This window comes from Ahaetulla prasina, chromosome 2, assembly GCF_028640845.1.
Source record: "Ahaetulla prasina isolate Xishuangbanna chromosome 2, ASM2864084v1, whole genome shotgun sequence".
NCBI classification, from domain to species: Eukaryota; Metazoa; Chordata; class Lepidosauria; order Squamata; family Colubridae; genus Ahaetulla; species Ahaetulla prasina.
Window position 1 is genome coordinate 288,918,879 of NC_080540.1, and position 63,695 is coordinate 288,982,573.

General features: G+C 43.8%; 2 protein-coding genes across 4 annotated transcripts in view; both read right to left on the bottom strand.

Moving 5' to 3' along the window:
• Nucleotides 1-3,828: 3,828 nt before the first annotated feature.
• On the bottom strand, nucleotides 3,829-43,864 carry SMAD4 (SMAD family member 4). 2 transcript variants are annotated; one of them, XM_058170925.1, is made up of 12 exons: nucleotides 43,540-43,864; nucleotides 30,292-30,611; nucleotides 29,899-30,073; nucleotides 27,596-27,625; nucleotides 25,739-25,954; nucleotides 23,775-23,894; nucleotides 23,543-23,656; nucleotides 21,306-21,356; nucleotides 20,884-21,067; nucleotides 9,021-9,189; nucleotides 6,875-7,013; nucleotides 3,829-5,074 (listed from the first exon to the last, which is right to left on the bottom strand). In XM_058170925.1, exons 2-12 carry the CDS (start codon nucleotides 30,538-30,540, stop codon nucleotides 4,863-4,865), a joined length of 1,659 nt encoding a protein of 552 aa, XP_058026908.1. In that variant the 5' UTR covers nucleotides 30,541-30,611; nucleotides 43,540-43,864; the 3' UTR covers nucleotides 3,829-4,862. The 2 variants fall into 2 exon arrangements, with proteins under 2 accessions (XP_058026908.1, XP_058026909.1); XM_058170926.1 differs by lacking the exon at nucleotides 23,775-23,894.
• An 8,862-nt stretch (nucleotides 43,865-52,726) lies between these two features.
• The window catches only part of ELAC1 (elaC ribonuclease Z 1), an 11,955-nt gene continuing 986 nt past the window's right edge, over nucleotides 52,727-63,695 (bottom strand). Inside the window, exons 2-4 of one of the 2 annotated variants that reach the window (XM_058170928.1) lie at nucleotides 62,205-62,384; nucleotides 60,459-60,926; nucleotides 52,727-54,964 (exon numbers count right to left, since the gene is read on the bottom strand). In XM_058170928.1, coding sequence (XP_058026911.1) covers nucleotides 54,495-54,964; nucleotides 60,459-60,926; nucleotides 62,205-62,361 — 1,095 coding nt within the window. In that variant the 5' untranslated portion in view covers nucleotides 62,362-62,384 and the 3' untranslated portion in view covers nucleotides 52,727-54,494. Of the gene's footprint in view, nucleotides 54,965-60,458; nucleotides 60,927-62,204; nucleotides 62,650-63,695 lie in introns of those variants that run through there. The other variant, XM_058170927.1, reaches the window with a different exon arrangement.

A 63,695-nucleotide genomic window follows, 5' to 3' on the forward strand; every position in this document is an offset into this window, starting at 1 on the left:
ATTTTCATTTCGTCCCTCCTTTTTTGCATCCTTTTTTAAAATTGTTCTACTCCACCATTTCTTTGATATTAGTATAACTCTTGTCCTGTAGCTAGTTGGCCCTGGCAAGTTGGCTGTGGTGAATTGGCTGTGGTGAGATGGCCGCAGAGAATTGTCACAGACCCCACTTCAAGAGTCTGGACAGAGACCTCAAAAGAATCCTAACCCTATATAGCACTGATGCGGCAATGCCATGGAAGCCGAAAGCAATATAAGGAAGCTGAATCCTTTATATTTGGTATATATTTAAGCACGCAAGCCCCACCCTCCAAATCGGGAGTAGCATGAAATGGTCCCATCCAAAGAACCCTTGATGGATTATCCCGATTGCATAAATACCATCTTTGGGCTGCCAGTAAGCCAGCATGTAAAAACTCAAGCAAAAAAACAGTAAGTTCAACTTGCAATGTTAAAATTTGAAATGGCTATGCTTTTAACTTCTGGTTATATCTAGAAATTACTTTTAATATATAATTTTAAAAAAAACAACGGTTCAACTTGGTGACTGTGGCAGGTTAGTGTCAGCCTACGGCTGAGAAGCAATAATCTGGATGGACAAATGCCCAAGTTCACAGTTCATTAATGTTCTCGGACCGGTCAAATGGATTATTGTCGAATTAAAGCAGAGAATGAATCAGGCATATTTTATGAGATGTTTTCTCCCAAAGATAGAACAGTGAGGACATCTAGTGGCTGCGGCTCTAAAGTTGCCAGGGTTTTCAAAGGCTAGTGAGATTTCAAACTTTATTTTTTAGTTTAATTTTATTTCACTGGGCTTACAGGCTGCTCCAATCACAAGCAAATATCCCAACATCCATAAATTAGATTCCAAATAATACAAAAAGAAACAAAGCAATATTTTCCAACCTACGTATAGAAGGATGAGCCATTCTCTGTATCAAGAATCCAAAAAACCCCCAAACCCTTCAACTACTAGAAGGGACAAAATCATAGCATTCTTATCCTCGTGACCCAATGAAATAACTATCTCTTGTTGGACTTCTTAAAAACTAGGGGGGGAGGGTCCCTGATCTGAAAAGACTCATTTCGCTGGCTCCTGAGGCACTCCCAGATATCCAATGAGGGGACTTGAGGAACAGAACTGATTTTGCTCTAGGAGAACAGAAGGGTACAGACTGGGTACCCTATTCAGAAACACTAAAATTTTGGCTCCTTGTGCACAAAAAAGCTACAAGGATGCAGTGCATTTGTCAAGCTATTATTTTAAAGCAAAGTTTTTTCTTCAAAACAGCCACCATCCCAAGAACACCCACCCCCCCTCCCATAGAGAGAAAGGTCCTCAATAAGATTCTCAAGATGCCTTGACCAAGTGCAATATGTCTTGATCACGTTATGCAAGATAGGCCAAAAATCAGGTCTTACGTCATTTCCTTAATTTATAACATAAGAATGGGTAACCGTTTGAACTTTACCTGTTTTCGGGACCTTCAAAGCAAGGCAATGATGCAAAAAAAGATGGAGCTAGTTTCTTCTGCATCTTCTCTGGACTCTACCACAATATTCATCTGCATTACATTACAAAATGGGAGATTTTGCAATTGTCTAATTTTCAGCAATACAGATAGTCCTCGACTTATGACCCTAATGGAGCCTGCTGTAAGTCAATGAGGCTTATGGATCACCCATTTGACTGAGCTAATTTTACAACCTTTTTTGCGGTGGTCATTCTTGATTGATAAAGCCACCGCTTTGGGCTGTTAAAAGAAACCAATGGTTTGCTATGGGCCACTTTTGCTGAAAAGGAGAAGCAAATGGCAGGTTTTGGGGGAAACCGTCATAAAATGTAGCATGTGACTGCAGGACACTGTGAACTCTGTAAATGTGGGCTGGCTGCTAAGTGTCTGACATGCAGTCATGTGTCTATGGGGGAGAGCAGCCATTGGAATTGGGTCGTAAGTATCTCGAGGAGATCTGACACAACTTCAACCAATCGCTAACTGACTCATCATAACTCAAGGACTACCTGTAGTTGTCAAAGGAGCTTCCAAAACACGGGAGACTCAGCTGCAGGTATTCTACTCTTTTTGTAGAGGATACACGAGGAGTATTCAGCCTTGGCAACTTTTAGACATGGCTGGGTGGTGAATTCTGGGAGTTGAAGTCCATAGATCTTAAAGATGCCAACTTGGGACACCCCCTGGCATACACTATTTTCCAAAGCAATTAATTCTGTGTCCTTCTAAGCAGGGATTCTTGAATAAAAGAATAAATTGTTTAAAATATAGATGCTCAAAATTACAAACTAAAAACAGACCCCTGGAATGCTAAATAACTGAAAACACTACTAGCAAGAAATAATTTAGTATCAACATGTGTATTTAAATACCCTCTGTCCATACGGCCAAGTTTTGCAATGGGGGAGGAAGAAAAGGCTATTCACCCCTTGCAACCTCTGTAACCTCTGATGCTGACACTCCCGTTCCACCCTCAGGAAAACCACAGCTAATACCAAGTAGGGCTTGGAACTATTATGTCAGTACTGGAAAGTCTGTAGTGTAGATCAAATGCCATGCCCAACGGGCTGATTCATATCTAGTGTCAATTCTGAAGGTTTATTTGGGATTGTCTAATCATTTTGCACACTCTCCTTGAATAAAGCACTGATATGTTAAGACAAAGGCTTCCATTAGCAAAGTCACACTTCATGCTACGTGTAGTGGGGGCTGGGGACTACACCACGTTAGAAATTACCAGTGCGGGGGGAGGGGGGTATATGCTGCATTAATTAATTTGCATTATGGCTGCCACCTAATTAAACAAACCTTTTATTGATTAATTGTATGAGTTTTAATTGACTGTTCAATCACAACTGCATACATTTGCATATGAATGACCGTTCTGAAGAAAACTACTCTTTGGTTCTTGAATAACGAATGTCTTTTATGCCACAGCTGGGGCTCTCTCAATATGGAAACTGTCAAAATTCCCTCCCCTCCCCTTTTTTTTTTACATGAAAAAGAATTGGCTCTGCTATGGTCCCTTACCTGATTAAATGTTGCAATTTACAACAAGGTTCCAAATTGTTCAAGTTTCTCAAAAAGGTAAAGCAAGACAGAGTCAGGTGAATGAAGGAGAGCCACAGAGCAGGAACGAGCGTTCAAGATCAATAATCAGGTAAGGCAGGAGATTATCTTTCAGATCACGTCTAACATCCCCCACCTTTACACCTGTTGGCTGTGATGCTGGAAAAAAGCCTTCACAGCCACTGCATGGTGTTCTTCTCTTGCACCTCTGAAAGTCCTTGATTTACGACCAAATTGGGATCAGAATAATCAAGGCGATGAGAAAGTCACACCCAATTTTACAAACTTTTTGCCACAGTTATTAAAACAAATGACTGCGGTCAATATGTGAATCGTGTGGGCGTGAAGTGAATCTTGCTTCCCTGCTGGCTTTGTCAGAAGCTGACCGAGAAGGCCTCAAATGTCAATCACATGACTCCCGGACACCGCAACTGTCATAAATACAAACCGGTGGCCAAGTGCCCAAATTAGGGATGCTGCAAAATCTGAGGGCTAATTGTACGTCATTTTTTCCCACTGCTGTTGTTAACTTCAAATGGTTGCTAAACGAATAGTTGTATGTCGAGGACTACTTAGAAAAGATAATATGGCAGAAATGTGCAACATCCATAAATCCCACATCTAAAAATAGATACTGCAAGAAAAACTCACTATGGCTGGTTTCAATTCCCGAAGGCAAACCGATTCAGAGCTCCAGATTCAAAAGGCAGCATACAGCTGAAGTACATCACTTTTTATCAGTGCAGAGAGTTTTCTAATAGTTTTATTAACTAGAGAAGCATAATGCATCTGTCATACAGCCGTTACATTTGCAACTTCTACTTGAAATTCTCTATACAAAGTCAATGCAAATAGATAAGATCGTTGATGAGATAAACAGCTTAAAATAACCGAGAAGTATAAAAACAAGTTTGCCAGCTTGCCCTGAGTAGAAATTTTGAAAAATATAAAATCTGGATTTTTTTTCAGCGGTACAACCATAAACATGATTTAAGAAGTCTGAGATGGCACGCCAAGTTCAGTCAGCAGATTCACGCTATCCCAATTAATTGCTCAAGTGTAGTTAAGAAGTTCCGTGCTGGTAAAAGTTAAAATCAGTTGGGAATGTAGAATAATGCAGACGTTTCGCTACTGAATTTAGCAGACAAATTTTATTGGTTTGTTTCACGTTGCCTTTAAAATGGATACCAGCTCTGAAGCCCATCCCAGCTTTAGTGCATTTTTAAAATAATAGGCATACATAAAAATTTTACATAAAAAACTCCTGATGAGACATGCCCCAGTGCCCAGTTAGAGCAGAGCATCTGAATCCTCCCTTTAGAATAATCAACATGATTTTGCTCATTTGGGCTGGACTCATGCAAGGACAAGTTGGGTGACTGCATAAGTGAGGGGGGGCCCCCACCTCCAGGCTCCCTGAAATGCATAGGATCGTTCAGTGTGAGCTCCCCGTTTAATTCTGAGAAGAAGCTCACACGAATCAATGAGATGTCCAAGAAACAGACGCAGCAGTGATCCCACCCGATCACCATCTAAAAAATTTTCTGGCTGGTGACAGCTTTCCACAAGTAGCCCACCAAAGGTCTGAAGGTGTGAACTATCTGGAGTTACAAGTTCAGCTTCTTTCTGCTGAGAGCAAGGTGGCAAAGACATTTTCTCTTTAAAACCTGGTTAAGAGATTAAGCAGAATGGAAGTAAAATATATCTTCCCCGTAATAAACAAAATGGTATTTTACAATCCACCCTCCTCGCTCCGTCGTGGCTCACAGCTGCGCTGTCTCAGTCTAAGGGCTGGGGATCTGCAATCGGCATGGTGTGGAGAACTTCGTCGAGCAGCTGGAGGGCGCGATGTAGATGAATTTCGATCCAGCATGGAGTCTCTTTGATGCTCTGGCGCGGGTAGTCAGGCCCCCATCCTTTCACGAAGCTCATCCTGAGGATGCACAAGCGCCGAAGGTCGTCCACACCGATTCCAGCAGCTGCCGACAAACCTAAGGCAGGGACAAGGATGTTAAAGATTCCCCTCAGCAACATCTTTCATCAAAGCCACGTGCTGGCATCAGCCCAGTTTGAGAAGACGGCCGTTCTCCCCTCCATCAACTTTTGGTTTGTTCAGACTCGTCACTTTGAAACAGAAAGAAAATGGAGCCGATTGGAGTTTGGCAGCTAATAAATTCAAATGAAGAAACGGATGAAGAAACAAAACCTTGACATTTTCAAGTATTTTGTTGAAAAATTGTGTGTGCACGCACACGTGCATGTGTACGCGATATATATATCCCAGCATTAGAAAGAGAAAGAAAAGAAAGTCCATTGGAGTTGGGCAGGCAATACATGTAGATAAATAAAAAGTTAAAGCTGTCAATCATCTTGTGAGGAAAAAAAAAAGTGAGCTACATATCCCAGTTAAAGATGCCGCCTCTCTTAAATAAAGCTCAATTCCTTGTGATTATGATAATATCTCTCTAGTTTCTTTTAAAACTTTATGGAATTGGATTGTCACTTTTTCCAAAATGTAACTCAATTTTTTAGTCTAATTAATTAACCTCTGTTTCACTGAGCCTATAATTCAGGAAGCATTTAAATCAGGGGTCTCCAACCTTGGCCACTTTAAGACTTGTGGACTTCAACTCCCAGAATTCCCCAGCCAGCAAAGCTGGCTGGGGAATCTGGGAGTTGAAGTCCACAAGTCTTAAAGTGGCCAAGGTTGGAGGCCCCTGATTTAAAGAATAATTCATAGCACAGCTGCATTTCAGAAGTCAAGATTCTTCAAACAAGGAAGTCTCTCATGACGCCCCTTGCACTCTCCATTTGTACAGGTTATTCTTTTAATAATAATAAAAAAAAGTTCTGACTAAAAATTTCATCAGGACAGAAAAAGTTACTGCTTTGTTTCAGCTGTAACCTCTGATTTCTGCTTCAAAAAACTGAATCATTTCTTAAGAGTTGCAACACCCACTTGGTGCCGGGGTGGGGAGGGGAGGGGAAGAATCTGCAAATGCTTTCACAAAGCCAGAAATTCCACCGACTTCTCCTGGGCATGTGCTGCTGGACAGAGACAAGGGCTCACCAGGGAAAAAGAGGGAAACAATTCCTCTCAAAAAAGCACCATTAGGGCTGATTAAATATTAGCATGGGGTCTGACTTGACAAAAGAAGTTTATGATCGGAGGTCTGAGGCTGCTTTGCAAATCATGGTTTGACTAATCGTAATTATAACTGAGTGAAGTTATACAATAGTCCTATAGTTACGACTGTAATGGAGCTTGCCCATTACAACTGTTAAGTTGTGACGGTTGTAAAGCTGTGTCGGTCATGCGACTGAGCCAATTTTGCAACCATTTTTGTTATGGTTAAATAAACCACTTTCATAAAAAAATGGTTATGTGACCACAGGATGCTGCAAATAGCCACAAATGTGGTGCAGCTTGTGCAGTCTTGGGACCGTGCACAAGTGGGAGCACAACTGTTAGAACTCTGGGTTGTAAGTAGCCCCCCAAGTAGATCCATCGGAACTCCAAAGAGTCACTAAGTCAAGAATTATCTGTACCTAGTTTATCACACCTGAGGATGTGTGTTGAGCAGACAGAGAAAAAAACACAGATAAGCAGGTTTAAATCCTAACTTACACATATACTTGGAAACTAAAATGTGGCTTGGATTCTAAACTACCAGAAATGCATGATTCTTGACTTTGGGAATGCATGATGCACTTCTCTGAATTTTCTTTTTTCCACTGAAAGCATTTGAAAATATACTGGAGGGATGAAAGATTTCACCGATTTCACTTACTGATCGCTGGAGCAATTCCTCCGACAGATCCTGGCCCAGGGATGTTCCCTGCCACGGCAGCAGCTTGAGCAGCAGCTGCGGCTTGCGCTGTGGCAGCCTGCTGTTGCATTTGGCGGTGACACTGGCGTAAGTCGAATACCTTAAAAAGAAGCAGCATTATTGTACGGCAGAAGCTATCTCGAAAATGAAAAGCCCAACCGAACTAGTGGGGAAAACAGCCCCACTACCTAAAGCAGGGGTCTCCAACCTTGGCAACTTTAAGCCTGGTGGACTTCAACTCCCAGAATTCCCCAGCCAGCAAAACTGGCAGGGGAATTCTGAGAGTTGAAGTCCACCAGGCTTAAAGTTGCCAAGGTTGGAGACCCCTGACCTAAAGTGTTTATCATGGGGCAACCACAGAACCCAGTGCATAGGCCGGGGATCTCAGAGCTTAAATTAAAAAAATACTGATAAGTATCTTTTGCTTTCGTGCTTTCTAGTCCCCTTTAAGATTGAGGTGTCTTTGGCTGCATGAATTCTGGGTACTCTGAGAAGGAACACAATGATTAAGAATCAAGCGGGAGCCATTCCAAAGCCAACAGGGTGGGGGTATCTGCTTTGAGTGGCGACTATTTCTATGCTTCTGCTACCTGTCAAGCCAAGAGTGACTTGGAGCCTCTGGGTGTGAACAGCTATGAATATGTCCACCTGTTTATGCTGCTAAGAATGAGGTGCAAACCTGAGTCAATTGGCCAAGGGCAAATGGAAGTAGAGGTAGTCCTCGGCTTACGAGCAAAATTGAGCCCAAAATTTCTGTTGCTAAGTGAAACATTTGTTAAGTGAATTTTGACCCATTTTACGACCTTTCTTGCCACAGTTGTTAAGTGAATCACTGCAGTTGTTAAGCTATTGACACGGTTGTTAAGTGAATCTGGCTTCCTCATTGACTTTGCTTGTCAGAAGGTCGCCAAAGGGACACTGCAACAGTCATAAATTGATTCAGTTGCCAAGCATCCAAATTTTGATCATGTGACCAATGGTTGTAAGTGTGAAAAATGGTCATAAATCCCTTTTTCTCAGTGCCATTGTAACTTTGAATGGTCACTAAATGAACTGTTGAACGTCGAGGATTATCTGTATGAATCTTAAGTTAGAGCAAACATGCACAGGATTGTGATCTATGTAAAACAACAACAACCATGAGGACCACTAGCTATAGATGACTTCCCTCTCCTTGGCTATTTTAGTTGAAGAATAACTGCATGGTTTTAAGGTCACCTTCCATTCTCTGCATCCACTCTTCTACCCCACTTGCAAGCTGCAATCTTTGGCACCTGAAGAATCCAACTTTTTGTGATTTTGAAGATATTTAACTTAACCCCTTCTATCAGAAAACATCCAAGATCTTCTTGATTTATCCAAATTGTAAAAGTAAAGCCCTTTACAGTATTGCACAATCCATTTTCTATTGTTTGTGCTGAGCACAAAGTACCTACGCTTCTGGCTTCAAAACAGTCGCAAAGACATACTGACAGCTTAGGAACCAAATTATATGAAAACGTTCCTGAGAAAACGGTAATGGAAGACTCTTTCTCAATAGAAGCAGGATGTGACAACTGCTTTCTGTTCTTAACCCCACAATGTCTGAGGAGTATTTTCTAGGCTGCAGAACAGGAGGCCCTCACAGAGAAAGTAGACTGTCTTCTACAGACTATTGTTCTTAGCATTTATCCGCAATGCATTTTCCCCCCCAATCTTTGGAGTGGTAAAATGATAATGATTCCAGATTAAATGCAATAGAATTGCACTTATGCTTAATAACGCACATTTCTCAGAATTATTCTGTGTTATATACACAATGTTTAAAGTCAATCTCCACACTGGGTGATATGTACTTTTAGCAAAAAAATTATTTTGTAGATCTTATGGTCCTTCTACATAAACAATTTAGCTTCCCCCAAATAAGACCTGTGCAACATTGCATATACACAACATGGGATCACATGCTACACACCTGTAACTTTTAACAGATTAAAAAAGCAACATGGAAGAGAACAGAAGTTTGTGGAGAAGAGGTTAGGGACTGGCACTGCCAATCCAGAACCAGACAAGTAAAATTATTTCTGTTATTATAAATTTAAAATGCAGGATTAATTTGTTAACAAACCTTAATATAGGCACTAGGATAAATTTTGTGAACCGCATCGCCTGGGGCCCGTCCTGCTTCTCGGTCTAAGTAGTAACTCTGAACGAACACCGCATGATCGCTGAGGCATCGAACCCAGACATCACCTTCCCCTTTACACTCCAATTGTACACCTTTACCTATGTGCAACCTGGTAGGAGAAAAAAAAATGACATGAAGAGGCCAAATTCAATAAAACGGGGAAAACTGAACCATTGACAAATCAGCTTTATTTGGTTTCAACAACGGTCGCTCTTAAGCAAATTCTCTGAAGACTGAGACTTAAGAAGCAAAGTCTGCCTTTACCCTAAATGCAGCAAGATGGCATAGATTTATCTAGCAATACTCCATTGGAATCAAGGCTTGGATGTATAAAATGATTTCAAAATCTGTGTGCCTGTTATAGCTATCTCTTGCTTGAGAATTTTCACAGTTGCAGTCCAATGCAATGAAACTCGATTTCATTGAGGGCTGCATCAGGGTTGTGTTTGACTCCTCGGGGGAATGGCCAACTTATCATGTAGGAGGCGCCAATGGCGGGCCAAGTGCTCTGCCAGTGAAAACGGGCTCCTGAGCACCGTTTTCGGCTGCGACAACATCCTGAAACTCTCTGCCAGCGAAAACGGAGCTTGGGTGGGCTATAAGCAGCCCTCCCAAGCTCCGTTTTCACTGGCAGAGGCACCGTGGGCCAGTCCTTTGCTGTTTCCAAGGCAGCCCCGCAGGCTAGATCTAAGCACCCTGCAGGCAGGATTCAGCCCATGGTCCTGGAGTTCGACACCTCTGGTCCAATGGATCTGCCACAAGTCAGTTTGGTGTAACCATTAGAAAAACAAACATAAACAAAAAACAAAAAACCCCAGTATATTTGCACTTCCAAGGAGTTGGGACCTAAGGCCCTGTTGGAAAGGCAGCTCATAGCTATAATATTCTAACCAAGGAGTAAGCAAATACTCAAGCGACCTTGAACAGCCTCAGCTCTCAAGTGATTTGTTAAAAGCACCCAGGCTGAAGATAAGAGTGAGGCCACTTTAGCAGCTAGAGAAGTGGTGAAAGTGTGTTTTGAGTCTTTTTTTTTTTTTTAAGGAATGACTTTTAAGACTGAGTGAACGCAAAACACATTCAACTACATGAAGTACCACCTCTTTCATGTTATGGATTTTAGGACTGAACTTTGGGCAGAGCAGTAGCAATTTTATCATCAAAGACTCTATCTGCCTATTACTCCATCTTTTACCATCTTTAAGCCAGCCACCATCTGAAGAGTTATCGGATGATGGGTATCCATTTGAACTTAGTATAACATTCTGCCACTCCAGACATTATCGCCTCTCGTCGGCCTCTATCTCCTATCTATGTATTTTTGTATTTATTTATTTATATATGCGATATTCAGCATTGGAACTCTTGCGCCTGCGAGGTGCCCCCGCCTCGCAGGAATGGCCCGCTTCATTATCAAGGGCCGGCCTCAATGATGGGTCTTGGGACCCACAGAGGTGGCATGCGAAGAAAAAGAGCCTTTGGGTTTTTTTAGATAGGGTCTTTTTAAGGGGTGGGAGGGTTAGGGCGGATGTTGGGGGTAGCCCGTCGGGAGGGGAGCCAGTTCCTGCGTGTGCTCGCGGCGGTTATTTAATAGGTTCGGAGGTTATGGGGGGGGAGTGCGTTCCTTCTGGTGAGGGTGGTCCTATTTGTACGGTAAGTGGGAGGGGCAGATATGGCAGAAGTGGGGGATCATATCGTTTTGTGGGGGCGCGCGCTCGATGTTTGCAGCCGATTGCGCACCCCGGTCCCTCTGACTTCTCCCGTTCCCCGGATGGTCAAGACCCTCAGAGCCTGGGTCTCCGGCTTATGCACGATCCGTGGTCAATAAGGCCCCCCCTAATACACGATCTTATCCAGGGGGGCGCCGCGGATCTTATAGGTGTTACGGAAACCTGGTTGGGCACTGAAGGGGGCGTGCCCCTTGTTGAAATGTGCCCACCGGGTTTCCATGCATTTCATCAGCCGAGGGCTCAGGGTAGGGGTGGGGGGGTGGCAGTTGTTATTAGAGAAAGTCTAGAGCCGGGGAGACCACTGTACCTCAGATTGCCGGGTGTGAATCCCTCTTTGTGAGGTGGGGTCATAGGTGTCAGATGGGCTCGTTTGTCGCGTACCTGGCTCCTTGCTACGTGACAGCTGCCCTGCCCGAGCTCCTGAAGGTGCTTGCTGGAGTGGCGGTGGAGACCCCCAGACTTATAGTCATGGGGGACTTCAACTTGCCATCATCCGGCACATCATCGACAGCAGCTCGGGAGTTCACGGCTTCCATGACGGCCTTGGACCTGACTCAAGTAGTTGATGGCCCTACTCACATTGGGGGAGGCACACTGGACTGGATTTTTATCTCTGGTCAGTGGTTGAAGGATCTGGACTTGAGGGGAGTAGTCACTGAACCTTTGTCATGGTCAGATCACTCTCTCCTTCGCCTGGACTTTCTGACCGCCACTCAACACCGCAGGGAGACGGAGCCAATACGTTGGTTCCGTCCCAGGCGCCTGATGGACCCGGAGAGGTTCCGGACGGAGCTTGGGCCGTTTCCTGAGGGTCTGGCTCACGGCACGGCTGAGGAACTAGTCGCGGCCTGGGAACGGGCCGCGGCTGGGGCTTTAGACCGTGTCGTGCCTTTGCGGCCTCTGACCCGGCGCAGGTCCCAACCGGCTCCTTGGTTTTCCGAGGAGCTGAGGGGGATGAAACGCCGGAGAAGACGCCTAGAGAGTTCTTGGAGGTCCAGTCGTTCGGAGGCTGATCGGACACTAGTTAGGTCCTATAATAGGACCTACCTAGTGGCATTGAGGGAAGCGAGATGTTGCTACATCTCCTCCCTCATTGCGTCGGCAGATAACCGCCCGGCCACCCTGTTTTGGGTGACTCGTTCCCTCCTTCAACAGGGGGAGCGGGATGACCCGTTGCAGGGACGAGCTGAGGAGTTTAGTGGTTATCTATACGATAAAATCGTTCAGCTTCGGGATGGTCTGGACCAAAATTGGGTAGATCCAGGTGAGACGTTGGAGGGCAGTCTTGTTGAGATTGTTTGGGATGAGTTTGACCCTGTGGCTCCTGAGGACATGGACAGGTTGCTGGGTAGGTTGAACGCCACCACGTGTTTACTGGACCCGTGCCCCTACTGGTTGGTACTGGCCACTCAGGAGGTGACACGAGGCTGGCTTCAGGAGATTACGAATGCTTCTTTGGTGGAGGGGGTCTTTCCGGCCGCCTTGAAAGAGGCGGTGGTGAGGCCCCTCCTCAAGAAGCCTTCCCTGGACCCAGCTGTTTTAGGTAACTATCGTCCAGTCTCCAACCTTCGTTTCGCGGCGAAGGTTGTAGAGAGTGTGGTGGCATGTCAATTACCCCAGTACCTGGATGAAACTGTCTATCTAGACCCGTTCCAGTCCAGCTTCCGGCCCGGATACAGCACTGAAACGGCCTTGGTCGCGTTGGTGGATGATCTCTGGAGGGCCAGGGATAGGGGTTATTCCTCTGCCTTGGTCCTATTAGACCTCTCGGCAGCTTTTGATACCATCGACCATGGTATCCTGCTGCACCGGTTGGAGGGATTGGGAGTGGGAGGCACCGTTTTTCGGTGGTTCTCCTCCTATCTCTCCGATCGGTCGCAGACGGTGTTGACAGGGGGGCAGAGGTCGGCCCCGAGGCGCCTCACTTGTGGGGTGCCGCAAGGGTCGATCCTCTCGCCCCTTCTGTTCAACATCTATATGAAGCCGCTGGGTGAGATCATCAGTGGTTTCGGTGTGAGGTACCAGCTGTACGCTGATGACACCCAGCTGTACTTTTCCACACCGGACCACCCCAACGAAGCTATCGAAGTGTTGTCCCGGTGTCTGGAAGCCATACGGGTCTGGATGGGGAGAAACAGACTCAAGCTCAATCCCTCCAAGACAGAGTGGCTGTGGATGCCAGCATCCCGGTACAGTCAGCTGCAGCCGTGGCTGACTGTTGGGGGCGAGTCATTGGCCCCGATGGAGAGGGTGCGCAACTTGGGCGTCCTCCTGGATGAACGGCTGTCCTTTGAAGATCATTTGGCAGCCGTCTCCAGGAGAGCTTTTTACCAGGTCCGCCTGGTTCGCCAGTTGCGCCCCTTTCTAGTCCGGGATGCCCTATGCACGGTCACTCATGCTCTCGTGACGTCTCGTCTGGATTACTGCAATGCTCTCTACATGGGGCTCCCCTTGAGGAGCACCCGGAGGCTCCAGTTAGTTCAGAATGCGGCTGTGCGGGTGATAGAGGGAGCCCCTCGTGGCTCCCATGTGACACCTCTCCTGTGCAGACTGCACTGGTTACCTGTGGCCTTCTGGGTGCACTTCAAGGTTCTGGTGACTATCTTCAAAGCGCTCCATGGCATTGGGCCGGGATACTTACGGGACCATCTACTGCTACCGAATACCTCTCACCGACCCGTGCGCTCTCACAGAGAGGGACTCCTCAGGGTGCCGTCGGCCAGACAGTGCCGGCTGGCGACACCTAGGGGAAGGGCCTTCTCTGTGGGGGCCCCCACCCTCTGGAACGAGCTTCCCCCAGGACTTCGCCAACTTCCTGACCTTCAAACCTTTCGCCACGAGCTTAAGACACATCTATTTATTTGCGCAGGACTGGACTAGATTTTAACTTCGAATTGGTTTTAATGGGGATTTTATTATTTTATTTATTTATTTATTTATTTATTGATCAAATTTATATACCGCCCTATCTCCCGAAGGACTCAGGGCGGTGTACAGGCATTTAAAAACGCATAAATACAATATAAAAAATATAAAAACAGTTAAAAAACTTATTCTAAAAGCCTGTTAATTTAAAATTAAAAATATAGAATAAAAGCCAATTTAAAAGCCAGTAATTTAAAATTTAGCTCAGCCCTGCACAATTAAATAAATATGTTTTAAGCCCGCGGCGGAAGGTCCGGAGGTCCGAAAGCTGACGAAGACCGGGGGGGTAGTTCATTCCAGAGGGTGGGGGCCCCCCAGAGAAGGCCCTTCCTGGGCGTCGCCAGACGACATTGCCGCTGACGGCACCCTGAGGAGACCCTCTCTGTGAGAGCGCACGGGTCGGTGAGAGATATTCGATAGCAGTAGGCGGTCCCGTAAGTAACCCGCCCGATGCCATGGGCGCTTTAAAGGTGGTCACCAGCACCTTGAAGCGCACCCGAAAGCCACAGGTAGCCAGTGCAGCCTGCGCAGGATGGTGTTATACGGAGCCACGGGGCTCCATCTATCACCCGCAGCCGCATTCTGACTAACTGCAGCCTCCGGATGCCCTTCAAGGGAGCCCCATGTAGAGAGCATTGCAGTAATCCAGGCGAGGCGTCACGAGTGCGTGAGTGACCGTGCATAGGGCATCCCGGTCCAGAAAGGGGCGCAACTGGCGTACCAGGCGAACCTGGTAGAACGCTCTCCTGGAGGCGTCCGTCAAATGATCTTCTAGAGACAGCCGTTCATCCAGGAGGACGCCTAAGTTGCGGACCCTTTCCATCGGGCCAATGACTCGCCACCGATGGTCAGCCGGATTTAGCTGACTGTACCGGGATGCCGGCATCCACAGCCACTCTGTCTTGGAGGATTGAGCTTGAGCCTATTTCTCCCATCCAGACCCGTCGGCCTCCAGGCACCGGGACAGCACTTCGAAGCTTCGTTGGGGTGGTCCGCAGTACAGCTGGGTGTCATCCGCATACAGCTGGTACTTCACACGAAACCACTGATGATCTCACCCAGCGGCTTCATGTAGATAAAGAACAGAAGGCGAGAGGATCGACCCTGCGGCACCCCACAAGTGAGGCGCCTCGGGCCGACCTCTGCCCCCGTCAACACCGACTGCGACGGTCGGAGAGATAGGAGGAGAACCACCGATAAACGGTGCCTCCCACTCCCAATCCTCCAACGGCGCAGCAGGATACCATGGTCGATGGTATCGAAAGCCGCTGAGAGGTCTAATAGGACCTACCTAGTGGCACTGAGGGAAGCGAGATGTTGCTACGTCTCCTCCCTCATTGCGTCGCAGATAACCGCCCAGCCGCCCTGTTTGGGTGACTCGTTCCTCCTTCAACAGGGGAGCGGGATGACCCGTTGCAGGGACGAGCTGAGGAGTTTAGTGGTTATCTATACGATAAAATCGTTCAGCCGGGATGGTCTGGACCAAAATTGGGTAGATCCAGGTGAGACGTTGGAGGGCAGTCTTGTTGAGATTGTTTGGGATGAGTTTGACCCTGTGGCTCCCGAGGACATGGACAGGTTGCTGGGTAGGTTGAATGCCACCACGTGTTTACTGGACCCGTGCCCCTCCTGGTTGGTACTGGCCACTCAGGAGGTGACACGAGGCTGGCTCCAGGAGATTACGAATGCTTCTTTGGTGGAGGGGGTCTTTCCGGCCGCCTTGAAAGAGGCGGTGGTGAGGCCCCTCCTCAAGAAGCCTTCCCTGGACCCAGCTGTTTTAGGTAATTATCGTCCAGTCTCCAACCTTCGTTTCGCGGCGAAGGTTGTAGAGAGTGTGGTGGCATGTCAATTACCCCAGTACCTGGATGAAACTGTCTATCTAGACCCGTTCCAGTCCAGCTTCCGGCCCGGATACAGCACTGAGACGGCTTTGGTCGCGTTGGTGGATGATCTCTGGAGGGCCAGGGATAGGGGTTATTCCTCTGCCTTGGTCCTATTAGACCTCTCAGCGGCTTTTGATACCATCGACCATGGTATCCTGCTGCACCGGTTGGAGGGATTGGGGGTGGGAGGCACCGTTTTTCGGTGGTTCTCCTCCTATCTCTCCGATCGGTCGCAGACGGTGTTGACAGGGGGGCAGAGGTCGGCCCCGAGGCGCCTCACTTGTGGGGTGCCGCAAGGGTCGATCCTCTCGCCCCTTCTGTTCAACATCTATATGAAGCCGCTGGGTGAGATCATCAGTGGTTTCGGTGTGAGGTACCAGCTGTACGCTGATGACACCCAGCTGTACTTTTCCACACCGGACCACCCCAACGAAGCTATCGAAGTGTTGTCCCGGTGTCTGGAAGCCATACAGGTCTGGATGGGGAGAAACAGACTCAAGCTCAATCCCTCCAAGACAGTGGCTGTGGATGCCGGCATCCCGGTACAGTCAGCTGCAGCCGTGGCTGACTGTTGGGGGCGAGTCATTGGCCCCGATGGAGAGGGTGCGCAACTTGGGCGTCTTCCTGGATGAACGGCTGTCCTTTGAAGATCATTTGGCAGCCGTGTCCAGGAGAGCTTTTTACCAGGTCCGCCTGGTTCGCCAGTTGCGCCCCTTTCTAGACCGGGATGCCGGCATCCACAGCCACTCTGTCTTGGAGGATTGAGCTTGAGCCTATTTCTCCCCATCCAGACCGTCGGCCTCCAGGCACCGGGACAAGCAGCCCGTTGGGGTGGTCCGGTGTGAAAAGTACAGCTGGGTGTCATCCGACAGCTGGTACTTCACACGAAACCACTGATGATCTCACCCAGCGGCTTCATGTAGATGTTAAACAGAAGGCGAGAGGATCGGCCCTGCGGCACCCCACAAGTGAGGCGCCTCGGGGCCGACCTCTGCCCCCCCGTCAACACCGACTGCGGCCGGTCGGAGAGATAGGGGGGGAACCACCGATAAACGGGGCCTCCCACTCCCAATCCTCCAACCGCGCAGCAGGATACCATGGTCGATGGTATCGAAAGCCGCTGAGAGGTCTAATAGGACCAGGGCAGAGGAGCAACCCCTATCCCTGGCCCTCCAGAGATCATCCACCAACGCAACCAAAGCCGTCTCCGTGCTGTAACCGGGCCGAAACCGGACTGGAGCGGGTCTAGATAGACAGTTTCATCCAGGTGCAAGGGAAATTGATATGCCACCATATTCTCTACAACCTTAGCGCGGCGGGTTGGAGACCGACGATAATTACCTAAAACAGCCGGGTCCAGGGGCGGCTTCTTAAGGAGGGCCTCACCACCGCCTCTTTCAAGGCAGGCGGAAGACACCTCCACCAAAGAAGCAGTCGAATCGCCTGGAGCCAGCCTCGTGTCACCTCTCGAGTGGCCAGCACCAGCCAAGAGGGGCACGGGTCCAGTAAACACGTGGTGGCATTCAACCTACCCAACAGCCTGTCCATGTCCTCGGAGCCACAGGGTCAAACTCATCCCAAACAATGTCACCAAGACCGCCTCGAGCATCTCACCCGCATCACCGCAATCTTGGTCCAAACCATCCCGAAGCTGAGCGATTTTATCGTATAGATAACCGTTAAACTCCTCAGCACGTCCCTGCAGCGGGTCGTCCGCTCCCCTGGTGTAGGAGGGAGCGAGTCACCCAAACAGGGCGGCTGGGCGGTTATCTGCCGATGCAATGAGGGAGGAGGCGTACGCCTCGCTTCCTCAATGCCACTAGGTAAGTCCTAGTATGGGACTTCACTAGTGTCCAATCAGCTCGAACGGCCAGACCTCCAGGAACTCTCTAGGCGTCTTCTCCGGCGCTTCATCCTCTCAGCTCCTCGGAGAACCAAGGAGCCAGTTGGGACCTGTGCCGGGTCAGAGGCCGCAAAGGCACGACCGGTCTAAGGCCCCGCGCGGCCCGTTCCCAGGCCGCAACAAGTTCCTCAGCCGAGCCGTGAGCCAGACCTCAGGAAATGGCCCAAGCTCCGTCCGAACCCATCCGGTCCATCAGGCGCCTGGGGCGGAACCAACGATCGGCTCCGCCTCCCGCGGTGGTGAATGGCGGTCAGAAAGTCCAGGCGAAGAAGAGAGTGATCTGACCATGACAAAGGTTCAATGACTATTTCCTTTAAGTCCAGATCTCTCAACCACTGACCAGAGAGAAAATCAAATCCAGAGTGCCACCCCAATGTGAGTAGGGCCATCAACTACTTGAGTCAGGTCCAAGGCCGTCATGGAAGCCGTGAACTCCCGAGCTGCCGCCGATGACGAGCCGGAAGATGGCAGTTAAAGTCCCCATGACTAAAAGTCTGGGGTCTCCACTGCCACCCCAGCCAGCATCTCCAGAAGCTCGGGCAGGGCGGCTGTCACGCAGCAAGGAGCCAGGTACGTGATCAGCAAACCCATCTGACACCTACGACCCCATCTCACAAAGAGGGATTCGCACCCGGCAATCTGAGGTACAGTGGTCTCCCTCGGCTCTAGACTCTCTCTAATCACAACCGCCACCCCCCCACCCCTACCCTGGGCCCTCAGCTGATGGAACGCACGGAAACCCGGTGGGCACATCTCAACAAGGGGCACGCCCCCTTCAGTGCCCAACCAGGTCTCCGTAATGCCCATAAGGTCCGCGGAACCCCCCTGTATAAGGTCACAGACAATTTTTATTGTCATTTTAATTATTCGGCCATTTGTGATAAGTTTTTTAATGGATGTTTTATTTGTATTTATATGTATATTTTTATCTGGCTGTGAACCGCCCTGAGTCCCTAGGGAGATAGGGCGGTATAAAAATACGAAAAATAAATAAATAAATAAAATAAATAAATAAATGAAGCCAATTGCTCATTTATGTTCAGAGCAAGAGGCCAGGATTAAACAAAGATGAATCAGAAACTTATTACCAAGTGTATCTTTCCTGACGAAATGTCCTTAGGCCTAGGCCTGGCCTCCCTGTTCTGCATTTAAAGATTGACTGCTACATCCGGGCACTAATTCCTTTGAAAGGACCTACAGGTAGTTCTCGACTTACAACAGTTCACTTAGTGACCATTCAAAGTTACAGTGGCATGAAAAAAGTGACTTATGACCGTTTTTCACCATTGCAGCATCCCCACGGTCATGCGATCAAAATTCAGATGCTTGACAACTGATTCACATTTATGATGGTTGCAAGGTCCCGGGATCATGTGATCACCTTCTGGCAAGCAAAGTCAATGGGAAAGCCAGATTCATTTAACAACCAGATTACTAATTTATCAAATACAGTGACTCCCTTAACAACAGCAGCAAAGAAGGACTCACAATGGGCCAAAACTTAACAACTATCTCGCTTAGTAACAGAAAATTTGGGCTCAGTTGTGATCGTAAATCGAGGACTGTGTGTCTGATTTACTTCTAAGCAATAGATCACACTTGCAATAGACAACTCATACATGCAAGATTTCCACTTCATGATGAAGAGACCAAGGCTAACCAGGCCTGTGTCAGCTAAGTCTGAGTAAAAAAAAAGGACAATAATTTATTTTATAACAAGATTCCATAATGAAAGCCTTTCCACTTATTTTGATTTTCGATTTTCAAGGTCATAGCTGAGTATCATAAGGACTTACTTAACAGATATATCAAATGCATCCAACAGGATTTTAAATATACAGCAAAATTATTAAATTATTGCAGAGAAAGGAGCACAATGCAAAGAATGCTGATTAAGGATGAAAACAAATACATTTCATCCACTGCTGTTCTGGCCTGTTACCAGAATTCAACATTTCTGCAATTCGTTAATTAAAAGTACCGCTTCAGGCAATTAGCCACTGGAAATTTTAATTACATAAAAAGGGATCTCTCAGAGTAGATATAACTCAACATGTAACATATGATATCCAGGCACAGATTCATATCCCTATAAATTATGCCATGATGGTTGTAGAATACAAATTAGAAATGTCTGTGGGAAACTTACTCCATTTCTTAATCTAATTACTTCCTCGACATGTTTCCTAGCACTTGGATCTGTGATTTTGAAGCACCAGATATCAATCTCTCTATTCTTTAAGAAGAGGGGAGGTTTTGCTCAGAGGTTCCCTTAGTTCATGAGACACAGTACATAAGTGTCTTAAGCAGACCAATGATAGCATCAATGCCCTGGAATAGTGACTCCTACCCCGGCAACATCATAACAACATTGGCAGATGAAGATATTTTCATTCTTTTTTTTTTAATGAATTTAGTATACTTTTATGCTGTTTGGACACATCACGTGAAGATCTACTCTTAGAGAAGTCTATAATGCTGGGAAAGGCAGAAGGAATGGAAAGAGGAGAAGAACACAACCAACAGCAAAATGGACAGACTCAATTACAGAAGCAACGAGGGCATTATGGGAAGATCTGGTGGATGAGTTGGGGACAGATCCTCTTGAAGAAAATCTGTCTATGTGGTCATTAAGAATCAACACCAACGTGATCGTTTTTGGATACAGTTAATGGAAATTTATGGTTGATAAAACAGACAGAGCATGATGAGTGAACTTGAGGAAGAATATTCAGAGTCAGTAGTGAAGAATATCTAAAGAAGATACATATAGGTAGTCCTCACTTAATGACCCTAATTGGAACCAGAATTTCCATTGTCAAAAGATTTGCTCATTAGGCAGAACATCATATGACCAGAGAGCAGAGTCTTGACTGAGGTTGTTTGGCCAGGACCACAACATCATTAGGCAATGACCACCCATTTCTCCTGCCCTCACCTCAAGTCCTCCCACTCATTTATCTCTACTCCGTCCTTGCTCTTCTGGCCAGCCTGCATCACCGCTGGCCTTTGCCATCTTCTTCCTCCCACTGCTGAGAAGGCATTGTGAAAGACCAGGCTTGGCACAGCTCAGCAGCAGGAGGAAAACGACAAAAGGGGATGGCATAATGCAGGGCAGCGGAGTGGAAGGCAGAATGGTGGGGCAGCAGAGTTACAGGGGGCCAAAAGGCACTGTAACAACCGTAACATCCTGCCTGGATGTAAATATCATTCATTTGGCACTGTCGTAACTTTAATCACTGGTCATTAAGCAAGGACTACCTACCCAGCTAAACAGGAGGACAAACTTTCAAAAGTTTAACCCACAAGCACCCCAAAACGAAGGACACATTAGATGCTTCCTTTTTCAGACCCGCAAAACCTACCTGGCTCTCTCAATGGCTTCTGTTCTATGTACATTGGAAAGCTGACCAAGGCAAAAGCGATCCCCACCTGAAGGGTCCACATATCCATCAACAGTAACAACTGGGCAGCTTGAAGGGACTTTGAATGTCTCTCCCACTTGAACATCCATCTCAAAATAGGCAATTGAACACCAGTATTCTGGAGCTGAAAGGGGAGGGGAGGCAAGGTGAGGGTGGTGGAGAAGAGAGGCTTTGTTAAAAAGATCAGCACTACAAGCATTAGAAGAGTTAATGAGCGCAGGAAAATGCTTTCTAGACCAGATTTGTTCACAGGTCTCAAAAATCTCTTGATTTTTAAAAAGGTTTTAAAGAGGGCACAAGTATTAATTCTGTAATATGGAATAAGCATTTAACTGAGTATTCATTAAAATAAATGCACTTACCAGGATGATTTGATATTGGAGGTTGGAATGCAAGCTCATTATGAACTGGCCCTTAAAAAAATAATAATTAAAAAGTCATACTTTTTATCCACACAGTCCCTTGCAGGTTTTCTCATCTCTAAAAAGACTATTTCTTATCCAAATCTAATAAATGTAAGTAACAGAACTGGATACAAAATGGATAATATGTTTTGTTTAAAAAGCCAAACCCACACACTGTTTTTCATGTGTTGCACCCAAAAATAGACTGGGGCTCCCTACAACCAAAATATAGAACACTTTGGTTGTCCTGACTTCACATTAAACAAATCTAGAGCACTGGGAGTTGAAGTTCACAGGTCTTAAAAGTTGCCATGGTTGAACAGTCCTGATTTAGAGGGTCTTTTGGAGCAAGCAGGGAAACGCTGGGGCATCCTTCCCCACCTACTCTTCTCCATGACTGGTGTGCTGGTTTACCTACAATCTCACCACCTTTCTTTGGTGACTTCCGGGTGCTATTTAGCTCCTGCCTAAGTCCCTGGCTTCAACTGGCTGCCTGACCTCCATCCTAACCTTCTCGGGATTCCTCTACCTACCACCTGTTAGTCACGGATGTCCATCATTTCAGCCCCACAATCTTCCCCGAAGCTCTCTTTTCCTATTTTCTCCTAGCTATTCTCAAGATCTTTTTAAGCTCCATACATCCAATATGTCTACCAACTCTCTTCCCACTTTTTTCAACACCATTTTTTTTCTCTCTCAATAACCCCGTCTTTGGCTTTTCCCGGCTGTTAGCCCAAAACATTTCATCCAAAATGTTCTGATATACATTTGGATTAAATTTCCCCTCATTTCTATCCTGGATTGAGATGAAACTAACTCTTTTCTGCATAAAACATTTTCATATGCATAGCAAATCAGCTGTGTGTTTGTATCTACAGTGCCTAATATTAAATACATACTTTAGAAATAAGCTCAAAATTTGATGTGAAGATTTCTCAACTACTGAAAGGAAAAAATTATTTACAGACAAGTATAAGTAGTCTTCGATTTACAACTGTTCATTTAGTGGCCGTTCAAAGTTACAATAGCACTGAAAAAAGTGATTTATGACCATTTTTCACACTTATGACCGTTGTAGCATCTCTATGGTCACATGATTTACATTCAGATTCTTGACAACTGACTCAAATTTATGACCAGTGTCCCAGGGTCATGTGATCCCCTTTTGCGACCTTCTGACAGGCAAAGTCAGCGGGGAAACCAGTTTCACTTAACAGACATGTTACTAACATAACTGCAGTCATTCACTTTACAAATGTGGCCAAGAAGGTCATAAAATGGGGCACAACTCACTTTAGAAATTGCTCACTTAGCAACATAAATTTGGAGCTCACTTGTGGTCATAATCTGAGGACTACTTGTATATTAATCAAAAAATTAGGCCATTTTATAAAAGTTCTATAAAAACTCTCTATATTATTATTATTATTATTATTATTTATTATATTTGTATACTGCCCATCTCCCGAAGGATTCAGGGCAGTTCACAGCCAAAAAAACAACAGAAAACATATAATACATATAAAACAGCAAAAAGAATAGATAATTAAATTCAGTTGATGCCTTAAAACTTTTAAATACAAATTTAAAACCCCATTTAAACCCTTGATTTAAAAACCCCAATTTAAAACTACGTTCAAGCTAGTCCTGCTCTTCGAAACAGCAACGTTAACAGCAATTTAAATATAAATTCTATTTATTCCCAAGCAGAAGAATATGGGATTGAAGGGGTTGAATTCTGGGAGTTGAAGAATTCTACTTGAAAAATTCTAGAATAATATGAAATATGGTGACATTTTCTTCTTTTTTTTAAAAAAAAGTTCACATTTATATCCCAACTGACTTTGTCTAAAAGGTTCCAAGTGCCTTTTGCCAAGTGACTTTATTTGCACCCTGTTAATATAAAATGCAGTAGATGGATTCACATATGCCATGAATTAGCTATGCTTTTTTTTTTTGAGTAAGCCACAAATGGGCTAATTCGGAGTTAAGTCCTAACCCAAACCACATTATGACTCAGCATGATATAAAACATTACCCAGCCACTAACTCGCCTGAGATAAGTTACAAAACTTCACAGATGACTAAATATTTCTTCATTTTTTCAGTTCAGCGCTACTTCTTGCTGTCTCTCAGGAAATCATGATTTCATTACACCAATTAAGCCATGCATACAATAACACGTGCATGCTTACAGTAATGTCCAGGGTGAGGCATAGGTGGATGATGTTGAAGGTGTCCATTTTGATGGTGGGGGATAGTAGGTGTGTAGGCTGCAGTACGGCTTCCAGTCCAAGTTGTTGTACTATCTAAAAAAGATACAGCAAATATGTGTTTATTTCCCATCTCTTTTCAAGGAAAATAATGCAAACTAAGCTAAACTAAACTAAACCCTGGAATGGAATGGAGTGTAAACAGTTCACTTACTGTGGTGGTAAGTAGCTGGCTGAGCTGTAAAGCCGTTCTGCTGTGCCCCTGGCTGAGGCCCTGAAGGAATCTGTAAGAGTCCATCACTGTGGGTACCTGCCAACATACTGGTGGGTTGGCCTGGCAAAAATGTAAAACAGTTCACGATTGCTTTAAAAAAATGAATGACTACTCTGTTAGAAGCCTGAGGTTTCTGCCGTTAATAGGATTACAGTAATAAAACCACCAATAAAATACCTTTCCACATATTAATATAGCTGCTTAATTTTAAGTAATAAATGTGAATGCGATAATTTGATGCAAGGACGAAGAATACCACTCTACCAAAAAGGCAGGACAGAAGCCACCAGCACAATCCTCCTGTATTACTTAAGAGTGCTTATTTGGCATCCAAAGTAAGATCTTGATTGCTCCCTTTTTGTTTGGCCTACTTAGACCTGGGGCTAAAGGCATAAAAAGCAGCGCTTGGCACTGGGGCCCCTTATTAAACTTGTAGAAGCATGGAGTTATTTTCTTGATCTAAGGCAGGGGTGTGTCAAAGTCGTGTAGTCACAGCGGTGTAATGTGACGTATTGCAACTTTTCCCCCCTTTGGTTAAACCGGGCGTGGGCATGGCCAGTGCATGACACATCTGGGCCGCGAGTTTTACAGCCCTGATCGAAGGAGTCTTTTAGAATTATGCAAAATAGGAGACACTGTAAAAATGTTTTTAAAAAGATGGGGGAGGGGAAGCACTATTTATCTAACTACTATCTATCCCCCTAAACACTGGTCTATTTCCTAATTTTTCTTTCTTAACATAATGTACAGATTTCCAGTTTTCCACAATTCTCTTTCCGGCACTGAGAACTAAACATGCTTTCTAATCTGGAAGCTAAAATCTGGAGGTTAGAATTTGCACCCAATGAGAGATACAATATACATGTGTATGAATACCCATCCTTCTCTCTACCCCCATGCTACGTTTTACATAATGAAGAATTATAAGCTGCCAAGACACAGCAGACTGAAAGAGCACATAAATGAAATGAATTAATTAAAAAGAAAGAAAGAAAGGAAGGAAGGAAGGAAGGAAAGGAAAGGAAAGAATCTGGATTACAGCTCTATCTCCATAAAAGGAATCAAGTAGCAATAATTATTTTTACCATTAAGTTAATGGTAACTTATTTATTTACCGTATTTTTTGGAATATAAGATGCACCTTTTTCCCCCTAAAAGAGGGAGAAAATTTAGGTGCGTCTTATACACTGAATGTAGTCCCGCCCACTGGCCCCCACCCTTTGGCCTCTGCCTCCCAGCAATTTAACAGCCCATTTCAGCTTCAGCACAGCCTAATTAGCACAAGTTGATTGTGTTAGATCCGCCTCCCTACTCTCTGTTTTGCAGGGGCCTCTGCTGCTTGCTGCAAGAAGGTAAATTGCTGGGATCAGGTTTTTTTTCTTGTGCTAATCAAGCTACACTGAAAAAGCAGGCTATTGGCTGCAACAAGGCAGAGGCAGATTTCTTTTTCTTGTTTTCCTCACCAAAAAAGGTAGGTCCATCTTATAGTCCAGAGCGTCTTATACTCCAAAAAATACAGTATTTGTTAAATTTATTAGCTGCCTATCTCACTGTGGATGCTACTCTAGGAAGTTTACAATAATAAAAAGGAAGGAAAATGAAAAGGCGTGTAAACAGCAGTAAAATAACAGAACAATAAAGTAAACAATGACAAAGGAACACAATGAGAATAAACACATCAATCTAACCAAATTGCAATTATATTTAATTAATTACATATAATTATAAATTTATATGATTGTAATTATATACATGATAATTATCAAACAGGATTCCATGGTTTCTCGGTTCATTTAGTAATCCATTTATATTAATGGCCTGATTAATCACGGCCGGGTTTCTAAAACAAAGTGGGACGGGCAACATGCATTTTTAAATAGTGGTCGTCATCATCATCATCTTACTTGTGGAAGGAACAGGAATGTTGGGAAAGTTGGTAGTGCTGGCAGAACTAGGCTCAGAAGGCGCTAACATAGCTGGAGTACTATAGGATTCAGTGGGCGCTCTGTTACTCGGGGGATGCTGAATCGTCTGAACTGAATGGCCTTCAGCGGATGACAGTGACGGCTGCCCTTCAAATTCATGTACATACTCATCTTTTACTAACATGCTGGCAGGTGCTGTGATAAAAGACAAGTTTAAAAGATTAAGGAGACAAATACACAAACGACTGCTGTAAAACACACAGAAGAAAGGAAAGCTATTTTCACTTGACACCACAGATAGAGAAGGATTACTTTAAATGACAAAGAAACATAGGTGGAATAAATGGATTTGGGAAAGTTTTCTAATGAAAAGAGCAGGCTGATCCTAAAAGTACCTGAAATAATCATACATCTGAGATATTCAGAATAAAATGGAAGAATGCGGTCAGGATACACAATTAAGCTTAAAATACAAAAGTTCCAATGATAATGATATCCTTTTGAAAGAAAAAAATCATTATTTCTTATTTATGAATATTAAAGTTCACTGTAATGAACCAAAATAATCCTTCTCTCATCCATGTTCTTGGATGTTTATGTCAAAAATCTCTAGCATCTCCATGGAATTCTTGGATATTTAAATTATTCTGGACCTTACAGATTATACTTGACAAGTATTTATTTACAACTAACTTTATCTTGCTCAATTACAAAGGATTTTAGGCAAAGTACTACATCAGTATAGAAAAACAAAAATAATATGTAAATCAGAACAAGGTCAAAAAGATAATCTCAAAAAACAAAGAACATCCATCCCCAACCAAGAGAGGAGCTCATGATATCAAAATGATACAAACAGATTCCACGGTTTCTATAGGAAATGCAGACAATAAGCCAATCATTGGCAAGACGACAAAAGCAACCTGCTGAAGGACACAGAACTGTTGCCCTATTGTTGCTACAGATACATGTTGAAATTCAACACTCAAATGGACTTTCTCCTCTTCCTCCCCCATTCCCCCAAGGAGATTTTGAGGGTGCATGGGAGAAGCTGAAAGCTCTTATACATCAGCAAAAATCGATTCCATTAGCAGTCATATCCAACTGACTCTTATGCATATAAACTCAGAGCCAACATCCTTCCCACACAAACCTATTATGAAAAAAAGAAAGTCATTTAGCATACAGGGGACTTTTTTCAATATAGTCAATAGGAATAGATTTAACTTTAGTCTGAGAACAAAATAAAAACCCAGTTGGTTTTTTATCCCAGTTTGGGAATATAATAAATACACAATCAATATGTGTACAAGAAACTGCACGTAGAAAGCAGCTAAGATCAATTAACTAGCCAGGTAAATCGCAGTTGGATGGATCAGACTTATTCAATGGATTTATTCCAGGTTTAAGTGTATCTAATCCAATGCATTAATGGACACCCAGAAATTAGAAATTTATGAGTTTAGATACATACATTATATCATTTAGATTGCTAAACTACTTCTTTTAGTTCTTGGAACTAAACTTTTTATTGACTAAGTCCATCAGGTGGCAATGTTAATCACATAAAATGAGTAACCAATTAAAGGTCTCAAACAATAATTGGCAATTTTTCTTTATTCCTTTAAGAACACAAACAAGAAAACAATTATAATATCATATTTTCTCTTTCTCTGCATTCATATGACAGAACACTTTGTTGTGACTCATGTAATTGCATTATACAGAATTCGCTATTCTTTCTACTGCAGAAAAATAGTTTTCCCAATGTTTATGTAGCTTTAAATTTAAGATTCCATGTTGTTTATAATGCATAAAATATTATGTACAGCTTACCAGAACTTTGCAGAGTCAATCCTGAAAGATCTTTAAAGAGAAAATATACAGTAATTAGGCCAGTTTTAAATAATAGTGAATAAACATTTTTACCATCCAAATGTTTAAACAAAAAATGAGCAGAAATATGTAGATATGCATGAGAGGATAGGCTGCCTGCAAAATGACCACCACTGGCTGTTGGTGCCCTGTCCCTTTAAGATCTCTCCCTAGTCCCGTGATGGCAAACCTATGGCATGCATGCCAGAGGTGGCATGGAGAGCCCTCTTTGTGGGCACGCACACCATTGCCAGCTGCTCTTCAGGGTTCCGTTGTGCGCATGCACACTGGACAGCTGCTCTCTTCTGGGTTCCGGCGCGCATGCGCATCCTCACATGCTCCAGTTTCGGTACTCAGCAACTGTAAAAGCTAAGCAGAGAGGCAGCTGGGTATGGTAATGTTGGAGTTGTGGTGTTGGAGTGAGTATGAAGGTGGTTTGTGTTTATTTGTGAAACTAAAACAGCCCAAAGGCGAGTAGAAGAGTTATTGTTCTCCAGAAGTAGTGCTTGCAAAGAGAAGTAGTAGAGGAACAGGAATTGCAGCAGAATCTGGGAAGAGAGGCATAGCAAATAGTGAGTTCTTTGGGTGTGTTGGGGGTTTCTGTTCGCTCTCTAGTATTTTGGAACCCACTAACCTGGATTTATGTTTAAAAAAGCAACAACGGTGACAATACACCTTTACTGTGTATTACTACACTGTGACAATACCTTGAAGACCTGGTTGTTTCATGAGGTGTTTCAGTCAGATTAGGTGACTGCTGCTAATGATGATGTGATTTTTGTGACTGAGGTTACTGCATTATCTTTGTGGGTGTTCTATGCTGTATTTCTTCTTTTGATACCTATATACCACCTAGTCACTATTTTGAAATGGATGGCCATTTAAACAAATATGCCTATAAAGCAGGGGTCTCCAACCTTGGTCCCTTTTAAGACTTGTGGACTTCAGCTTTGCTGGCTGAGGGACTCTGGGAGTTGAAGTCCATAAGTCTTAAAGGGACCAAGGTTGGAGACCCCTGCTATAAAGTACTATTAAATTATGTTCTTAAATTTTCTACTTAACAATTTTTTATATCAAACTGGAAGCTGACTTTCTATCCTATCATTTCTGGAATATAATTCCATGATAATATTTCAGAAATGCAATATTTCTGTCTTGTTCAGTAACAATAATACATTTTTTAAAAAAACAACAGCTTCCAAAGCTGGACAAGGGACCAATTAATTCTTTCTTTCAATCAAGGCAAACATTTATTGCCAAGACTTTTTTCTAATCCATCTTTAAGGAATGATTAAAGATCCATCCACTACATTCAAAAGAGGCCATAAGACAATACAGTTTTCAAGAGTCTTCCAAAAAGTACCATGAAAACCGTGAGAAAATCTGAGCTAATTGTAATTTTACCTTGAACTGAGCTCACTCCTGAAACTATATGGGTTGGTACGTGGCTTTCTTAGTATTAACACTAAACTATTTTGCTATTGCTTTTTTTCCCCAGAATGTGTTTTGATTTCTCAGTGTAGCCTACAAGGATTTCTTCCATCCAAGTACTCTTCAGGTCCAACCATGTTTCTAGCTTTTCCAACGTCAACAAGGTTATTTGGCCTAAAGGCTGCAAAACACAACTCAATTGTCACAAAACTTGCTTTGACCACTAACAGAAGTAGGATGCAAGATTAAAACCCACAACTATGAAACAAAAGGTCTCTTGAATGCTGCAAGGCAAAGATAAGGAAGGGTAATCAAAGAATTCAAGATTACTGGAGGATCCAAGGCCAGAAAAGACTCAAGTGTGCCTGTTTCTATGGAGCTCCAGGAGAACATTTCTTCCAGAACAAATCACTTGGGAGAAATTTGCCTAATTCCTCACTACAGTGGCAGGAAAGAATCTGGAATATTTTACTGACAGAGATGCTGTTCTCTCCGGCATATCTCCCAGGAGTTTTAAGTTTCTTTCTTTGACAAAGGCTGCTGGAATAACTAACACTGCACTTAAGCATTGAAACCTTGTTTCTGGTCGTCAGTGTTCCTGGTGTATCTTCCCTACAATCGAAGAGAATAGGGGGGGGAAATACAATGATGAAAGATTCCTTGACCAACCTCAGGAATCTTTTCTAGTGGTCTGGAATCTACTGCCTTGAAAGGTAACCACAAATCAAAACAGATGACTCAGAAAATAGGGGAGTCAGGAATCTGTTGTTAAAGCTAACCCAATTTCTAATTTAAATTCAACAATTCACACGGACAAACTTGAACAAACTTACCAATGCCAGGTGACACAACACGCTCATAATGATATGGATTCACGCAGACACTGTCACATTTCAAGTCAAATGCATACTGGCAATATTTGACATGTTTGAGTTCATTTTTGTGAAGATCAGGCCACCTCCATAACCGTGCATAAATTACATGTGGAAAGCCCTTTCGACCAGCCACCTAAAAAGATTGGAAATCATGGAAAAATTCACTGGAAAATCAGAGGAAAATCATCTAAGAAATGAAGGAAATATTTTCTACTTTACTGAATGCTACAAAAACATTCATCTATAAGCACCATTTCCACAGGATTATAGGCAAGCATGGCGATTTCCCATTCTCTCTTTGTCACTACATAAAATAAAGAAGGTAACAGCACCAGAGATGCTTCTACTAACCTGAAGCCTTCCATCCAGTGTTCTCTGAATTGTAACACATTTGCTAGGATGAGCTCCATTTGTGGTTATGGCTGTAATCAAGGAATCCAGTTCATCTTTTTTCTCCTTGAGTTTTTTAACTAAGCTTTCAATAGCCCTCTTTGCAAATGTTTCACTCTCCCCTCCTTGTCGATGGCACATCAAACTGTGAACAATGCTCAGGCAAGCATCATTACTGGTTGGCGTGTTGGTAATAGACATACTGTCCATTGGTACAGTTCTCACTTCAAGACCAAAGATCTCTGCCAACCAGTGGGCCAGAGACTATGTCTAGGGAAAGCCTAAAAGAAAAGAAATGACCAGACATTACAAGAGCAGCCACTAAATGTTTTCTGTTGGTCCCAAGACCATATTTTTCTCTGTTACTGCTAATATATATAAATTGAGTAAAATGAACAGGATGGAAAAGTAAACCCATAGTCTAACTCAAGCATACTTCTTTCCCACAAGCATCAAGGCTGGAGTGGTTTTTTTAATCAAATGTGGTCATAAATTGAGGATTACCGATACTTGTACAACAAGATTACAGTAGAGGAGTGATGGCAAAACATTTAGGAAACCCTGATCTAGAAACAACTGCAATGCTTAGGAACATGTGGAAGGACAAGACAGACAAGTCCAGATTTGCCCAGGTAAAACAACAGGGATTATTTATCAGTTTAAGATCCAAAGTCCAAAATGGGGGGAGGGGGGGAGAGGAGAAAATTTGTCTGGACTTGCCCAACAGATTGTCCTCAGTTCTACTTATTGTTAAAAAAAAATTTCTTAAAGGGAAGTAGATGTGAGACATTTAAGGGGAAGGGAGATCGGAAAAGGGAGAAAGATTGCTAGAAAAATTTAAGCAAAATGGAGATTGTAGACAGCCACCTGGTGAGTTAGTTTCCAGAAGAAATAGAGGGCTAAGCAAAACATAGGAGGAAGTGTGGTAGGAGAGTGAAGGTGAACTTTTCTGGGGCCAGAAATGAGGGAGGGTGTGACTTGGAGTCAGGAAAATAGTCATGGAGCAGAAAATGATGACTCTTTGATGTGTGGAGAAGGCACAGGCTCCAGGTGGACAGGGAACCTGGGAATAACAGAACTGACGCAAGAGAAGATGACATATTCTGAGCCAGAAATCTCCAGGGAGCCAACAGGAGCTAACAGGAAGTGCTCTTAAAAGTTTTGAACAAAAGTTGCAATTTATAGAAGCAGTATTTAGTCAGGCTCACCTGGCTGGAGAAGCAAAATTTATCAGACATAATGTAATAGAATATTCTATTTTCAAGTGTGTGGTTTTGCTCTATGGCTCCTGGTATTTGGAAATTGTTCTCTGCTTCAAAGAATCTATCACTGGCTTTTATTTTGGAAATGTTTTAGGGTTTTGGCCAACTCAACTCTTGCTTATTTGATACAATCTTAGACTACATGAGTCCAGACCCCCAAGATCAGGGTCTAGTCTCCCCACAATTCTATGGGAGATGTTACTTGTTTTTTTTAAAAAAAATCAGTGCTAAAAGCTAGATTTACATTTTTCCTTCTTATCTGCAGTTACATTCATTCTTAAATCATAACATGGAGGCTTCCGTGTTAATCCCAAAAGGAGATAAGGCTCCTGTTCTCTGGTTTGCTACCTCAAAGCAACTACTTTAGAGCCAGAAAGTGAGGCTTCCGTTTGCTTTTCACTATTGTTATTATCATTATTATTATAATACCCAGTTTGCAACTAACTTGCACATGCTATGAGAGCCCTAGCACTCTTCCAAATCAGTTTTAAGGAGAAAGCTTGTCAAAGTGTTTCCATTCTCCAGAAAGGTGGTGACAGCAGAAGTGCAAACTGAACTATCTTTTCTTTTCTTCTTTCCTTTTTACACTTTTCTTTCTTTCTTTTTCTTTTCTTCCAATTAATATATCTGCCCATATAAACACAGCATAGAAAACACAAAAACAACAAGGACAAGGACACACTTACAATCCATAAACAAAGTAAAAACAATTACCTACAAGAACTCAACAGAAACTGCATCATGCCTCAGGAAAGTGAAAAGCAGAGCCAAAAGATGTAGTTAGAAGAGACAAGGATCCATCATCCTAGCAATAGCACTTAGACTTATATACCGCTTCACAGGGCTTTACAGCCCTCTCTAAGCAGTTTAAAGAGTCAGCTTATTGCCCCCATAATATGGGTCCTCATTTTACCCACCTCAGAAGGATGGAAGGCTGAGTCAGCCTTGAGCTTGGTGAGATTCGATCTCCCAAACTGCTGGCATCTAGTGATCAGTAGAAGTAACCCGCAGTACTGCACTCTAACCACTGCGCCACAGCGATAGCAAAGTTGCCATCCAGCAAAGCTGCACCTCTCTTTAGGTTATTCACTTTATGTGCCTCACTTCTCATAAAGAACAGCCTTCCTAGAAGTATCACAAGATATGATTGCTACCATCCTCATCTTTATATATTGCCTTCCAAAAATACAACAACACAGACCTCCATGACAAAATAAAGCACTCAAGGGACAGAATAAAAATGGAACTGAGGTTCTGAACAATTTAGCTCAGATCCAACAACAGTGTTGGTGTTGGTTACCACCTTTAAAGCACTCCATGGCTTAGGACCAGGTTACTTACGGGACCACCTACTGCCACCGTTTGCCTCCCATCGACCCGTGCGCTCTCACAGGGAGGGACTCCTCAGGGTACCGTCAGCCAAGCAATGTCGACTGGCGGCCCCCAGGGGGAGGGCCTTCTCTGTGGGGGCTCCCACCCTCTGGAACGAACTTCCCCCAGGACTTCATCAACTTCCTGACCTTCGAACCTTCCGCCGCGAGCTGAAGACATATTTATTTATCCGTGCAGGACTGGCATAGAATTTTAGACTTTTTATTCGGCTTTTAATTTTACTTAGTGGGTTTTACTGTTTTAAATATATTTTAATCTGGGCCAAATTTAATAAGTTTTTTAAATATGGTTTTATCTTGTATTTATGTATTGTTGTTTTGTTTTTATCTGGCTGTGAACCGCCCTGAGTCCTTCGGGAGAAGGGCAGTATAAAAATTTAAATAAATAAATAAATAAATAAATAAGTTGTGTAACAGAAATTCAGCAACATACTACATGCAGTCCTCCACTTATGGCAGTTTGTTTAGTGGCCATTTGAATTACAACAGCACTGAAAAAAATGACTTATGAAACATTTTTCATAATTATGACCATTGCAGCATCCCCATAGTCACGTGATTTACATTTGGATGCTTGACAACAAGTTCATACTCATGACAGTTGCAGTGTCCTGGGATCATGTGATCATTTTTTTTGAGACTTTCTAACAAGCAAAGTCCATTATTAATTTAACAACTGCAGTGATTCACTTAACAAATGTGGCAAGAAAAGTTGTAAAATGGGACAAAACTCACTTAACAAATTTCTCTCTTAGTGACATAAATTCTGGGCTCAGTTGTGGTTGTAAGTCAAGGATTACCCCTTTACTAACTCTAGACAAGCCAAAATGCTGTAAAAATTGCTTAGAAAGATAAAATATATTTTATCAGTTGATTTACCAGTCAACCAAGCGAAGAACATTCTATCACACTTGAACATATCTTGGACCTCAGAGCACCGCTGTGCTAAAATAACAAACAAAACTGTGGAATTGGACTGCAGTCTTTTATCTACCCTTCACCTGAATAATTAAGAGCACAGCTGCTCTAGAAAAAAATTTATATCGCTCTGAAATGTCTCCTGTCTTTCCACAAGCACCAAAGCAGGTCTCTGATGCTTTTCTCTCTTTAGCAAGAGAGAGAACAAATTTCTTAGGCACCAAAGCTCTGGAAGGGAGTGCAAATGGACAGTTTCCTGCTCTGAATTTATACAAACATACATAAAACAAATTTAAGTTCATTAAGTTTACTTTAAGGGACTTTTGATATTTAAACTTGGAAAAAAAATCTGAGAAAAGAATCAGGTCATATATTTTCCACCAATAATGAGTACTGTAGAAATTGAATAATAGATGCAACAATAGGCAAGCAGAGAAAGGCAGATATCAAACTAAGATAAAACTGAAAACACAGGGTTAAATTATTAAATCTGACTTTAAATTCCAAACAAATGAGGCAAAAATCTGTTTCCAAGCATGCAGTGAAAGTAGCACCTGTCTGCAACACTTAAAAATAGCCACACCTTTTTTTGGCATCATGCAGCTGTTGTGCAATCCTAAAAAAGGGAGTTATAGATAGGCACTATATTTGCAAGCTGGGGAATTCTGGGAGTTAAAGTCCTTCAAGCTTAAAGTTGCTAAGGTTGGAGACCCCTGCTCTAAAGCACATTTCTGCCTGCCAGTCTAAAGCACTGCATAATTTTATTTTATTTTATTTTAAAACGTATACATAAAACTACGGTATCAATTGCACTAGTAAAAAGGGCACAAAGGAGGAAAATCAACCTCCAGCACTCTGAACTTCTTTCTGTAAACCTGTTTCACAGACTTGTTGTTGTTTTGAGGCCAGGCTCTAGGTGATAAGGGGTGAAAGAAGCCGCTACCATTTCATTCAAGGCAAACTTGCACCAGGAGTTGCTTAATGTTCTTTCATTTCAAAAGCATAAAAGAGAAAAGACTTATCTTGTCCAGGATCCCAGTTTTCCCAGCATTCTAAAGACAGCCAGCTGGCTTCCATGAACCAAGTCAGTTAGCTCTCTGGGCTTAAATGCTTACATTTACGGGCTTAGAAGAAACAGGCAAGCCTTTTACCATAGTCTAACTATCCATGGCTCTGTTTCACCTTCCGTTAGCAGTCTCAAAGCGATCTTGGGATAGCAACTTGTTATATTAATTCTTTCTTTTCAGGTAACTTGAATCTGCCTTCTTCAATTTTCTTGGATGGCCCTAGATCCAAGTATTACAAAAGGGAAGCAAACTCTTGTCATTGATTTTCTTCACATCACACTCCTGTACTTCCTTCATTATTTCCATTTTCCTTCTTTGCAATTTTAAAAAGTGAATATATGCCTCAGATCTTTCCACAGCTCCAGGTGACAGTCACAAATTGAACAATGGCACCTGCTGAGAGAAAATGCATATGTCTAACAGTCTAGGAGAGGAAGCTTAAAAGACAGCATTTCAGTCAAGTGTTATTAAGTGCACAGACTTTCTTCCAGCAAAAAGTCCATGCTCAATGGAAAGATAGTGTTGGAAATGGCTGGAGGAAGTCACACAACCTCCAAAGAACCTAAAGACTGCAAAGAACCTAAAGACTGTAATGAATCCAGTCTTAGTCCTTAGCCCTCACTAGGCCCAAAGATAATCTCAATAATGTTTACATGTAGCTGTCTTCTCAAAAAACCTTCCAATAATAGCATTTCAGGTGAAATAAATTCCTTGCGTTGGACATTGCAAACCTACTGAAACTGACTTTCACATTCTGGAAATACTGATTGGAAAAGATAGTCAGTACTCCTTCTAGGTAAGAGTTAAATTAACACTTAACTTTCAAGGTGACTGGGAAGCTCCAAAATCATTTCTGAGAAGGCATTAGCAATACACACGTTGACTGAATCACAGACCCATCATTTGCATATGTGGCTTCAGTCTGTCTCCATAAAATCTCAATCTATGCTATCAACCCAGCCATCTTTTTAACACAAGTAACAGAATTCAAGGAATGACAGCTTTTCCAATTAAGAGTGCTATGCTGATGCAATGTAATGCCCCCTTTTCATTCCTCAGAATATTTTAGCCCCAAAGGGATACTTGGAACAATTAAGAGACAGCATTGGGAAGCATACTCTGCATGCTTTAAATATCATTACAGCCTTTTTGCATAGCTTGCCTAATGCCTCATTTACCAATGTTTAGTCCATAAAAAGTAATAGAGAGAGGGACATGTTAAAAACTCATAGGGAATTGTTAATGTGTGAATTAAAAATTCCCATCTTTCCTTAGGTTCTTCCATTTCTACTTTGTTGCCAGAGGGACTTCTAAAGGGGGAACGACTCAACTGCAGAGCTATATCCTTCTTTAATATTCGAGTTCATTCCTTTCTTTAGACACTGGACAATCCATTAAATTGTGGAGAAGAGAATCTAATACCTAGAACTTTTTCTTCATAGAGAAGAATCTTTGTCATTTACCATGATCAGTTCAGGGTGAAAAAAAATGTTCGTTGTTTTGTCTAGAAGCATGTTTTTATACTTCTTTAAGTGTTCATGTATCAGGTAAGACAGTTGCATGATTGCTTTAGTTTCCCATCATTAATCAGCAAGTCTGGAGAAGATCTACTTTCATTAGTGCTACCCACCCCAGGTCATCGGGATTGGAGCACATATAAATTCTGAAAAATAAGTAAATAACTGTACATGACAGTTCGTACCTGAAGGGAAAGTTTAATATAGGGAAATGATCTATTTGATATGAGGAAACACAAACGGAAGCTAAAAACACTATTCTTAATAGAGACAGATAAAAGGATCTTCAGCACCCGATTCATGAACCTTGCATCTCACAGTAATATTCTAATAAAGAATAACTGGAGATTTCAAATGGCCCTTTTACACCAATCTAAATTGCCAAGTGCAATTCAAGGTGTCACTTGTCACCTTTAAGGCTTTCATGACTCTAGACCAGGGCAGCACAATGGCTTGCATTTAAAATGTTGGGGTTGTCAGCTGAAAAGTCATCAGCCCAAGTTCAAGACCCAAGTGCCACGTGAGGGGGCGAGTTCCCATTACTTGCCCCAGATTCTGCCAACCAGCAATTCAAAGGCATGCAAATGCGAGTAGATAAATGGGTACCATTTTGATAGGGACCATATTTTCACGCTAGTCATATGATGATGGAAGTGTCTGGATAACACATTCCTTCAGCTGAGAATCAGAGATGAGCACTCCCCTCCCCCCCAGTCGATCATGACTGGGCAGGGAAAACCTTTAAACTTTTTCAGACTATAGACCAGGGGTCACCAACCTTTCGGACCTCAGGGAGCACTAAATTCATAATTTTAAATCCTGAGGACCACTAATATGAATTTTTTAAAAAGATAAATAGTATTTAGTGCAATATAAAAAATGCAAATAATTTTTCTGCGGACCACCAAAATTTTCTCACAGATGAATTTAATGAATTAAATTCATTAAAATGAATTAATTCATTAAAACCCTTTGGGAGTTAGAAAAACATGTGTTTATTATGTTTGGTTAAGGAAACTAATATTAAATCATCACTGAAAATGATTTTCATTACTTACAAACATTCCCTTTGAATTCATCTATAAATACCTATATTTTCATAACAAATTAGGATTTATATGTGCCTTTCTTATAAATGTGCTGAGGTAATGAACAGTAGAGTAAAAGCAGTTATGAATCACATTCAAAAATAGTAGCAAGCAAAAGAAAGCAAACATAGAATACTTCCCAAAGAAGAAATCATTAGAAATGCAAATAAAATAGAAATGCATTTAAATAATGCATTAGGGTATTGTCACCAGTGTGTCATATACATTTGAATAATAAATCAAAGTCAAATCAACCTAGGTTTGAATATAACTACTTGTCTGATTGTCTGTTATAAGAATTGTCTCTATCACAACAAGACAACACTTTATAAAATCAAAATCATGTATGTGTCTGTTTCATTTAGTATGTTGACAAAAGAGTAATGGATCAATTCATTCAGTTCTAAGTGTGCAGATTTTCAAACAGATACTACTGAATTTAATGAAGTTTATTACCCAGGAGAATCATGTAAGATTATAATCATATGCATACTAGTAAAAGAAGCCAGAGAAAAACACTTTTGTATAGAGATGGTGAACATTTCTCGAAAGGGAACATTTCCTTAAGTAATGGTTGCTCACACTAATTTGTCAGACCCTATCTTTAAAAAAAAAACACTGCAAAAAACCCATTTAACTTCTCTTTCTCCAAATCCATTTTTCATTTTGTAAAGTTCTTTTTTTCATTGAAAACAATACTGCTGCAGCACCTAGCCAAATTTGGCTAATCTTGGAAGCTAAGCAAAATTAAGTCTATTTGGTAGTGGGATTCAGAGGCATCCTGGAATTCCAGATGTTACCTACCAATAATTGGAGAAAGAGGGAGGGAGGGAGGCAATGGAAAACCAGTTCCAGAATTCCGATGCCAAAAACACTGTTTAGATGAATCGCAGGAAGTTGAGTTTTATTCAGGGATAGCTTTACCTTTTTGGTAAAGCTGGGTGGAATTATCTGTAGGAGTGCATGGCAAAAAAAGGTAACAGTAAAGGCTTTCCCTGCCCAGTCTATCCAATCTAAGGGGTGGTGTTCATCTCAATTTCTTACCTGGCTAATATATTGCAAGAGAAATGGGGATACCTAAACAGGCCAGATGGGTACACGGAAGTGGTAGACTGACCATTTCCTATCCATATTCTATAAATTGTGTGATAAAACTATGATAAACTTTATTTCTTCAAATACTTTAGTAGTTAAAATATTATATCACTACATCGAGACATGTACAAAATTTAAATTATCATTAGGATTGGAAATTTAAACTTGTTTCAATAGAATCAGACTTCAGAAAATAGAGTTCGTACCACCCCCTACTAATTTCAAGAAATGTACCGCTTTTTTTCTAGTAAAATTATTCTTCAAAATACAACATCAGGAAATGCTCACTGGCTCAGCATCTCAATCTGTCTGATTATGTCCTTTCTCTTTACAGGTATAAAAATGTTCTTCTACAAGAGACTTGGGCATTTTACAGCCCCCAAGCCAGATCCGGCTCTTTGGTTGTCCCTGTCCAGCACCTGTGAGGCCAATCAGCACTTAGATATCAAATGCAATGAACAGTATACCGTGCACACAATAAAACTTCATTGCTTTTGTTTTGAGGGTGGGCGCTATTTTTTTCCAATTTATGCATGTGTGCATGCCTGTTCTACCTTCACAAACTTATAGCCCTTCAAAAAGTTTGTTTCTCATGTGGCCCCTTGAGAAAATTAATTGCCTACCCCTGTTCTACAGTTTTTTAAAAAATGAACTTTATTTAATTAGTATAAACATTCTATCCTATGTCACACTTGGTAAGGCACCAAACAATTTACAAGAACTGTAATAAGAACACCATTACAATAAGAAAAAGCCTAGTTAACAAGCCAAAGGCCTGAAAAACATGTGCCATAACAAGGAAGAAATTAAAAGATACTATATCAAAAGTCTTTATCTCTGTAGGCAGCAAAATAGTGTGAAGACTGCTCTGATGTTTTGCTTTTTAAAGAGGGAATAAGGACTCTGTGGCCTATCAATATTGCACAATAAGAATTCAAACCTTGACCTTCCCATGTTGCTGGGGGCTCACAGGAATTGGAGTCCATTAACATCCAAAGAGGGCACATGTTCTCACTAAATCATCTTAGATGTGTAATATATTGTTATTTCCAATGGCAACTTCCTCTCTATCAAGGAGCAAGATTCTCAGAAAGAGAATGCATATTTAGGCATGAATTAAGGGATTAAAAAGTAACATTTCAGACAATAAAATTGATCATTAGATGGAAGCCAAATCCACCTGCAAGAAAATAAACCTGATGCATTTCTCTTTGCCCATTATTTGGATTTTTAATCAAATATTTAATCAAAATATTGATTGTCAAAAAGAAATTCAAGTAAGACATTCAAAAGGAAAAAAAAACAAAGAATAATTTATAATCATCTGTGTGAAAATGCAAGAAAATGCAAGATTAGCATTAAAAAGGATAAAAACACTGCATGTAAATTAGAAAGACTAATGTTTCAAAAATGGTTTCAAAAGAATAGCATAAATATTGTCAATTATTACAGAACAACATATAAACTAGGACCCGAGATTCAGCGCCATTAAATTCAATGGGACTTGCTTCTGAGTTAGACTATTCACAAGATACATCAACCATAAAGCAGCCAAGCACATGTGAACCAAATTCATTGTGTAATCTCAGCCAGTTAAGTGTGTTGTGCAAACTCAGAAAACTGGGTTAAGTTCACTAAAACATGTACATCCTTATATGCGGACTAATCATAATGCTACAGAATTATAATATATAACATATATCTTAATGTAAGAAGCAAATGACAAATTATAAATGTCAGGAAATAACTCTTGCTATGAGATCTCATTTTCTTAATTGTCACTTAATAGATTTAAATAGAATGGAAACTAGATGGCTATAATGCACAACTGTTTACAAAAGAAACTGAATCTCAGAGATGCCACTCAACTGAAAACATAAAAAGAGTCACATCTAAATATGAGTTTAATAGCACTGAAATAACATGGGTGGAAAATTGATTGCAAGAAGAGTTTTTTTGGGGGAGGGGGTTATTAACAGGAAGAATATTGCTGTAATTTGATAAAATCCTTACTAAATTAATTGAGATCTTAACTTACTTAGCTTGCCCAAATAGATTGCTGGATCTACCACTCATAAACAAATTTTGCCAATGCTCTGCTGAAATAGAATCTAAACTTTTCTAATTGTTGTTGGGCTTCATCTAGAAAAGCAGTTTTCTTTAATAACAATGGATATTCCCTTTTTGTTTTCCCAGCTTTCCAGCATTGCAGGAACCTATCCAGAGAGTTCTCTAACTTTCTAGAGCAATACAGGAGGAAAAGGAAAAAGCCACATATATCCTATTCTCAGAAGGCCAGCATTGGACAGAATGGGGGTACACAAAACATTAAAATGATTTTAGGTCAAAGAATCAATTTCAAGTTTGATCCTTTTCCCTTAAATCCAGATTAGGTTTTTCTTGCCATAGGCAAAAGGATGTTTATGCTTGAGACACTTCTGAGAATCAGAATCATCTATTCCACAGATTCTAATCTATTTTAAAGTTTCAAGATTTTTAATGTCAAATTTACTATTTCTCAACCCTCAAGGAAGACCAGGCAACCCCAGATACTCGGAAGATTTCTGAACTGGCTAATAGCTATCTGCTAATTTGGTTTTCATATCCAATATCAGTTTTCATTTCTGCAGTATTTTTTAACAGAGGTTTCAGTTTGACTAATATTGAAAAACAAGTGGTATAAGAAAGAACCATGCCACAGAAACAAATCTACTACGATCAAGTTCCTTACTCTCTATTATAACACCACCAGTTAACAAAGTAACCAATGCTAGTAACAAAGATAAAAATCTTATATTTTCACAGAATGTTTCTACTTATTCGGGAAATACTATCCTCGAAAGCAGGGGTTCCCCCCCCCCAGCGGAACATGCAAACCGATAATTTTTACCCCTTTCTGTATTGGAAATATTATGCAACTATCCATCACAATCAACATTCAAAACATATATATATATATATATGTGTGTGTGTTTTCTGAGGTTTATATATGTATGTGTATGTATGTATGTATGTAAAGTTGTTGCTGAATATATATATATGCATTATACACACACACACACACACACATATATATATAGAATAGAATTTTTTTTTTATTTACATTTATATCCCGCCCTTCTCCGAAGACTCAGGGCGGCTTACAGTGTATAAGGCAATAGTCTCATTCTATTTGTATATTTACAAAGTCAACTTATTGCCCCCCCAACAATTTATTTATTTATTGCCCAAGTGTGATTGGACACACAAGGAATTTGTTTTGGTGCATATGCTCTCAGTGTACATAAAAGAAAAAGAAAAAAAATACCTTCATCAAAGGTACAACATTTACAACACAAATGATGGTCATAGGTTGCAATTTAACCCTTAATGATAGCAACAAAAAGTTACAGTCATAGAGTCATCAGTGGAAAGAGATTGGTGATGAAAACGATGAGAAGATTAATAGTAGTGTAGAAATAGTTTGACAGTGTTGAGGGAATTATTTGTTTAGCAGAGTGATGGCCTTTGGGAAAAAAACTGTTCTTGTGTCTATTTGTTCTGGTGTGAAGTGCTCTATAGCGTGTTTTGATGGTAGGAGTGAAAACAGTTTATGTCCAGGATGTGAGGGATCTGTAAATATTTTCACAGCCCTCTTCTTGATTCGTGCATATACACACACACACACATATATACACACATATACATATATATATATATTCTGTATATATATACAGTGACAACTTTCAATCCAGCCCCTGCCTATTAAAAACTTTAAGCCGCCACCAATTATTCCGATATTTTCCTCCCATCTGGAAAGAAACCAGATACAAAGTTTGCAACTCGATTCCGTGTGACTTTTGCCTGCGTTCATCTCGCGCGCCCCGCGCATTTCCCCTTCCACCTCCACCTCCACCCAAAAAAAAAAAAAAAAAAAGAGAGTCCTGCGAGGAATTTTAAAAAAACCAAAGGCACGTGGAGATCGGGAACCGAGGCACCAATTCACAATTCACCCGGGATTTCTCCTCCACCACCACCACCATCCCCGCCTCAAAAAAACAAAAACAAAAACACCAACCACCCTTTTTTGAGTCGGTCAGGAAAAAGTGTCGTGGACAGACACAAAGTAACCCAACAGAGGAAGGGGGAAAAAAACAACAACACAACACACCCAACCACTACAAAAAAAGCAAGGACGGCAACCCAAAAGCTTCCCCCGGTCGCGGCTCCATCGATTTGTCGCGATACAATTATTTTTCTTTTTATTTATTTATTTTTCCCTGGTGATCCCTCTTCCTCTCCCCCTCCCCGCCCACGACTTTTGCTGCAAGCAGCAACCGAAGCGCAGCTGCAGCCCCGGGGGTGGAAAAAGGAAAAACAAAACCCCAAAACGGCTCCAGCTCCATTTTAGAAAGCGGGGCTCAAAGGCAGGTAAGGCAGAAATGGCGAGACGCCCCTGGTCTTCGGGCACTTGCGGACAGGCGAAGGACGGTGCCGAGGGCTCGGCCTCCACTCCGGGCAACTTACTTCCCAAGCAAGCAAACAAACATGCCCCGTTTGGCGTCTCCCCGGGGGGGGCGAGGAAGAGGAGGAGGAAGGAGGCGGCAAGCCAGGCTCTTTGTTCTTTTCGCTCGCCAACGCGGGCTGCCGCCTCAGCCTCCCCTCAGCTGCGGGGCCCACGCTTTCCCTTCCCTCCCAAGCAGGCCGGGGATGATGGGCGTTGCAGTCCCCGCCGCCCTTTGAGGAGGAGGCAGCGGCGGTCAAAACGGTCCTCAGCTGCAGCTCTCTGGCACCGAAGGCGACCGCGCTTTCCCCCGAGAAAGCGAGAGAGAGAGAGAGAGAGAGAGAGAGAGGAACCCAAGCGGGGGGCTCGAGGCGGGAAGGGGCGTTACCTGGGCCCCGCCGGGGGCTGCGCCGTCGCCGCGGCCGGCCTGCGAGGGGCCTCACCGCCCCCTCCTCCCTCCCCTCTTCTTCCGCCGCCGTTCTTCTCCTCCTCCCTCCGCCTTCCCCGAGAGAGAGAGAGAGAGAGAGAGAGAGAGAGAGGAGGGGGAGGGGCGGCGCGGCTCCCTCACGGCGCGCGCGCGCGCGCAAACGGCCTCCAGGCGCGAGGGAAGGACGTTCCGAGCGACGACGGCAACCGCCGCCGCCTGCGTCGTCGTCGTCGTCCTGTTGTTATTGCTGCTGCCGCAGACGCGTCCAAGTCAAGCCCTGCCGCGCATGCACCACATCCGGGTGTTTTTTCCCAAACCCCCCCGCCACTCCTTCTTTCCTCCTCCTCCCCACTCCTTAGCTCTCCCGTGCTCTCGCTCGCTCTTTCTCTCCTCCCCAATGGGGCTCCGCAACCCGATCGCCCCAGTCGGGCGAGCGCGGTGCGCATGCTCACAAGCCGTCCCGTGACGTGCTGGAAGATTTCCCTGGAGAACGACGCGGGAGGGCGCGGCCGTGAACTTTGAGGAAAGCTTTTTTTTTTTTTTTTGGAGAGGAGGCGGGGGAGAGAGACGGGACGGGACGGGACGGGACGGGTCGGGTGTGTTTTCTTAGTTTCGAAGTTTCCGCCCGTCCTCAAAAGAGAACGGGAAGGGTTCAGGGCAGACTTGGCTTGCTTTCTTGCGGTGGTATTTTAACAGATTAACATAATTGGAAGGAACCCTGTAGGTCATCTAGTCCAACCCCCTGCCCAAGCAGGAGATCCTACACCATTTCTGACAGATGGCAGTCCAGTCTCTTCTTGAAAGCTTCCAGTGATGAAGCTCCCACAACTTCTGAATGCAACTTCTGTTCCATGGATGGATTGTTCTCACCGTTAGAAAAATTCTCATTTCCAAGTTGAATCTCTCCTTGATCAGTTTCCATCCATTATTCCTTGTCTGGCCTTCAGGTGCTTTGGAAAACAGCTTGACCCCCTTCCTCTTTGTGGCAGCCCCTCAAATATTGGAATCCTGCTATCATGTCTCCCCTGGTTCTTCTCTTCACTAAACTAGCCATGCCCAGTTCTTGCAATGGTTCTTCATATGTTTTAGCCTCCAGTCCCCTCATCATCCTGGTTGCTCTTTTAATTCACCCACCCATGCATGCACCTCTTCGTAGACACATTGTACACACGCAATATGTGTTGTATTTATCCATCCCCTCCAGCAAGATGTGCTCGAAAGAGCTGGGAAAAGTGTTTCCGTTCGAAACAGCCCCTCCACCTGGCTCAGCAGACTCAGAACATCTGGAACGAAATCTGGAGGGGCGAATTGGGAAAAACCGCTGCACCTGGTCCCTTCTCTTCCCACCCCTCTCCCAACACCTGCCTGTGCCCCACCTCCCCTTCTGGCTCCATGTTTTTGCTCCATTCCCACAAATGTGTAAGCCGCCCTGAGTCTTCGGAGAAGGGCGGGATATAAATGCAAATAAAAAAAAAATGTTTTGCTGCCCACCAGGTCAGAAATGTGTTTCCTAGGGTCTTCTGCCTGCGCCCGCCTGGCATATTTTGCATCAACTTCCCATGAACTGGAAATAAGGAGAAATTTTCTGACAGGAAGAGTAAGAGTACCTTGATGAACGTATCTTTTCTTTTATGTACACTGAGAGCATATGCACCAAGACAAATTCCTTGTGTGTCCAATCACACTTGGCCAATAAAATTCTATTCTATTCTATTCTAATCAATCAATGCCTTCAGAAGTTGTGGGTGCTTCATCACTGGAAACTTCCAAGGAGAGACTGGACTGCCATCTGTCAGAAATGGTATAGGGCCATGATGGTGAACCTATGGCGTGCATGCCAGAAGTGGCACGCAGCACCCTCTCTGACGGTACGTGAGCTGTCGCCCCAGTTTAGCTCCGCGGAGTATGCACATGTGTCTCCCGCCAGCCAGCTGGTCTTTGGGTCTCTGCTGCGCATTCATAGGAGGCAGGGTGAGCGCGGAGGGGCTCACACACGCCTGTGGGGGGGGCTCATGCTGGAGCTCGCACATACATGAATGGGGGAGGGGCGTGGGGGGGTTGCGCACATGTGGGGCGCATGCGTGGGGGATGCATGCATTGCATTTGGGTTTGGATGCATGCGCGCACTTGCGCACACGCACACACATGCTTTGGGCACTCTGACTGAAAAAGATTAGCCACCATTGGTATAGGGCCTCCTGCTTGGGCGGGGAGGGGGATTTGGACTAGATCAGGGGTCTCCAACCTTGGCAACTTTAAGCCTGGCGGACTTCAACTCCCAGAATTCCCCAACCAGGTCACGTGTCAGTTGCCTGTCATTTCTGAATGAATGGTCAGCTCCTGAAAAGCAGATCTTTGATGGAATGTTACACGATAAAGAGCTTTCTATCCGTAAGTGCAAGTTGAGCATGGGGAATTCTGGGAGTTGAAGTCCAGGTATCTTTAAAAAGTTGCTAAAGATGAAAAAACACTGCTGTTGGCAAACCTTTGGGGTCTCAAGCAAAAAGTATCTTCCCATCCTTCAAGCTTTTTCGAACAGGAATATATCCAGGAATAAGCAAAAATTATCTGTTTACGTACAGTACAGGTAGCCAACTTACGATTGCAATTGAGCTCCAAATTTATCTTGCTAAGTGAGAAATTCGTTAATTGAATTTTGCCCCATTTTATGACTTTTCTTGCCACATTTGTTACCGCAATTGTTAAATTAGTAACACCACTGATGCTGCAGTGGTCATAAGTGTGAAAAATGGTCATAAGTCATTTTTTTCAGTGCTGTTGTAACTTTGAATGGTCACTAAGTGAATTGTTGTAAGTTGAGGACTATCTGTAGTCGTTTTACAAGTGCACCCAAATTTCTCATCAGCTGCACTGCAGCTTTGCTATGGTTGTTTTCGTTTGCTCTCACTTAAGCAGAATAAGAAAATTAAAAGCAAAACATGAAAAGGACGAAAGCAATGTACTATGTATTTATTAAATATATGTGCTACTTATTTTTCTTATTTATTTTTTCTTATTTTTCTCATTTTTTTTCCTCACCTTTGTCAGGATGCCCTGCAAATTCTTCAAGGGATGCAAAACCCTCCAGCTTTTTCTCTTCCCCCGTTTCAACTGATTTCCAGGCCAGTTAAAAGGCGGGTGAAAAATGCCTGCGACAATTTTTTTTTTTATTTCAGAGTTCAGAATTCTAAGAGGACAATCGAAAAAGTGGTCCCCCAACATCTGTATCAAAATGAATGACTGTTTAGTTCATACCGTTAAGGAGAAAAGATAGAACTCCCATGATTATTACAATAAATCATATTTGGCTCCCAGCATGGAACAAGAAGAAAACTTCGATAAACTTAGTTCCTGCTACTTAAAAACGGGAGATGGGACGTAGAGGTAGCCCTCGACTTACGACAGTTGAACGCAAAATTTCCATTGCTTAGCAAAACAGTCGCTAAGTGAGTTTTGCTCCATTTTACCACATTTCTCTTGATTAAATGAATCGCTGCAGTTCTTTGGTAAGTAAAACTGTCGTTACGTGGCTTCCCTATTGTCTGTCAGAAGTTTGCAAAAGGTCATCACATGACTCCAAGTCATGCAGCCGTCATAAATGTGAGCCAGTTGCCAAGTGTCTGAATTTTGATCTTGCGACGGGATGCTGAAATGGTTATAAGTGTGAAAAATGGTCATGTCCAGTGGTGGGATTCAGAATAGAATAGAATAGAATAGAATAGAATAGAATAGAATAGAATAGAATAGAATAGAATAGAATTTTTATTGGCCAAGTGTGATTGGACACACAAGGAATTTGTCTTGGTGCATGTGCTCTCAGTGTACATAAAAGAAAAGATACGTTCATCAAGGTACAACATTTACAACACAATTGATGGTCAATATATCAATATAAATCATAAGGATTGCCAGCAACAAGTTATAGTCATACAGTCATAAGTGGAAAGAGATTGGTGATGGGAACTATGAAACGATTAATAGTAGTGCAGATTCAGTAAATAGTCTGACAGTGTTGAGGGTATTATTTGTTTAGCAGAGTGATGGCCTTCGGGAAAAAACTGTTCTTGTGTCTAGTTGTTCTGGTGTGCAGTGCTCTATAGCGTCGTTTTGAGGGTAGGAGTTGAAACAGTTTATGTCCAGGATGCGAGGGATCTGCAAATATTTTCACGGCCCTCTTCTTGATTCGTGCAGTATACAGGTCCTCAATGGAAGGCAGGTTGGTAGCAATTATTTTTTCTGCAGTTCTAATTATCCTCTGAAGTCTGTGTTTTTCTTGTTGGGTTGCAGAACCGAACCAGACCGTTATAGAGGTGCAAATGACAGACTCAATAATTCCTCTGTAGAATTGGATCAGCAGCTCCTTGGGCAGTTTGAGCTTACTGAGTTGGCGCAGAAAGAACATTCTTTGTTGTCCTTTTTTAATGATGTTTTTGATGTTAGCTGTCCATTTGAGATCTTGCGATATAGAATTCATGATATGATAGATAGATTCAGCCAGTTCAAGCCAGTTTGGGCAAACCGGTTGTTAAATTGCTGGCTCGCCCCTCCCAGGCGTCCTCATGAGCCTCGTTTTGGCTCCCAGGAGGCTGCAGGGAGGCCTACTAGGCCCAAAATGGGGCACAGAGTGGTGGTGGTGCAGCAGGGCCCCCCACGGCCTGTTTTTGCTCCCAGAGGGGTGCAGGAGGCCAAGTGCTGACTGTCTCACCCCCTGGCCACGCCCAGCCAGCCAGTCATTAGGGCAGAGAACTGGTTGTTAAATTATTTGAATCCCACCACTGGTCATGTCACAGTGTCATTATTAACTTTGAACGGTTACTAAATGAGTGGTTTTAAGTCCAGGAGTATACCTGGACTTAGAATCTTCTTCCATCCAAACCACACTTTCTATGGGAAAGATTCAACCTTTTGTACCTCTTGGGTTTGCCGAGTATAAAATCAGATCAAGGGTATTTGAGTGGAGGTGGGACCACAACAGCATAGAGGCAGTTTTAACTCCTGGATGCACTTGGGTGGAAGAATAAAAAAGGCAAGAACAGTGTTAAGTTCGGGAAGTAACGAGGCTGGAGACCAGGGTAGTGACAACAGCTCTTTAATATATGGTGAACCCAGCAACCTGGCTGGGGAAAATCAACCCTTTATATACTGTGTAACCGGCGGCTTCAACCAATCAGCAACGTGCTTGTTTCCCGCCTAAATATTTAAAGATACATAACACTCCTCCCCTCCCAGAAAACACTTTATCTCTATTTACATATTATTTACATGTTATTTTTCGACGTAGTCACGCAAATAACCTGGGCGTCTCCTAATTCTTTCGGACCTGCGCGGTTCAGTCCTGGGTGGTGTTTTGAGCTGGTCGGAGGGGCTTTTTTCTCCTCCCCGCTCTTTCTCTAGGCCATCGGGCCCTGGATTACTGGCAGTCTCTTTTTCTTGGATTCCTCCGGCCTTGGATTACTTTTTGAGTTTTCCCTGCTGTTTCCATCGGGAACCTGATGGCGTCGCTGGACCTCCGGGACCTCAGCTAAGTCTTGCGCCTCCCCCGGGTTATGGTCCGCTGTGGATTCAAATAAGGAGGGTCATTGTCTGTCTCAGCTAGCTCGGGTTGTTCAGTTATTCGTTTCCTTATCTGATCTATGTGGCGCCTCCATACTCGGTTGTCTTGTAACTCGACTAAATATGACTTTGGACCGTTGCTTTATGATTTGCCCTGCGAGCCAACTTGGGCCGTCCCCATAGTTGCGGGCCCACACTCGATCGCCTATGCCCATTCTCTCGTTTTTCTAGTTCCCCTTGTAACCCTCTGGTGTGTAATGGGGATTCAAGCAGTCAAGTGGGCACCGGAGTTTCCGTCCCATCAATAATTCGGCTGGGCTTCTGCCTGTAGCAGTGCTTGGGGTTCTGTGCTGAGCGGCCAGAAAGAAATCTATCTTTGTTTGCCAGTCACCTGGCTTGAGCCTGGACAATGCCTCCTTAGCGCCCGGACGGAACGCCTGCAAGGCCATTCGACGAGGGTGGAAAGGCGCAGAGAGGGCATGTCGGATGCCCTCCTCTGCCAAGTATTCTCAACTGGGCTGCCGTGAATTGCGGGCGTTGTCGGACACCAGAGTGTCAGGCAACCCGTGGGTTGCGAATAGGTGGCGAGGGCTGCGATTACTGCCTCGGCCGTGGTGGATTTCATGAGTATGATCTCCAACCATTTAGAGAATGCGTCGACAACCACTAGGAAGGTTTGGCCGTGGAAAGGGCCAGCAAAATCAATGTGGATTCTTGACCAGGGCCCTTGGGGTTTTTCCCATTCCTGACTGGGGCCGTTGGGGTAGAGGTCTGGACTCTTGGCAAGCCTGGCATTTCCCTACCCTCTCAGCAATCTCTGAGTCCATGAGTGGCCACCACATAGCTTCTTGCTAGCCCCTTCATCCTTACGATCCCTGGGTGACCCTCGTGGAGGAGGTCCAATACCTTTCCCTTAATTTATCCGGGATTACCACGATCACCCCATAACAGGCACCCCTTGAGCCGAGAGCTCATCACGTTTTTACAAATTCCTTAAATCTCGCCCGAGCGGGCCACCCTTTGTACCCAACCGAGTACAGTCCTTAACATAATGTCGGTATGATGCCCGAGCCACTTCCTTAGATGTGACTGGGCCAGAGTCCAAAGAGTCAATAAGCAGGATGGGCGTCCCGGGTGGGGTCTTGATCGCCCTGGTAGTGGGCATCTGCTTAACGCGTCCGCATGCCCCACTTCTTTTCCTGGTCGATGCTGCAGCTTGTACGAATATGCGGCTAAGAAAATAGTCCATCGAGTCAAACGTGGCGAAAGTGCCACAGGCGTTGGGCGGTCGCCAGCCAGTATTCCTAACAGCGGTCTGTGGTCAGTCACAATTTCAAAGTCTCGCCCAAAAACGTATTCGTGAAATTTTTTCACCCCTGACACAATTGCTAGCGCTTCCTTATCTAACTGGCTATAGTTCCTCTCTGGGGAGGACATCGTTCTAGAGTAGAAGGCTATAGGGGCTTCTGTGCCGTTTGGCAGTCTGTGGCTGAGTACAGCCCCCACTCCGTAAGGGGAGGCATCGCAGACCAACACTAGTGGTAATGAGCTATGGTACTGGATGAGCAGGCTGTCGCTCGAGAGCAGGTTTTTTACTGCTTCGAAAGCCCTACTTTCCGACTTCCCCCAAGACCAAGCAGTATTTTTCCCTAGAAGCTTATGCAGCGGTTCAGCAACGGTCGCTTTGTTTTTTAAAAAGACCGTGTAAAAATTCACTAGCCCTAGGAATGCCTGTAGCTCTGTTTTGTTTTTGGGCGCTGGAGCCTTTCTGATTGCCTTGACCTTGCTCTCAGTGGGGTGAATTCCTTTCTTGTCTATTCAGTAGCCCAAGAATTCGACGGATTCTACCCCTATCTGGCATTTGTTCACTTTAACCTTTAGTCCGGCTGACCGGAAAATGCCCAGAACTTTTCTCAACGCTCCCCAATTCCTCTCGTTTTCCCTGATATCAATACATCATCAGTAGGGAACTACCCTGGGAGCCCTTGCAGAAGTCGTTCCATCAGATTTTGGAACAGCCCTGGTGCCACACTCACCCCAAATTGCAATCGGGTACACTTGAAGGCCCCTGTGAGTTACAATCGTTTGGGCTTGCTGTGTGGCGTCTACGGGCAGTTGTTGGTAGGCTTGAGGCAAGTCTAACTTTGCAAAGACTTGCCCTTGCCCCAAAGAGTGCAGCAAGTGTTGCACCACGGGAACCGGGTAAGCGCTTTTCTGTAAGGCTTTGTTTAGCGTCGCCTTGTAGTCAGCACAGATTCTAATTGACCCATCTGGTTTTACTGGGGTGACGATTGGCGTCTCCCACTTTGCGTGATCGACTGGCACCAAAATCCCCTGATTTATGAGCTTATCTAGCTCCTTGTCAATTTTGGTTTAAGGGCAAAGGACTCTCCTTGCCTTTAACCTAATGGGAGCTACCTGGGGTCTAAGTTGAAGGAAATAGGGTCCCTTGTACTTGCCCAGGCAGTCCTTGAAGACATCTTCGAACTCGTTCAAGAGAATGTCTTTCAGGTTACAGTCACCTCTGTAGATGCCAGTCACTCCCATGCCCAGTGCACGAAACCAGTCTAGTCCCAACAAACTAGGCAGAGTCCCCTCGACGGTCGTGATGGGCAGGGTCTTCTTGTGTGGTCCGGATTCGACTCGGACAGAGGTGGTCCTCGAACAGGGATGCGATTCCTGGTAGTCGTGGACTCGTAGCCGTTGTGTTTGCAGGTGGCGCCGCGACTGCTGGCAGTGACTTCGCCAAAGTGTCCCAGGACATGATGGTGATCGCTGACCCGTGTCCACTTCAGTCGGCACCGCACTCCTTCTATTTTGGGTTTGGTGAAGATCTTCTTCTCCACTCGGGTTGAGGCGCGCCTATGACCACAGTCGTTTGGTTTGAATCGCGCCTTTTTGTTTGAGCCAATCGCGGGTCGCCTTGCCGATCCCGCACTCTGATTGGCCGATTTGAATTTTCGGCGGGAAGGTTGGGGAGCTCGACAGACTTGAGCTAGGTGCCCTTTCTTTCCGCACCGCCGACATGTTGCGTCCTTAAACTTGCAGCGTTGGCGCTGGTGTTGACCTCCGCAGCTTCCGCATTCGCCTCGGTCCTCTTTGTCGCGCTTTCTCGGTTCGGCAGACCCTTCCTCATCTTCACCGCCGGATTCGGTCTGAACCTCCTCCTGGTGCACTGGAGTTGGCTTTGTGCTCGCCTTTGGTGGAGAGGCTTTGCAGTGTCTCCGCCGCTTGGGTGGACATTTCATGTGCTCTGGCTTCGCCCAGAGCGCTTGCCAGCGTTAGTTGTTTTTGCTAGCAGCCGCCTCAAACGGATGTCTCTGACCTCGGATGAGTTGCTCGAGGAGCACCTCGCCCAGGTCTCGGTATCCGCAGTCCTTGGACGCTTCTTAGGGCGGCCATGTAGTCACCGATGGATTCGCCTCCATCTGTCTTCGCCTCAATTCAAACCGCCGACGTATTTGGACGGCGTTGGCGCGAAATGGTTTTTAGTAAGGTCTGCAGAGTTTGCCACGATACCGATTGTATCGGCGTTGGCTCTGCCAGGGCTTCCGCGATATCAATGACCTCCGGACCACAGTGGCTTAAGAAATAAGCCCTTTATGGTTATCTGGAACTCCTTGCAGTTCGTTGGCTTCTAGAAAGCTTTCGAAACGGGTCATATACGTTCCCCATTTCTCTTTAGCCGGGTCAAACGGTGCGGGCGGAGTGTAACTGGCCATCTCCGCTTTTCTGCCCTGTATTTGCTGGGTTCGGTTCTTTCGTGCTTCAGCTCGGTTCTGGTTCTCCTTAGCCTCGAGATCCCACCCTCGTCGCCAGTGTTAAGTTCGGGAAGTAACGAGGCTGGAGACCAGGGTAGTGACAACAGCTCTTTAATATATGGTGAACCCAGCAACCTGGCTGGGGAAAATCAACCCTTTATATACTGTGTAACCGGCGGCTTCAACCAATCAGCAACGTGCTTGTTTCCCGCCTAAATATTTAAAGATACATAACAAACAGGTTATTCTAAAAGAGGATAAAGCACATTTCACAATGGGTCTCCAGATTCCTCAAAGCTCTTTTGCTGTGCCAGTAAATGAACTGCAATGCCCCAGGGAGTGAAAACATCCACCCTTAATGACTAATACTGCCCTTCTCGACACACACACATATAAAAAGCACACCAAAACTGCTTACCAAAGCATTTCAAAACCACAACTGATTTTCTGTAGTGTTTATTTCTGAAGTTAGTTAAGTTGCCACATCTGGATTGCATCAACTAACCCAAGTTATCTAATCTCTGAACAAATCCAGTCTCCTTGATGTTGGCCCCATCTATAGTCTCTCTCTTAAGCTCTCATTTTACCACCTGGATTTTGGGAAACTTACCCACATTTCAACTGAGTTTGCATTCAGTTAGGTTCCAACTGAGCTTGCATTCAGCGATCTTGCATTAAGATGACAAACTCTTCCAATCCGAATAAAAGTGTCTGTTTCCTCAAAGCATGTTTTCTACCTCAACTTCAATTATTTCCATGTACAGGCAGTCCTCAGCTTACAATGGGTACGTTTAGTGACCATTCAGAATGACAATGGCATGGAAAAATGTGACTTACGACCATTTTTTCACAGTTATGGCTCCGCAGCGTCCCAATAACCATGTGATTAAAATTCAGATGGTTGGTTATAACTCAATAAAAATGTCAAACCTTATTGTTCCTTACTTCTCTTCCCCCTCTTCCTCCCCAGTTTTCCTATTTACTTTTGTATTTTGTATCTTATAATATTTTACAACTCAATAAAAATGTTAAACCAGAAAATTTGGATGGTTGGCAGTTGATTCATAGTTATGACCGTGATCCCCTTTCGTGACCTCCTGGCAAATTCAATGGGGAAGCCAGATTCTCTTAACAACCACGTTACTAACTTATCAATTGCAGTGATTCACTTAACAACTGTTGGCAGGAAAGATAGTAAAATGGGGCAAAACTCACTTAACAAATGTGTCACTTAACAACAGAAAATTTTGGCTCAATTGCAGTCGTACGTCGAGGATTACCTGTATTCCTAAGTGTTTTTAAAAAACTGCAGCCTTCATTCATGAGGTCCTCAATTCCAAGTAGCTGAAACACAAGAGAGTTTGCCTTACAAGGAAGGCAGAGAGAGGCCTAGCATGAAAAATACATTTAATTCGTGTCAGCATTACAAATGCATCAGAAATATTGGACGCAATAAAGAACAGATGTTCATACAAAGAGGCCCATCTTAATTCAAACCCGACTTCCTTCGGTCCCTTCCAAGATGAACACCTGAAAAACAAGTCACAGCTGGAGAGTTTTCGCATACCCGCCAATTGATTTCCATTTTGTTGTCCAGGAGTCCTATTTTGGTTTTTTAACTGGGATACTAATTGTCATAAAATCCTCCGCCAGCACCACTTCTTGTCCGTTCAAAACTATCTCCGCTTGCTTTTTCAGCTCTGTAACGTCTGCCTCTCCTTCCCCTATCAGATTCGCGGGCTTATATCTTTGACTAAAATGAAATAGCACCAGCTTCTTCACTTTGCACAGCTTAGCAAACTCCGCGGCCATTTTTGGCGTGCTGTGGCCACGTTCTTTGGCTTTGTCCATCTGGCTGTCATCCAGGGTGGCTTCGTGTATCAAGATATCGGCTTCAGAGCAAAGCGCCGTCACCCCGTCCCCAACCACGCCCGAACAATCTCCTAAAATGCAAATTTTTCTTCCAGGAAAAGGACTTTCTAAGACATCCGTAGGAGAAACGGTTGTCCCATTTTCCAGAGTGATGGGAACACCTTCTTTCAATTTTCCATATAAGGGGCCTGGCGGAATTCCTAGAAATTCAAGAACAGGAACAAAATTAACTTTTGTGCAGTTTATTTTTCATTTTTTTAAAAAAGACCTCTGGCACAATAACTGTTGTGACCCAGGCCCAAGTAGGTAGTAGGAAACTCAGTCCGTGAAAAAACAAACAAACTTTATTTGAACAGCTGAGAATTAATTCATTCTCAGAGTAATCCAACTAAATTAAAGCAAATTCCTCCCAACACAATGCCTCATTTCTATCACCAACCTTGGTCCAATTAGGCAAACTGCCAAAGGCCTTTCTTGGCAAAAGTTCAGAAGACACTGATACAAAAATAAATGCAACATGATGAAGCTATCAATGTTGTTTTCCAGCAAAGAACCCAAATGCCCTTGCTGGTCTGTTTTAAGCCTTATGGGAGGGGCCAATCATCTCTTGGCCCTACTCCCAAGTCATCCTCTTTGCTTGAGCTGCTCTTGCCTTCTGGCAGCTCTTCTCATGCGTGCATTAGGAACAGGCTCCTCCTGTTCCTCTGCCTCACTACTATCAGGCTCTGGAGTCCGCACCTCACTACCCGATGGCCCTGGCCCCACCTCAGCCTCATTGCTGACCAACTCCGTTGCCAGCTCTGCAGGCTGCTGGCGGACCACAACAGTAATTGCACCTCTATAACTGTCTGGTTCGGTTCTGCAACCCAACAAGAAAGACACAGACTTCAGAGGATAATTAGAACTGCAGAAAAAATAATTGCTACCAACCTGCCTTCCATTGAGGACCTGTATACTGCACGAATCAAGAAGAGGGCTGGGAAAATATCTACAGACCCCTCGCATCCAGGACATAAACTGTTTCAACTCCTACCCTCAAAAAGACGCTATAGAGCACTGCACACCAGAACAACTAGACACAAAAACAGTTTTTCCCCCGAAGGCCATCACTCTGCTAAACAAATAATTCCCTCAACACTGTCAGACTATTTACTAAATCTGCACTACTATTAATCTTCTCATAGTTCCCATCACCAATCTCTTTCCACTTATGACTGTATGACTGTAACTTTGTTGCTGGCAGTCCTTATGATTTATATTGATATATTGACCCTCAAGTGTGTTGTAAATGTTGCACCTTGATGAACGTATCTTTTATGTACACTGAGAGCATATGCGCCAAGACAAATTCCTTGTATGTCCAATCACACTTGGCAAATAAAAATTCTATTCTATTCTATTCTATAACACCACAGCCCTAAATTGCACCAACCGCCCCTTTTAAAGCGATCAAGTTTCTAGACCTTATGAATACTTGGGTTTGAAACGGTGCACGCAAAATCTAAATCATTTTTTTCTCTCTGTTTTTATCATCCGTCTCAGTATTGCATCGACTCTCGTGCTTTCACTTGCCACCTCACCCAGGACCTTTTCTCTTCCCTCTAGTATTCTTTTTGAACATTTTAGTATTTATTGCAGTGGGGGGAGGAGGAAATAACGAGTTCAAGTACGAATTGTACATTTCATCTGCTCGGAAAGTTATTAGTCACCAGGCTATGTGTCATAGTCATGCATGTGATATCGCCAGAAGTGCTGCAGAATTTGGGTCTAGATCAGCTGGTGATACTTAGACGGAACTGAAAATCTCTCTTTTCAATTTTCCCAGAGTAGAATAATAAGGGTAGTCCTCATTTAGCGACTGCCTCGTTTAGCAACTATCTGCAGTCACAACAGTGATGAAAGAGTAACTGTGACCAATTCTCACATTTACACCTTTTGCAGGTCCGTAAAGCAAAAGAAAACTAAAGTCAGATTACAAGCACCGTCATGGTTTCACTTAGCAATGGTTTCACTTAACAACCAAATCGCCATTCACAGTCATGGTCACTAAACAAGGACTCTCTGTATTGACTTCCTATGTGGGGTGGTTTTAATTACAGGCATGTGGAGTACTGATAATATACTCCATGCATTTGAAGATACAATGCACAAAAGCATATACATTGGTTAGTCTCTATTGTTAGCACATAAAATCTTTTGTTGATCCTGCTGCAAATAACCTACATCAAGGGGTTTCGAACTCAATTTCATTGAGGGCCGCATAAGGGTTGTGTTTGACCGTGGAGGACAGGGGTGTGGGTGGATCCCATGGTGGGCGTGACATGGGACTCGTGTTGGGGACACATGTGGTGGCCAAATGCTAAGACAGGACTTCCCTGAGACCCTTCTTCACTCTCATTATAATCTTCCTTCCTTCTTCCTCTTCTTTTTCCTTCCCTCTTCATTCTCCTCCTTCCTTCCCCTTTCCTTATTTTTCCTTCCTTGCTCTCTTCCTGGGGCCTCAGGGAATGGGGCGTCCCTGGGCCCCGGCCCCTGACCGAAGGCGAAGGGTGAGCGGGTGGCGAGCGGGCAGTGAGTGGGCGGCAATTCCGGGGAAAGGCCGGAGTCGGGGAATGGTGCATTCCCCGACCCGGTTGAGGCAGGCTCTGGAGTCTCGGGGAATGGCACATCCCTGGGCCCCAGGCCCTGACCCAAGGTGAAGGGCGAACAAGTGCCAAGTGGGTGGCAAAGCGGGCGGAAAGGCTGCAGCTGCAAGCATCTCGCAAAAAGGGAAAAGGCAGAATAGAAATTAAAAATATTTTCCTATTGGGTTCTGTGGGCGTGGCTTGGTGGGGGGGGTTATGACTAAGTGGGCATGGCTGTGAGTGACATTGGGTTGGCCACGCCCACTCAGTCACAGGACACACCCACCCACCAAGCCACACCCACAGAACCAGTAGGGAAATTTTTTAGATTTCACCCCTGCCCTCGCGCCATATTTTCGGCCAAGACGGCCTCCTGCAGCCCTCTGCCAGTGAAAACAGAGTGTGGTGAGGCCGCTGGCAGAGGCACCAATGGGCCAGTCTGTCCTTGTGGCCAGATCTAAGCACCCATAGGCCAGATCCGGCTTGTGGGCCTTGAATTTGACATACCTGCATAGTCATTTTTCTGGTTGTAGTAGGAAGAAGATAAGCGATTTAGTCACAGGGAATTGAAGGTATCTGTATCACACCAAATGCATGTTTCGCCTGATCACCAATACAGTCTTTTTTTTCCTCCATTATTCCCTGAACTGGATTCTGATCCAGGCAACCATATTCCAGGCTGGTTGAAAGTAACCTAAAAGCCAGTTTCTGTTACAAAATACCGACAAGACAACTTTTCTGGAAATATCGGCTTTTACAGGTAATCCAGGACTTATGAGCTCAATTGAACCCAAACTTCCTGTTGCTAAGGGAGGCAGTTGTTAAGTGAGCTTTGTCTCATTTTACAACCTTCCTTGCCAAAGGTGTTAAGGGAATCACTGGCGCAGTTAAGATAGTCACACAGTTGTAAAGGTCACAAAACGTGATCACGTGACCCTGGGGCATCGCCACCGTCATAAATATGAAACACAGTTGCCAAGGGTCCGAATTTTGTTCATGTGACCATGGGATGCTGCAATGGTCGTTAAGTGTGAAAAACGATCTGTCTATCAGGGCAACCTGGTCTACCCAAATATGGGACGGAGAATAACAGCGCTCCATGGCTTAAGGCCGGGATATTTACGGGACCGCCTTCTGTTACCATTTGCCTCCCACCGACCGGTGCGCTCCCATAGAGAGGGTCTCCTCAGGGTGCCATCAGCCAAACAATGTCAGCTGGCGACCCCCAGGGGGAGAGCCAGGGGGAGAGCCTTCTCTGTGGCGGCACCTACCCTCTGGAACGAGCTTCCTCCTGGACTCTGTCAACTTCCTGACCTCCGGACCTTTCGCCGCGAGCTGAAGACATATTTATTCTTCCGAGCAGGACTGGCATAAAACAGGTTTTTAAATTGGATTTTAAATGGGGTTTTATATTAGGTATTTTATAATTAAATTATTGGCCATATTGAATAAGTTTTTTAATTGGTTTTATTGTATTGTATTGTATTTTATCTGGCTGTTAACCACCCTGTGTTCTTCGGGAGAAGGGCGGTAGAAAAATATTATTATTATTATTATTATTATTATTATTATTATTATTATTATTATTATTATTATTATTATTATTATTATTATTATTATTAACACTCCAGCTTTCGCCTTTCAGCCCCAATCCAGGAGCCTTCTCAGGCAGTCGCTTGTTTCTCCAAAAAGAAGGTCCGATCTTATTTTCTTTTGACCGCCCAAAAAACCGCTAGGCCTTCTCTATGGAGGGTTCTAATTATTGACTCACTTCACGGCAGTGGCACCAACAGCCCTGCCCAGCAGGAGCCCACTGCTGGCCCATTTCTTCTGTGGCCGCTTGCCGCCACTTGCATGCATCGCCCTGGCTTCTGTTTCACCTTCCCATGCCTGCCAGAAGGCATCTGCAGCCAATAACAGAGCTCCGGATCGATCCAGAGCTCTGTTATCGGCTGCAGATAACAAATGGCGACAGGCAATTGAAGGTGAAACGGAATTCCAGGGCAATGCGTGCCAGTGGCGGCAAGCGGCCACAGAAGAAGCCAAGGCAGGCGTCAGGGTAAACGAGGCCTGGTAAGTAGGGCAGCTTCACCCATTCCCATCCCCAGCCTAGCTTATTTTTTACCTGTGTGCCTCGCCCCATCCCCTGCACCCCATCTTAATGAGGTCTTAATTAGGGCTAATTTTGTAAGTGGAGGTAAATTTGCGCGCATGTGCTCAAAAACTTGATAGGGCTTCTTTTCAAGGTGGGTCGTCTTTTTGGAGAAACACAGAGTGTGCATGTGTGTCTGTGAAATAGCTATACTAATCTCCCTTTATTTCTTTGTCGGTAAATTTAAATTTAACACGATCATACCAGGGGTGAAATGTAAAATTTGTTACTACCAGTTTTGTGGGCGTGGCTTGGTGGGGGGGAGGTAATGTGACTGGGTGGGCGTGGCCAACTTTTTTTTTTTAACTTTTAAAAGCATTTTTTCTACAACCTCTTCGGCCAAAGAGGTTGTAGAAAAAAAATGCTTTTAAAAGGCTCCTCTGACGACCCCAGCTGAGTTGCCTGATCGTCAGAGGCTTTTCTTTTTTTAAAAAAAAGCCTTTTTTTTGCCTTTAAAAGAAAAAAAAGCCTCTGACGATCAGGCAACTCAGCTGGGATTGTCAGAGGAACCTTTTAAAAGCATTTTTTCTACAACCTCTTTGGCTGAAGAGGTTTTAAAAAGCTCTGATGATCCCAGCTGAGCGGCGCGATCATCAGAGGCTTTTTTTTTTTACTGTTAAAAGTATTTTTTCGGCTGAAGAAAAAATGCTTTTAAAAGTTAAAAAAAAAACCTCTGATGATCCCGCGGCTCAGCTGGGCGGGGGGGGAGCAGGGATTTTTGCTACCAGTTCTCCGAACCACCCGCCGCCATCGCTACCAGATCGGGCGATCTGGTCTGAACCAGGAGCATTTCACCCCTGGGTCATATGTTATTTTTGTCAGTGCCTCTGTAACTTTGAACGGTCACTAAACAAATGATCGTAAGTCAAGGACTGACTGTATAGTATTAGTACTCAGCAGAGCTGGATGCCCTCCTACCTAATTCCTTCAATTTCTGAGCGTTGAGTTTGCCGGTCCGTGGCTTCTCTTCCACCAGAAACCCAAAGGAAGGTATACGGTGAAACAGTCTGAAAGCCTTCATCACGACGGGCCCACCGTCCACCAAGAAGTACGAGTCGTCTGCAGGATTCAGACAAATAATGTCTCCTTGTGGTTCTGGATAGCTGTCCTCATCTCGCTTCCCGGAAAACACGTCATCCCATTCTTCTGCAGGGCACTGGCTGGGGGTGGGAACCAGTTCGTGGACCACGTAAGGGAAAACCAGCTGGGAATGGGAAAGCGCCATGGTTCTCTGGAGAAAATCCTTTAACCCAAGGGGTCCATAAATATCCACCGGCAACTTGTTGGCGTCAGGACTACACTGCAGGCTGATTGTACACAACAGTCCAGGAAGGCCAAAGAAGTGGTCCCCGTGCAGATGAGTTATAAAAATCTTGGTAATCTTTCCTAGCAACATAAGATTGATAGCATCAAAAAATACATGGGAGATAAAAGCAGCAGAACAAGGACTTAGAAGGAAGCCCTAATGCTGATCTCACTCTGCTGTCTACTTTATTTTTAGTAATATACTTTAGCACAGCATTTGCGCAAGCAGCACGTGCAAAACTATCCCCTCTCTCCAGTGGTGGGTTGCTACCTATTCTGTCTCCTTCCCCACTTCAGACCCACGAGCTGGCCTTCAGCCAGTGGATTCACGGCTCTTATCAGTCCTGGCAGAGAAATCACAGCTGCCTGCCAAAGTTCAAACAAATGACTCACGTAGCAAGACTTTCAGCTCTTTTTGAAACGGATCAGCTAAACTTTGCTTCCCGTGGAGTGAGAGCAGTCCCAAAGTTCCTTATATATCCTGAGGGGGGGGGGCTCCTGCCCCACCCTTCCTTTTGATGACGCCGCCTCTCTAATCTTCTGAAGCGCGGGTCAAGCCAAGCTTGATTATTATTATCAGCTGGGTCTGAAGGCATAGCCTGGGGAAGGGAGGAATCAGGGGATGATGGCCTCATTACGTCCTCCGACTGGTCTGGTTCTGGCTCCTGGAGCCGAGCCAAAGGAATAGGTGCTCCCGAGGTAAGCCTTACTGGCCCTTCCCCCTCACTTTCTGAGTCACTTTCGGGCATGGGGGCACGATCGGGGGCTGGAGTCACAACACTACCAGTTCGCCCCAGATCGGGCGAACTGGTAGTGGCCGCGGCAGGAGGCTTCACCCACCCCCCAGACATCTCTACGCATGCGCAGAAGCTTCTGTACGTGTGCAGAAGCATTGTGCGCGCAAGCACCCACGCACCCACGAGCGAACTGGTAGCAAAGGAATTTGAATCCCACTATTGCCTCTCCACCTGCCACCACAGCTCTGCAAAACCGGAAAGGTTGGGGACGGCTGCACAGGGTAGTTCACCTGATAAGACTAGGCCTAAGCTGCCATACCTAAAGAAGATGCAGGATGAATGCCAGGAATCTTGTCTAAAAGATCCCTTCAGGAGATAGATAAGAAGGAACCGAGTCACTTAGAAAACAAAGGAAAAATGTCACCTAAACCAGACAAAAAATGTTGGGCCTGAGCAAGTAACCAGACAAAAGAAGTTGTGGGGTCAAGGACTACTTTTCCATCATAGTGTTTCCCAGGATTTGCCTACCAAAAAAATATAAATCACTATCTAATTCTGCAAATAACCAGAATCGCGAGTTTTCCTAGGATCTGGAAAGTTATTTATAACTTCCGCAACTCACCTGCTTTCAGATTACTTTTCATAAACTGTGTCTGGGTTCCCTCACCGCAATCAAACAACCAGCATTCTCCTTCAAAACGGATTACCGTAGCCGAGGCCCCTCTTGTTGGAGATGGATATGCAGCCCCTGTCCCCAGAAATGTTACATCCATGGACATTTTTCTCAAAGGCACAAGGACAACTAAAAGAAAAGAAAGATACCTGGACAATCAGATCTGGATGGGAGTCTCCTCGCTTGATTTTTTAAATAAAACTACTAGATGTCAAAAGTTTTAATAAAACTACTAGATATTAAAAGAAAAGAAAACAAGATTTATTGTACTTCCGAATGGCAATCCCAGGCCAAAACTTTGATTTTATATATGTATTTAAGAATTGACGGTTTCTTCTATTCTTTTCATCACTTAAAAACAAAAATTCCTGTGTTTTCTCACTGCAGCCTCCACCAGATTCCTGGGGGTTCATCTCTAATTTTCAACCACTGTGGCTGAAGGTTGTGAATTATGAAAATTAAATCCAGAACAACTGAAAAACACAAGATTGGGAAAAAACAGTTATTTAGATAGTAAGTCTGGATCACATTTTTATTTTATTATTATTCTACTTGATCTCGTGTAAATCATTCCAGGAACATCTTCAGCTAGGAATAAAGCACATATATCCAATCACCCACACATTGCATTCTGCAAAATGGTATTTTTAAAAAATGTTACTTTGCCATTTCAGTTGTAAGCCATTCCTTAATAAAGATTCAACGTCAACCATAATACAAGTATTCCTCACTTCACAACTGTTCATTTAGTGACTGTTCAAAGTTACAGGCACTGGAAAAAAGTGACTTATGACTTGCTTTTCCACACTTATGATCATCGAAGCATTCCCATCGTCACACGATCAAAATTCAGACGCTGGGCAACTGACTCCATTGTGGTCGGAAGTCGAGGATTGCCTGCATTCCAGTTTTTATGCCCATTCTCTTTTTTTTCTCCTAAAGCAAAACAGACTTAAATGCTAACCATTATTAACTCGTTGTGACCAGATTCGATTCTCTATGCAAGCCCAGCTTCACTTTGTACAAAAGTGAGATAGGTTTTCGTGGCTTATTTAGTATTATTATTTTTCCTGTTCTCGCCCTCTTCTTCTAGTGTAATCAATCAATCAATCAATAATCCTCTCGCTACAGATCAGCTCTCCCCACGCGTGGACGAGGTCTCCGTGGCTTGATTGCTCCGCCACCCACTACATCTAAACTAGGGGTCACCAACCTTTTGGACCTCAGGGACCACTTAATTTATAATTTTAAATCCCGTGGACCACTAATATGGATTTTTTAAAAAGATAAATAGTATGTAGTGCAATATAAAAAGTATTGCACTACGATATTTTGAAAATATTGTAAATATTTTTTCTGCAGACCACCAAAGTTTTCTCACAGATCACCAGTGGTCCATGGTCCACCGGTTGGTGACTGCAAGTTTAAACCGTATGTAGA

What these genes read in the sequence shown, in the direction of transcription:
- SMAD4 (XM_058170925.1), bottom strand. Translation starts at nt 30,540, where the DNA reads ATGGACAGTATGTCTATTACCAACACGCCAACCAGTAATGATGCTTGC. An exon ending in GCCTCACCCTGGACATTACT is followed by an intron (nt 21,357 to 23,542) that starts GTAAGCATGCAC and finishes TATTTTTTTAAG; the next exon opens with GGCCAGTTCATAATGAGCTT. An exon ending in GAAGCCATTGAGAGAGCCAG is followed by an intron (nt 9,190 to 20,883) that starts GTAGGTTTTGCG and finishes TTCTCCTACCAG; the next exon opens with GTTGCACATAGGTAAAGGTG.